General features: G+C 41.1%; 1 protein-coding gene and 1 long non-coding RNA gene across 2 annotated transcripts in view; one reads left to right on the forward strand and one right to left on the reverse strand.

The window, feature by feature from the left end:
* Positions 1–37,723: 37,723 nt before the first annotated feature.
* On the reverse strand, positions 37,724–58,043 carry LOC116674467 (uncharacterized). Its single transcript, XR_004328108.1, has 3 exons — positions 57,816–58,043; positions 53,847–53,849; positions 37,724–37,735 (listed from the first exon to the last, which is right to left on the reverse strand). It is a non-coding gene; the product is annotated as an uncharacterized LOC116674467 (long non-coding RNA).
* A 4,822-nt stretch (positions 58,044–62,865) lies between these two features.
* The window catches only part of kcnj13 (potassium inwardly rectifying channel subfamily J member 13), a 19,866-nt gene continuing 19,392 nt past the window's right edge, over positions 62,866–63,339 (forward strand). The window contains exon 1 of the mRNA XM_032506863.1: positions 62,866–63,145. The gene's annotated coding sequence lies outside the window, so the exon portion shown is untranslated. The remainder of the gene's footprint in view (positions 63,146–63,339) is intronic.

Here is a 63,339-nt window from a genome sequence, read left to right on the forward strand (position 1 = left end):
CCTGATGACTGGATGCTGTGGTAACCAGAGGATGCAGTAGCCTACAGCCCACTAGGGCTACTTACCAACAACAACTTTCTACTTAAACTACATCTGCTGGAGTAAGGATGAGGTAATATTCTATAAGTGAACTTTACCAGCTATGGGGGAACTATGCACCTCCTGCAGAGCTTCTGGCTGAATCCCATTTCTCCATCTTATCTCTACCCCTAACCCCTAGACCTTGGCGCTTAAAACCAAGTGGTAAGGGCTAGGGGTGAAAACATACCCCTATGAAATGGGACACCACTTGGTTACATAATCATACAGCATTCATCACAAACTTCCAAGACGCCAACTGTAAGTGTGTCTCTGTGACTATGTGGATTGCGTGGGTTTTAACAACAGTTTCATATGCATTTATTGATTTTATTTTATGTTCACTTTGGTGGTGGAGGTGCAGATGTTCTTATCTGTGTAGTACTTAGAACTGTTTGCAATACATATTTTTATACACACACACACACATGGTGTTGTGCTGTTTCAGTTATCACCGTTTTGAATGTCATTGATGTTCATGAAAACTTTTTGTTAACAAAAATCTGTCTTTATTGCCCAATAAATTAAACATAACAGGCAAAAACATTACATAAAATATATTATATTACAGGACCATTATCAACTATTAGAACATAACTTTCATGTCACACACATAAAAAAGCACACAAATGTGTAAAACTAAAAAAAGACACACAAGAACACAAACAAACAACTTAACTACAGCTATTCTGATATTCCAGACCAGTCTGAAGCCTGTTGGCCAGTAATCCTTCACTCACATTTCTTTTCATCAGTGTCCCAAGTTTCAATTAAGAACATGGTTGGAAGTATATATGTACAGGACTGTGTAGAGCACAAAACAAGACTGTTGTAATTTTTAAATCAATTATTTAATCTGAAAATACTTACATTTATGGGTCTCTCTGGTCGATCTGGCATCCATTGTTGCCTGTTGCGCAATGCATATAGCTACCAAGTCAGCTCACGTTCTCCCTAGGTTTAAAGGAGTAAAGACCCCTTTGTCTACCCCTAGCACTACGTAATCCATGTGTCTTTGCACTGTGGATTACGGCTATGTTAAGCCTGATAGACGAGTTGACCATACCATGCTTGCCCGTCTGTTGGGCTCTTTGTTTGATAACAGCCGTATTTCCCTTTCTGCATATTATATGCTTCACCTCCTCCTTCACCTTTCCATTAGAAGCTGCTGCTCATTGGGTGAAACATATGCCGCATGCGTCTTCTACATTTCTGCATCAGTAAATCTGTGATCGACACCACGTCTTATCCCAGCTATCTACACCTGCCTTGACATAGCTTCACCTGTTTATCCTGGCTCGGCAAACGTGCAACCGATTAAGCCGCGATGAGCGGATCACACTAAGTCAAGCGGCGCTTTTTCACTTATCCTGGATATCTTCACTCTACTTTTGTGCAACAGGCCACTGGTATGTTGCTCTGGTGTCAAGCTAGCAATATCAGTACTGCTCAAATACCCATCTCTGATCACAAAGCTGTACCATTTTACACCCATCTGCCATCTGTCATGAAGTCCAAGATTCAGCATGTGATGTCATATTGCAACATTAAAAAGGTGGAACCAGAGAAACTCACTTCTCTAATTGCCATGTATCTGTCTCCTGCTTCTACTACTTAATTTGAGGATTTTGTTGACCACTACAATGACTGCATGTCTACAGCACTTGACAGACTCGCTCCTATGAAGACAGAAAGAAACAGTTTAATTTGTGCACTATGCTCCTTGGTTTACACCTGAACTTCAACATATGAAATCCTTGGGCCGGCGCCTGGAGCAGCTGTCAAAAAAAGACTAGTCTTACTGTGCATAAAGACATGTACACTGAACACCTGCATTAGTATAAAAATACCTTCTACGTTGCAAAAACATCATACTATGCAGAGATAATCAGTGAAGGACAAGGAAACACCAGGGCTCTCTTTTCCACTGTTAATGGTCTCCTTAAACCACCTGATAACATCACTCATCAGGAACTGCTCAGTCTTCAATCTTTTTCCAGTACCAAAATTAAGGCAATCCACCAGCAATTAGAATGTTCAGTTACTCAGCTGAAACAGGAATCACCCTAAAACAATGAATTCATTCTCCCTGCTGAAAGTACCATCTCTGGCCTCATCAAAACGTGTAATTCTTCCACCTCTGGACCTTTTTCCAACAAGCCTGGCTAAGAGCTGCCTGCCATCTATTGCTCCAATGATTACATCAATACTTAACACCTCTCTTTTCTCTGGTACTGTACCAACTGCCAACACTGAAAAAGGGAGAGATTTACTTAGGCCAGAGAGTGTGCTCCTGCTGAGTTCTTCTTTAGGCTAAGACTTAACTGCTAGCTGACTGCTAAACTGTGTAAATGTATGGTAAAGTAATACCATACCTAACTCATCTCTCTATTATATAAGTTGCAGGTCAAAATAAGACTTTTAATTATTTAATTACCAGGGGTGTAACAATACACATATTCGTATTGAACCGTTCGGTACAAGGTTTCGGTTAGGTGCTCACAAACCGAATGATTTGTTGGACTAATCATATTTCAATTAGAAAAAAAAAGAGCTTTAATGATGTGAATTTAATGTTTTCAGTGCCACTGTGCTCAACAAGGCAGCCCAAACAACAAAACAGGCAACATGTTCTGCCCTTCCCACTCCTAAAGAAAAACACACTACTCCAGTCAGGCATGATACGCTGAACTAACTCACTGCAATATGGTTGACGAGGATCCTATTTAAAGTATGTGTGAATTTATTAACATGATGGTGAGATGAATAGAAGTTCTGTTATGTATGTATGTTTGTATGTTACAGAATTACAGAAGTTCCCTTCATGGATCAATAAAGTATTTCTGATTCTGATTCTGATACTCATGTATAGCCAAGTCTACGAATAGAGAGCTTCGGGTACCTTACTAGAAGAGCTGTTTCTTGTATTTCATTCGTTTACACTAGCTAGACTATTGTTTTCTATAGCCAACTAAAATATTCCTTTATCTTTACCTCAAGTAAATATAGCTAAAGTGAAGCAAGTAAAACTCATTTACAACAACTAACAATTTCACTCTGTATCACTCACTGTGTGAGGTACATAGATCTTTACAGTCTATGGTGCGGTAGCAAGTCCAGACCAAAGAATTGCGACGAGACAAGATAAATCCTGCAACACACCGGTCAGCAGCATTCTGAAAGCTACAGTTTAAACCAAGGAGAAGAGAAAAGACGTTGTATCATCTTCATAGCCATTGATCGCTCTCTCTCTTCAGTAACTCTCCACCTCGCTTGTCCCCATACCGTTACCGTGCAAGCGGCCGCTCGTCAGCCTGAAACACTGTCATTTTGACCAGTTGACAGTTCGTAAAATAAAAATAAAAGACTGCAGTGCAAAACGACACCAACAGATGGATGGTCAAGGAAGATTGATTACACGTAGTGAGTGATACAGAGTGCACTGTAAAAAAAAAAATTGAATTATCATTTTTCCTCTTATTTTGGGGGGGCTTAGGAACATTTTGGGGTAGCTTCAGCCCCCCTAAAATAGGCCTAACGACGTGCATGCTTCGAGCCATTCCAGTCTGGATTTTGTCCTATGCAAAGTACTGAAACAGCCATGATTACCATTACTAATGACCTCCTCTGTGCAGCTAAAGATGGACTTATTTCCATTCTCCTTGATCTCAGTGCAGCCTTTGATACCTTACCTTCTCTCACCATCTTCTCCTGGAACGTCTAGCCAATATTGGAGTGCGGGGCAGTGTTTACCAGTGGTTCACCTCATCCCTCTGGAAGGACACAGTACGTACAAATGATGAGTTGCAAGTCTGAGAGTAGTGCTGTGACAAGAGGGGTGCCCCAAGGGTCTGTGTTGGGCCCTCTATTCATTTTCTACTTCCTTCCACTTGGCACTATCCTCATGCAACATGGTGTTCAATTTCATTGCTATGCTGACAACGTCCGGCTCTACTTAACTGCAAAACCCACTGCCACTCCTCCACCATTTGTAATCACTGCCTGCCTCCATGATATAAACTTGTGGATGACACAAAACTACCTGAAGCTGAATAACAGTAAGACTGAGCTGCTAGTGGTTGGCTCCAAATCAGCTTTTGCTAAGATGAAACCTTTTTCCCGTTCTGTAGCTGGCAGCACCATCCTTTGCTCCAACCAGGTCAAGAATCTTGGTGTCATACTGCACAATACACTCTCAACAGTATGTCTCAAAGTGCCTTTTTCCATATAAAGAACATTGCACGGCTTCGCCCAGTGCTCACCCAGCAGAGTGCAGAAGTCCTTGTCAACCTCCTGGAAGTTTACACCCCTGCCCGGCCACTGAGATCCTCCTCATCAGGCCTACCTCAGCACCCTGGGAGAGAGGGCTTTTAGCTACACCGCCCCCGAGCTGTGGAATTCATTGCCAGACCACATCAGCACTGTGACTCAATTACTGACTTTAATAATAGACTTAAAAATCTCTTCAAGATAGCTTATGGACTGACTTGAAGAAGTGCTTGTCTTGCCCTGACCCAGAGACTCATAGATATACTGTATATACTGACTAGATGTTGCCTTGGTTACTAATGTTCATTGGAACGAATGCATCAATAGAGCCACCATGTTGGCGCAAGGAAGCCACTCCTCTTTAACGCATCAGCATCAATGTAGGCAAAGGTCTAACAGAAATAAAAATAAATCATCAAAATCTAATGTGATTTTTTTGTTTTTTTGGTTCAGTCCAAAGGTCAGATATGTACAGTATTTTGAGTCCAGAGAAATGGAAGATTTTGATATTGATTTGATCTTGGCCCTGCAGTTCCATGTTGTCCTTGGGCAAGACACTGAACCCCTAGTTGCTCCAGATGCTACGCCATCGGTGTGTTAATGTGTGTGAATGTTTATCTGATGAGTACCACCTTGTACGGCAGCCTTGGCCACAGTCTATGTATGAAAGGAAGGATGAACGGTTCGTGGAATATGTAACAGCGCTTTTAGTAGTCTAAGACTAGTAGTTAAGACTAGAAAAGCGCTATATGAGAACAGTCCATTTACTTACCTCAGCTAAGCCTGCTGCATGGAAAATGGCGTGACTATCCATATTTGAAAATACATCATTAATTCAAACATTTGAATTGTATTGGTTTACTTTGTACATCGGCAAGCCTGCAATACAATGAGATGTCCCCTGAGTTTATACAAGATGTTTCCGCATTCAAACACAAAATAGCAAATTATTATTTTAGTCTATTTTTATCAACTCCATCTGATCGTTTGTTTCCTTCCTTAGAGCGTTTCTATGAATATTAAAGTTAGTTTTGTTTGTGATTTAAAAGTGTAGCTTTATCAGCATGTGCAGTAACAAAGAAAACAAATAGACTAATTAATGTGGTAATACAAATTTATTATAATCAGTTCACAGATTCCAAATGGAAACTTCACCCTTCTGAACTAAGAGTGTCTGCTTTAAAGTGAAGTTTAAACAGACTGACACGTCCAGGCTCATTCCCCCACTATTTATTCATTTATTTCTGCATGTATTCGACCACCATGTTGTCCACAGAGTGAGCGAAAAAAAACACCCTTGCAACTTTCGGCCGGCGAGTTGCCGGGCTCAGTGTCAGGTAGAATTGGGTGATATCAGGTCTTGTGATGTAACAAATTGCTTCACGGCGTTGCACACATACACCCATTCAGGAACCGGCTAACAAGGTAGTGAAGGAGTTTTCAGAGTTTTTCACACTATCGTCATTTCTGAACAGGCACAGAAAGCTAGGAAAGCATAGTCTGATGAACAGAGCAAGAGGAAACGGCAGACTGACCGAGCGAGGAGTCAGACACAAGTAAACATAAGAGCTGCCAAATATCTATTCCGAAGCTGTAAGGGGAGCTCTATAGAGAAACCTGTGACAAACCAGCAAAGAAATGGCCAACACTGCATAGCGCCCCTTTAAACTTCAGCAGGCTGTGACAGTTCCAAACAAATAAATTAAATTTCAAATTCTGCTATTCAGATTCAGTTTTTCAATGCATTTAATCAAGTTTAGCAATTCAAATTAAAACATAATTTAGGCAAATTCAGTTTCTGGTGGCACATATTTCAGCCCATAGGGATAGACATGCTGGGCAGGACAACGGAGACACATGAGGTAATCACAAGAACAAAGAACTCACAAACTGTCACATGGTAAAATGAAATAAACTAAACTAAAAGTCCAAAGGCCACCTGGCCTAGAGCAACACCGTGACAGTGTCTACCACAGATAGGCTGTAAATACTGACTTGAATGAGGAGTTAAAAATCATTCAAACCTTTATTTAACCAGGATAAAAAACTCCTTGAGATTAAAAATCTCTTTTACAAGAGTGTCCTGGCAAGTGGCATCAGCGCGGAGACACTTACAGGTAAATAGATAAACATACTTTCACTCATATTCAAACAACAATATCATCATAAAAAACCCTGGGTCCTAAATCTATTGATCAATCAATCAAAACAGTGACATACAGACTGCCTTTCTGCAAGGTCATTTAAAAAGCCTTAAAAAGAATAAAATGAGACCAACTCCTTCAACTGTAGTTCATTTTGAAGCTGATTTCAGATGGGGCTGGAAAATTAAAAGCCTTTTTCCCAAAGTCAGTGCGGGCTTTAAGGACTCAATAAAAACAGATCCTGTGAGCGCAGGTGATATGTCCCTGCAGACCTCGGGAGGATGTAAGTGTTCAGACAAGGAGGAAGACTCGAAACAGGACTCGATTCTAAAGAAAAAGCTTCAATTTCAGTTTTTTAACCAAATCTTGGACATGCAATGTAAAAGACAGTGATTGGTCAATGGTAATACCCAAGTATTTGTAATGTGACACTTCTTCAATTTCTGTACCAGAAAGGGTACAAATGGTTGGGACATTGTTTTTAGTTGATTTTCCCAGGGTGAAAGTCATGACTTTAGTTTTTTTAGAGTTGAGAACCACTTTTAAAGTAGCCAGATTATGTTGCAAGATGTTAAAAGCGGATTGTAAATTTGTGATTGCTTGACCTAATGTGGACCCAGAACAATAGAGAACAATGTCATCAGCATAGTAATGATAGTTTGCATTTTTTATATTATTGCAGAGGTTGTTTGTATAGATGATAAAAAGAAGAGGCCCAAGGATTGAGCCTTGAAGCACCCCATTTGAAATGTTTAAGGAGGCAGAAGTGATGCCATCTACTTGCACACATTGTGTTCTCCCTGATTGGTAACTGTTGAACCATCCCACTGCTGGTTTGGATAGTCCAATAGAGGTGAGTCTTTGAAGGAGTATTTCATGGTCCACTGTGTCATATCATTAGCTGAATCACACTAAATCCCAGGTTGATTTGTTGCTGGCTAAATTAGCTAGTAATGTCCTAACTTCATCGACTTAATAGACGTTATCAGTTGGTTAAAACTAAGCATAACGTTTACCTAATATATCCAATCTTGAGCCGAAGCTCTGCCATGCAAATGCCCTTTTGTTGATGTCCCGGTAACTGTTTAGAAAACCGTTGTATATGTCAGTAAACTTCAAAACAGCTAGGATCAGTCTCCCACCCATGTTAGTTCCCGCGCTTTGCTTAAAAAAACGTAAAAGACATTTCTACTCTAGCAAATGGCAGATGTGTGCATGAGAAGAGCACGAGTGTCACAGATTGCCCCCTGCCTGTCGTATCGCCCACCAAACTGCCGTGCCTCCCTATCTGCCCACTTGCCTCTCATTGAAAATTTATTTTGAGTCATTACAATTGTGTCCTGTGTAAAAAGCCCTGAATTCACCAGACATGGGGTGTGAACCAGTGTATTTCACCCGGACGTTACGGTAAGCGTACCTGACTCATTTCCGTTTCCTGTGCTTGTGTGTTGGTAGCGTGTTGATAGCTTGTTGCTGCTCACTAAATACCAGTTCAGTTTGTTAGATTTGCTATTACAGCGGCTAACTGTCCGCTAAACACTTATTCTTATAGTAGTTCTTCCTAAGCACTCACATATATTTTAATTTTTCAGCGACTTTTGTTAAATAACAGCTGTTTTTAACGCCTGGTAGCTAACGCCACCGTACTTTATAAATAAAAAAGAAACAAAAAAAATAATAAAAATCACACTGATCATAAAAAAATAAAAAGTTAAAAAAAGAAAGTTATACTGAGTATGAAAACTCTTGTTCATTACATTTTACTTCATAATTACAACCACATGTGTTGTATTCATTGTTGCAAAACGTTCTGTATATATAGTTTGTTTGTTACCATGACAACACCATTGATCTGAAGCTTGATACTGTCATGTAAATAGTTTTCAAATCAGCAACAAATATAACAATTTTTGATCAACTCATATCAATTGAATGCTTAAATAACATACCGGTTAAAGCCCCACACATTTCAAGAGAACCCGACCCACTTCCGGGTTAAATCTGACCACTTCCGGTTTAGGCCCCGCACAGTCCGATTACGGATCCGGATACAGATAATTCATGTGGTAAACAGATACAGATACAGATAATGCTGTACTCGCTCATCCCTAGTAACAAGTGTAGTTTATTTATAGACGTGGATGCAAGGCTTAGTGAGATTGAAGTCCGGATCAGCACCATGATAAATTAGCAGGGCTGCCAACTCTCACGCATTGGCCGTGAGACACACGCATTTGACCGGTTTCACACGCTCACACGCCACACCCCCGATTTCTCACGCTGAAGTGTCGGTCAAATTAATGAAGATGAGTTTTTAACTATAGATCTGGCTGTTGAGCCACTCGTGATCGACTAGTTGAGCTTTCAGAGACTGTGAGGGGGTTCAAGAGCGCTCCCTGTCTGTAGTTTCGAATTGTCGCAAACTGAGAACATTTTTGCACGAGCCATCCCAGGTGCATTTCCCCGGCTTCAGGTATGAGCTCTGAGTATCACAGACCCGTCCGCCGCTTCAGGTAGGAGCTCTGAGTATCACAGACCCGTCCGTCGCTTCGTGTCCACTCTCTCTGTAACATTAGAGGTGAGCAGCACGGCTGGTAGCGTAGCAACTTCAGTTCATGTTAGTGGACCCGCTCTGGGGGGGGGGGGGGGGGGGGCAGTGACAAGTTGCATCCGTCTAGTCCTCCGATAACGAGCAGCGTACGGCCGCCTCTAAACTTTGTCAGAGACCAGAGACCCTAATGGGCCTCTGTCTGTGCGACGGTCTGAGTGAGATCCACCATATCAGCGGAGCAATGACATGCACAGCAGACTATATTACACTATATACTATATATACTATATATACTATATATACTATATATACTATATTACAACTCTCCACATCTCGGACACAGATGGGAGGAGTTATATTTTGAATGTGCATAAAAATGTAAACAAGAGCAGAAATCTGATGAAACACATCTGAGCTATACTAAACTATATATACGATACTATATATACTATACTGCAACTTTGGGCCACTATGGTGCTTCTCTAACCTCGGTGCATCTCTAAATGTAACTGTAAATAATTAATTTGATGTTTTATAAAATGAATAAATAGTCTTTATTTTCCCAAAAAGTAAATCCAGTAAGGGGGGCACAGAGGATGAAGGCCAAACATTACTGAGCCTTTGCACAAAGGTTAAAGGATTAGAATTTATGCAAAACAGAGGTTCTCATTCTTTAGAATTTCAATGGTCTTAGTTGATCCCTCAACATTAATTTAACTTTGGGTCCCTGGTCCCTACACCAGGGACCCCTGGACCTGTTCCCCACAGACCCAAATCTTCTCAGCTGTTGCTGACATATGCTCCTGTCTCTTCATGTTGTTCATTATGTTTGGCACATTGTCTGGGTCAGTTCTTATATCATAAGAAATTAATAATGTACATAATGTTCATGCTGAATGCCCTAATACCTGTTGATACTACAACAATGCAAAGGCTCTTAACCCTACAGTTTTGCACATATCATGTAAGACTTGATTTCTCCATTTTATTTGCACAAAACTCTCCAGAAAGTGCCATTTAATGGTTTATTTTTCAAATTTTTTTCCTGGGGGGGCATACCCCCAGACCCCCCAGCCCCATCCCCCCACATATAACAAATCCCAATTTAAACCCTGAAGTATAATGATGCTGAAAGAGCCAAAGAAATTGCTTTGTACGAGGCAAAATATGGGTTGCCCCCCCAAATCTCACTCCAAGGTTTGGGGAAAAGTTGGCAGCCCTGAATTAGTCGTTAGTTACTGTAGCTAACCCCCCCCCCCCAGTAGTCGGCGCGGGCCGGCCTAAGCCTGAGTTAGCCTCTGGTAGCCGTTCCCCGGCAACTTCTGAGCAGCCAGGACATAGTGACTGGGTTACTGTGCGAGGAAGAGTTAGTTCTAAGTGTTACAGGCCTCAAGCATGAGTAACCTGTTAACAGATAAATATGCCTGTTTTGATGCAGGAAAAAGAGAGACAGGACACATTAGTTGCGTTCGTTCAGCAGGCTGTCCTCTGTCTTTATTAACAGGATTTTATAACTTTCTTTCTCTTTCTAGACTTCACATTAAACTCATTCACTTCATTGCCCAAATTTGCCATTCACATTACAACACAAAATTATTATATTTTTAACCACTGAAATAACATAGTATCGTCTATGAATTTACCGGAGTGCTCTTTAAGTCACACAGTCCCAACCATTACCAACATTGTTGTAATCTTAACATGTTCTCTGACATTTACTAGCTGTAGTGAAGCGTATAAACTTGCTTCTCTCTTCATCCTGCCTACCACATTTACCAAACCTTAATAAACAGTACATTGTTACAACTACACAATAACAACACTTACACACTTATAATTAATATCAAGGAGCTACAGTAAAACTAAATAAAAGTACAACATTACGGTCGCCATCTTGTGACTTCGTTTACATACCAGAGCTAGCAAAACTATGCTAGTGTATAGAAATCCAAGTTTCTAACTCAAATAAAACACACATTTTCTGCCTCAAACCTTCTCAGATCATGTTCTACTGGGTTTTATAGTTCTAAATGGCTTCAAAACATATTTTGGTGTCGTAACACACACTTACTAACCTGTTTTGACGCAGGAAAAAGAGAGACAGGACACATTAGTTGCGTTCGTTCAGCAGGCTGTCCTCTGTCTGAGGGACGGAAGCCGTTGTTCCAACTAGCGCTCACCTAACGATACTCCCCCTTGTGGCGTAAGTGCGTAATTACACTTTTAAAGACATCAACCGAAAATATATTTAAACCTGGTTTCTTTAACAGAGAAATACCTATTATCAAATTATAAACATCACAATTGTGACCATACATTTGTGGGTGTCACATACTCCCCAACAAAAAATAAAATGGCTCCTGACATTTTACCATTTGAACTCATTACTCAACATCACACAAAATATGTACACTCAGAGTCCCTTCTCAAACTCCTAACCTGTATAGATTGGTCTGTTATAGCATACTGGCCAGGTGTAAGGGTGTGGCAAGTATGAGGGGACAGAATATGGTGCTGGGAAAGAGTAGAGTGTGAGGGGGTATGATTGCATGTACCAAGGTGTCATGTTTGGTGATTCATAGACCTCTGCACTACTGACCGATGGATGTCCCTGGAAGGAAGGCTGGCCCAGTGTATTATAAGTGAACTGTGCTGCTGGTCGCCTAGTCCTAGTCGACCTTCTGAGTGTCTGTTCCTCAGTGTCAGTGTCAGGCTCTGCTTGTGCCACTCCAGGAAGAGGCTGGTCAATCTCACTTTTCATGTTCATCTCGCTTTCATGGATGACACTTGGCTCTCCTTTTCTCCCTTGTTCCTCTCCTTCGCTTTCACTGTTGGGTTCACTGTACTGATCTTCACTATACTGTTCCTTTTCTGCTTCCTTTTGTTCTCTTGTAACGTGTCGATGTCCTGATTCTCTTCCCCTTACTGATTGACAGAATTCAGTAGGAGCGGGGTTCTTTAAGGTATCACAGACAGGTTCACTGGTCAGTGCAACATCCTTCCTGTTTCCATTCCTCAAGTTATACCTTAGCTCATAGTAGGTGGAACTTTCATCATCATCAGACCCTGTTTCACTGTTTGACTGTGGTCTGGTCTCTCTGTGAGGTGGTTTTGGTGTTTTCCTATTTGGTACCGTTTTTGTCTTTTCTTGTGCTGCTGGTAGGTCACCAGGTAAGTCGTTGACAAGATGCAACATGTTGCGATGCAGGACGCGTGACTTGTTCCCATCCATTTCTGAGGCCACTTTGTAAACTGGGTTGTCGCTGATTTGTTCTTTCACGACATAAATGGTGTTTTCCCAATATGCCCTTAGCTTCCCAGGACCACCTCTTTCACTCAGGTTTCGTACCAGTACTCTGTCTCCTGGTTGCAGCACTACTCCTTTTGTGTGTCGGTCATAATACTTCTTACCACGAGCACTGGACTTGTTGCTGTTGTCTGATGCGATCCGGTAAGCTTCAGTCATCCTTTCTGCCCATTTCTCAGCATAAGTTCTTGCAGTTTGGGGTTCATCACTACTGGTCATCCTGAACAACAAATCTATAGGTAACCGTGGGTGTTGGCCAAACAGCAGGAAGAAAGGTGAGTACCCAGTTGCTTCATGGCGTGTACTGTTGTATGCATGGACAATTTGTGGGAGATAGTCTTTCCACCTTTCCTTTTTTTCCTCACCTAGGGTCCGCATCATCTGTAGCACAGTACGGTTAAACCGTTCAGCAGGATTGCCCTGGGGATGGTATGGAGTCGTTCGTGAGTTTCCTACTCCGCTCAGCTGTTGCAATGTTCGAAAGAGCTCATTTTCAAACTCGCGCCCTTGATCGTGGTGAAGCTTGAAGGGATAGCCGTACCTTGGAATGTAGTCACTGAAGATCTTCTCTGCTGCAGTCTTCCCTGACTTATTGCGAGTTGGGTAAGCCTGTGCATACCTAGTAAAATGGTCTACCACTACTAGGATATACTGGTAGCCTCCTCTGCTTGGCTCTAAATGCAAATAGTCGATAGAGACAAGCTCCATTGGAGAGCTGGTGGTTATACTAGCCATTGGGGCTCTTATGTGGGTTGCTGGCTTTTTCTTCTTTATGCATGGACACTGCTTGGTAACATAAGCTTCGATCTCCCGTCTCATATAAGGCCAATAAAACCTTGATCTTGCTAAGCTGAGGACTCTTTCAGTACCAACATGGCCCATGTCGTCATGTAAGTTTTTTAACACTAGTGGCTTAAAGCTGGCAGGTAAGACTAGCTGACGTCTCTCTGCTGTCTTCCGATAGAGAACCCCATCTTCAATGTGAAGCCTTGTCCATTCATGCATAATTTTCCTGCCAGTTCCCCTTACCATACGTTTCATGTCATCTGTGAGTGTTTTGTTTGAGTCTTTCATTTTCAGAATCTCACCTATCACCGGATCTATTCTCTGAGCTTTTTGCAGTTCAGCAAGGTCAATCGGTGGTATTGTTTCTCTACTGTTTGGTTCGAGCTGGTTATCGTGTCTTAGAGTCAAGGCCGCAATCCAAGCAACATCTCCAACCTCTCCTGCTCTGCAGCCTCCCCATGTGGCAGTGACAGCTTCTCTGGATAGCTCCTGTGTACATTCTTTGACATATTTGTTAATGTCAAGAGGGCATCGTGAAAGAGTGTCTGCATCGGCATTTGCTCTGCCAGGTCGATACCGTATGTCAAATCTGAAATCTGACAGCTCTCCCACCCACCTGAAGCCAACAGCATTCAACTTAGCCGTACGCATGACATATGTCAAGGGATTATTGTCTGTGAAGATGGTGAAATGAGAGGCGTAATACAGATAATCTCTAAATTTCTCGCAAACTGCCCATTTAAGAGCAAGAAACTCTAGTTTGCCTGAATGTAGCCTGTAATTTCTTTCGGCTGGTGTTAGGGTCCTTGAGCCGTATCCAATTACCCTGAGTTTCCCATTTTGGCTCTGGTAGAGGACAGCTCCAAGTCCCTTATCAGATGCATCTGTGTGGAGCACAAACGGCAACTCAAAGTCTGGGTAGGCAAGAACAGGAGGGTTCACCAGCTGATCAATTAATTTACTCAGTGCCTCCTTATGTTTCTCAGTCCACGCAACTGGAGCTCTGGATGATAACTGTGTACCCTTTCCTTTTTGTGCCCTCAGCTTTTCCTGTGACTGTGGCTCTTGGTTCTTCTTAGGCTGCAGAAGCTCATAGATTGGCATAGCCATCCTGGAAAAATCCTGGATATACGATCGATAGTAACTCAAGAAGCCAACAATCCTCCGCACATCTCCAACAGTAGCAGGGGATTCCTTCTTCAGAGCATACACGGCATCCAGGTCTTTGGGATCAATGTGCACACCTTCCGCTGAGACCAAACGACCAACATATCTCACTTCCTGCTTGAACAGGTCGCATTTGGTGGGTCTGAGCTTGACTCCATGGCTTTGCAGTGCTCTGAGAACTTTCCTCAGCCCTTCAACGTGATCCTCAAATGTCCTGGCAAAGCACAGTATGTCATCCAAATATGGAATACAACACTCATCTCGTAGGGGGGCGAGCATCTCTTCCATACTGCGTTGAAATGCAGCAGGTGCGTTAGTCAATCCAAAGGGTATACGCACCCACTTAAAGAGACCCCAGGGGGTGATAAATGCAGTCAGGTGGCTTGACCCCTCCGCGATAAATCCCTGGTGGTACGCCTTCCCCTGGTCTAGAATGGAGAACCAACTGTACCCACCTAAGGTATCTGTGATGTCTTGGATTCTTGGCAAGGTGTGCCGGTCTGAGATGGTGTGTTGGTTCAAAAGACGGTAATCAATGCAGAGTCTGAGTGTCCCATCTTTCTTTCGTACACAGACTACTGGTGCTGAGTAAGGAGATTTCGACCTCACAACCCATCCCCGGGCCAGGAGATCCTCGATGTACTCTTTTACCTCCTTGTAAAGAGGTTTCGGAATGGAGGTATATGTTTTTTGAATAGGAGTATTGTCCTTCAGGGTGATGGACATTTCCAAGCTGGTTATACAGCCCATGTCATCATCATCTCGAGCAAAAGCCCCTGATTCTTCCCGCAACATTTTCTTGACAACTTTCTGCTGGGTTTTAGTGGCTGTGAGGGCTTCCACCATCTTTGTCAGAGCATCAACCTTAGCGCTCAGCTCCTCTACTGCTTTATTTTTATTCTTTGATTTGTAGTCTGTTTGTTTCTCTGTGTCCTTCTCTGACTCAAGCTGAGCACTGTGAGCGTGAGTTACCTTTTGGCGGGCACAATGTCCTAGCCTCCGCTGTCTCTCACTTTCCTCACTAGATACTTTGTTGACTTTCCTTATCAGTGCTTCATCTGGAACAGTGTAATCAGACAGGAGTGGCTTGAGCTCATTGCGAACATCGCTATACTTGGGGAGAAGGCCCTGATGAATGGTGCGCAGAAAAACATTCTGGATTGTGCGGGGCTCATATTCAATGTCCTTGTTATCTTGTCTGGATGCAAACATCACTTTCTGTTTCAGCCCAATCATCCTATACAAGAACTGTTGGGGGCTCTCTTGATCATATTGTTTGGTGCTCATCAACTCCTGAAATAACTCACTGCCGCTCTTCTCGCTCAGGTGTGAACGCAGGAAGCTCTTAAGCTCACAGAGAGTCAAGTCATCCTTGTTGATCAACATGTCCTTAAACTGTCCAGGTTTGATGATGCGGAGCACACCTTGGATGATCTCACCCTCGGTATGGCTTGCCTTGCATCCCTCATCAATCTGCTTACATAGTCCATGGTAAGTGATGTCTGATGTACTGTCTCCAACCTGACCGCCGTGTACTTTAAACTCTCGGCGCTGAAGGAATGATAGGTCTCTTAGGGAAACCATATTATCAGGCCTGACACTTTTTGGGTCTGTTGTGTTGTGGTTATCAGTTATTTTCCCTGTTCTGGGATGTGGTAACTGTGTGTCACCGGATGTAGGTGTCTGTTCTCCTTGTGCTGTAGTCTTAAACTGAGCTAACTTCCTACCTAGAGCTTCATAGTTAGCCACTAGCTTTTGATACTCTACTGCTTCTGAATCAACAGGGTATGTGTCAGCAACATGCCTCTCTACTCTGTCCTGTTGAGCTGCTAGAGTGGTCGTAGATATTGCTGTTAGTGTAACACTCTCATTACCTGATACTATGGGCTGACTGACTTTGGTAACCCGGCTAGAGATTAGCCCAGTAATTTCATCTTTCAAAGACAACAAATGGGAAAATCCCTGGTCCTCTAACTCAAGTAATGTTTTACAGTCCATGTATGTGCATATATAATCAAAGCAACTCTCTTCATCACCCTCAGTTACGCATGAGAAATCCAGATCAAGAGCGGATGAAATGTTCTCAGCTACCTGGAGAAGTTCTTCTGTAGTCAGGGTGTGAAGGCTTTTCCTTATCCTCCACGTTAGTGTTTTTCTTTCAGCGTCCTCCATATTGTCACTTGGTCAGCAGTGTCTCCCAGTCCAGTCACCTCGAGTGCTCAGTGGTGGACTCCTCCAGCTGTGGCTCCCACTCGCAAGCTGCGGTTCCGTAGCTGCCTCAGTCACACACCATCCACTCCAGCAGGCCTGTCCTGTGATCTCTGCCTTGAGTTTGTTGATTAAAGGATCAACATCAGCCCTCGTCAGATGCTGATCCCAGCGGTGCCTCCAAAATTCTGTTACAGGCCTCAAGCATGAGTAACCTGTTAACAGATAAATATGCCTGTTTTGATGCAGGAAAAAGAGAGACAGGACACATTAGTTGCGTTCGTTCAGCAGGCTGTCCTCTGTCTTTATTAACAGGATTTTATAACTTTCTTTCTCTTTCCAGACTTCACATTAAACTCATTCACTTCATTGCCCAAATTTGCCATTCACATTGCAACACAAAATTATTATATTTTTAACCACTGAAATAACATAGTATCGTCTATGAATTTACCGGAGTGCTCTTTAAGTCACACAGTCCCAACCATTACCAACATTGTTGTAATCTTAACATGTTCTCTGACATTTACTAGCTGTAGTGAAGCGTATAAACTTGCTTCTCTCTTCATCCATACCACATTTACCAAACCTTAATAAACAGTACATTGTTACAACTACACAATAACAACACTTACACACTTATAATTAATATCAAGGAGCTACAGTAAAACTAAATAAAAGTACAACATTACGGTCGCCATCTTGTGACTTCGTTTACATACCAGAGCTAGCAAAACTATGCTAGTGTATAGAAATCCAAGTTTCTAACTCAAATAAAACACACATTTTCTGCCTCAAACCTTCTCAGATCATGTTCTACTGGGTTTTATAGTTCTAAATGGCTTCAAAACATATTTTGGTGTCGTTACACACACTTACTAACCTGTTTTTATGCAGGAAAAAGAGAGACAGGACACATTAGTTGCGTTCGTTCAGCAGGCTGTCCTCTGTCTGAGGGACGGAAGCCGTTGTTCCAACTAGCGCTCACCTAACGATACTCCCCCTTGTGGCGTAAGTGCGTAATTACACTTTTAAAGACATCAACCGAAAATATATTTAAACCTGGTTTCTTTAACAGAGACATACCTATTATCAAATTATAAACATAACAATTGTGACCATACATTTGTGGGTGTCACATAAGCTTTCAAAGGCCACGGACCGCCACCAGCCTGTTAGCGTTTCAAACAGATTTTCCCCACTCAGCAACACACCCGCTGAGAAACCAACTCTGATTATCGGTAGCTCTATTTTGAGAAACGTGAAGTTAGCGAAGCCAGCAGCCATAGTTAAGTGCATCCCAGGGGCTAGAGCGGGCGGCATTGGCGGCACATTAGTTTAGACAGAGCAGTAACCGAACCCGACCCGGTTGACGTTGACATCTGTAGAGGCATTACGGTAAGCGTACCTGACTCATTTCCGTTTCCTGTGCCTGTGTGTTGGTTGCGTGTTGGTAGCTCTGCTGCTCACGACATACCAGTTCAGTTTGTTAGATTTGCTATTACAGCGGCTAACTGTCCGCTAAACACTTATTCTTATAGCAGTTCTGCCTAAGCACTCACATATCTTCTCATTTTTTTTAGCGACTTTTGTTAAATAACAGCTGTTTTAACGCTTGGTAGCTAACGCTACCGTACTTTAGCTTAGCTGCTAACGACTTTAACCTAGCAGTTAGTTATGTCGGCCCCCTCTCCGACTTTCTCCTGCTCGATGTGTGAGATGTTTAGTTACTCCTCTGCATTCTTTAGCGGTGATGGCGTGTGTAACAAGTGTAGTTTATTTTTGGACGTGGAGGCGAGGCTTAGTGAGTTAGAAGTCCGGATCCGCACCATGACAGATCAGTCGTCAGTTACTGTAGCTAACCCCCCCCCGGTAGTCGGCACGGGCCGGGCTGAGCCTGAGTTAGCCTCTGGTAGCCGTTCCTCGCGAACTCCGGAGCAGCCAGGACCCACAGTGCGTGGGTTGCTGTGCGAGGACGAGGAAGAGACAGTCGTAAGCTTTCCAAGACGTCGGACCGCCACCAGCCTGTTAGCATTTCTAACAGATTTTCCCCACTGAGCAACCCCCCCGCTGAGAAACCAACTCTGGTTATCGGCAGCTCCATTCTGAGAAACGTGAAGTTAGCGAAGCCGGCGGCCGTAGTTAAGTGCATCCCGGGGGCTAGAGCGGGCGACGTTGAGTCTTATCTGAAACTGCTGGCTAAGGATAAACGTAAATACAGCAAGATTGTTATTCACGTTGGCGTTAATGACTCCCGGTTACGGCAATCGGAGGTTACTAAGATTAATGTTGAATCGGTGTGTACATACGCGAAGTCAATGTCGGACACCGTAGTTTTCTCTGGACCCCTGCCAAATCTAACCAGCGATGACATGTATAGCCGCATGTCGTCATTTCGCCGCTGGCTATCGAGGTGGTGTCCAGATAATGATGTGGGCTTTGTGGATCACTGGCAGTCTTTCTGGGGAAGACCTGGTCTGATTCGGAGAGACGGCATTCATCCCACTTGGGATGGAGCAGCTCTCATTTCTAGAAACATTGACAAGTTTATTAGTGGACCTAATCCTTGACAATCCATAGTTGGGACCAGGAGGCAGAGTCCCAGTCTAACACACTTCTCTGCTCCTTTATTCCAGGTGTTACCTAGTAAAAATCCCATAGTGACGGTGTCTGCCCCCCGACCATTAAAATTATTTAAATCAAAGGTAAACAGAAGAGGAGCTGTGCATGAAAACCTCATAAAAATTAAAACCACAAGTGCAATAGTTCAAAAGAATAGGAGAATTAAATGTGGACTCTTAAACATCAGATCTCTCTCTTCTAAAGGTGTACTAGTAAATGAATTGATATCAGATTCTAATATTGATTTATTTTGTCTTACTGAAACCTGGCTGGGTGATGGAGAATATGTTAGTCTAAATGAATCCACCCCCCCAGTCATATTAATACTCACATTCCTCGAGGCACAGGCCGAGGAGGTGGAGTTGCAGCTATCTTTGATTCTAGTCTACTAATTAGCTCTAAACCTAAACTAAATTATAACTCATTTGAAAGTCTTGTTCTTAGTCTTTCACACCCAAGTTGGAAATCAATGCAACCAGTTCTATTTGTTACAGTGTACCGAGCACCTGGTCCATACTCTGAATTTTTATCCGAATTTGCAGAGTTTCTATCGAACCTAGTGCTAAAAACGGACAAAGTTATTATTGTAGGGGATTTTAATATTCATGTGGACGATGAGAATGATAGCCTTAGCACTGCGTTTATCTCTCTATTAGATTCTATTGGCTTCTCTCAAAGTGTACATAAACCGACTCACCGTTTTAACCACACCCTCGATCTTGTTCTGGTATATGGTGTTGAAATTAAACATTTAATAGTGTTCCCACAGAATCCCTTCCTATCTGACCACTGTTTGATAACTTTTGAGTTTATACTGTTGAACTACACGCCGTTAGGCAAAACGTCCTATACAAGATGTCTATCTGATAGTGCTGTAGCTAAATTTAAGGATGCAATTCCGTTAGCATTTAATTCATTACCAAGTCCCAAAGTAACGGAGGACTCCTATGCTATTAGTCCCTCCCAAATCGATCATTTTGTTGATAGTGCAGCAGGCTCGCTACGAATGACTCTAGACTCTGTTGCCCCTCTAAAAAAGAAGATAATAAAACAAAGAAGGTTAGCTCCATGGTATAACACTGAAACTCGCAAATTAAAGCAAATATCGCGGAAACTTGAGAAGATCTGGCGCTCCACCAAACTGGAAAATTCTCGTTTAACCTGGCAAGATAGTCTTAAAACGTATAGGAAGGCCCTCCGTAATGCCAGAGCAGCGTACTACTCGTCATTGATAGAGGAAAATAGGAACAACCCCAGGTTTCTTTTCAGTACTGTAGCCAGGCTAACAGAAGGTCACACCTCTACTGAGCCAAGTATTCCCATAGCTCTTAGTAGTAACGACTTTATGAGGTTCTTCAATGATAAAATTATAACTATTAGAAGCAAAATTCACCAAGACCTGCCTTTAACTGGCTTATCTCTAAACTCAAGAACCTTAGAAACAGCTGTAAAACCAGATACATGTTTTGACTGCTTTGCTTCACTTGATCTTTATCAATTTAATTCAATTATTTCTTCATCTAAGCCATCAACCTGCCTCTTAGATCCCATCCCGACTAGGCTACTTAAAGAAGTTTTACCATTAGTCAACACTTCACTACTGAATATAACCAATTTGTCTTTATTAACAGGCTATGTACCACAGAACTTTAAAGTAGCTGTAATTAAACCTCTTCTGAAAAAGCCAAACTTTGATCCAGATGTTTTAGCCAACTATAGACCTATATCCAACCTTCCATTTCTCTCTAAGATTCTTGAGAAAGCAGTCGCCAAACAGCTGTGCGACTTTCTGCATAGCAACAGCTTATTTGAGGATTTTCAGTCAGGATTTAGAGTTCATCATAGCACAGAGACAGCACTTGTGAAAATTACTAATGACCTCCTAATTGCTTCAGACAAAGGACTTATCTCTGTACTTGTGTTATTAGATCTTAGCGCTGCATTTGATACCATTGACCATTATATCTTATTACAGAGATTGGAACATTTAATTGGCATTAAAGGGACTGCTCTAAGCTGGTTTAAGTCTTATTTATCAGATCGATCTCAGTTTGTTAATGTCAACGATGAATCCTCTGTGCACGCCAAGGTTAGTCATGGAGTCCCACAAGGATCTGTGCTCGGTCCAATCCTGTTCACTTTATATATGCTTCCTTTAGGCAGTATTATTAGGAAACACTCCATAAACTTTCATTGTTATGCAGATGATACTCAATTATATCTATCAATCAAGCCGGATGAAACTAATCAGTTAGTTAAACTTCAAACGTGCCTTCAAGATATTAAAACCTGGATGACCTGTAATTTTCTAATGTTAAACTCAGATAAAACTGAAGTTATTGCTCTCGGACCCAAGCACCTCCGTGACGCACTATCCAAAGATATAGTTACTCTGGATGGCATCACCCTGGCCTCCAGCACCACAGTGAAGAATCTTGGAGTCATCTTTGATCAGGACATGTCCTTTAATTCCCACTTAAAGCAAATTTCAAGGATCGCCTTTTTTCACCTACGTAATATTGCAAAAATCAGGAATATCCTGTCTAAAAATGATGCAGAAAAACTAGTCCATGCATTTGTTACTTCTAGGTTGGATTACTGCAATTCTTTACTATCAGGCTGCTCGAAAAAATCCATAAAGACTCTACAGCTGATCCAGAATGCTGCGGCACGTGTTCTGACGGGAATCAGGAAAAGAGATCACGTTTCTCCTGTTTTAGCTTCTCTGCATTGGCTTCCTGTAAAATTTAGAATAGAATTTAAAATCCTTCTTCTCACCTACAAAGCTCTTCATGGTCAGGCTCCATCTTATCTTAAAGAGCTTATAGTACCTTACAACCCTAGGAGAGAACTACGCTCCCAGAATGCAGGGTTACTGGTGGTTCCTAGAGTCTCTAAAAGTAGAACGGGAGCCAGAGCGTTCAGCTATCAGGCTCCTCTCCTGTGGAACCAGGTTCCAGTTTGGGTCCGGGAGGCAGACACCGTCTCCACATTTAAGAGTAGGCTTAAGACTTTCCTTTTTGATAAAGCTTATAGTTAGGGCATAGAATCGAATATTGTTAGGGAGTAGTAGTTAGTCACATAGTTTTCAGATTTATCTATCATATAATATAACTAAAGGGAGACTTGGCATACAGCCCGATCCGGTTGGAGGGAGTTCTGGCCCGGCCGGGCTGGAGCTCTCTTTACCTTGTCTCTCTTGGTTTTGTTGTAATAATAGTTTTAGACAGCTTGGGACTTATTTTGATGCACTAGTTAGGGCATAGAATCGAATATTGTTAGGGAGTAGTAGTTGGTCACATAGTTTTCAGATTTATCTATCATATAATCAAGAATATAATAGAACTAAAGGGAGACTTGGCATACAGCCCGATCCGGTTGGGGAGAGTTCTGGCCCGGCTGGGCTGGAGCTCTCTTTACCTCGTCTCTCTTGGTTTTGTTGTAATAGCTTTAGACAGCTGGGGACTTATTTTGATACACTAGTTAGGGCATAGAATCGAATATTGTTAGGGAGTAGTAGTTAGTCACATAGTTTTCAGATTTATCTATCATATAATCAAGAATATAATAGAACTAAAGGGAGACTTGGCATACAGCCCGATCCGGTTGGGGAGAGTTCTGGCCCGGCCGGGCTGGAGCTCTCTTTACCTCGTCTCTTTTGGTTTTGTTGTAATAGTTTTAGACAGCTGGGGACTTATTTTGATACACTGATCTCCTCTCTCCTCTATCTTTCCATCTTTCCATTTATGTGCATCCATGTCCCAGAAATACTTGTTACTAACCTAGCTCTGGGGAGTCATTTCCCGGAGTCCTTATGTTCTTTTTTCCCCAGCATGTTCCCTTGGATCAGAGAGGCTCCGAAATCAGGGTAGCAGCTATCGCCATGGTCCCGCTACACGTTCTGTGATGCCATGTTCAACTGCTACACTGCGGTGCCCTGCTACGTCCTGCTACGTCCTGCTACGTCCTGCTGTGCCCTTTAATGCCGCACAGCGTCCTGCTATGCCATGAACTACTACAAAGAACTGCTACAAACTACTAATTTTTTCTATTTTTGTTATTGCCACTCTTCATTCTAACCCCAACCGGCCCGTCAGACACCGCCTACCAAGAGCCTGGGTCTGACCGAGGTTTCTGCCTAAAAGGAAGTTTTTCCTCGCCACTGTCGCACTGTTGCTTGCTCTGGAGGAAACTACTAGAACTGTTGGGTCCTTGTAAATTCTGGAGTGTGGTCTATCTGTAAAGTGTCTTGAGATAACTCTTGTTATGAATTGATACTATAAATAAAATTGAAATTGAAATTGAAATTGAGTCTTATCTGAAATTGTTGGCTAAGGATGACGTAAATACAGCAAGATTGTTATTCACGTTGGCGTTAATGACTCCCGATTACGCCAAACGGAAGTTACTAAGATTAATGTGGAATCAGTGTGTACATACGCAAAGTCAATGTCGGACACCGTAGTTTTCTCTGGACCCCTGCCAAATCTCACCAGTGATGACATGTACAGCCGCATGTCGTCATTTTGCAGCTGGCTATTGTCAGGTGTCCAGATAATGATGTGGGCTTTGTGGATCACTGGCAGTCTTTCTGAGACGGCATTCATCCCACTTGGGATGGAGCAGCTCTCATTTCTAGAAATCTTGACATGTTTATTAGTGGACCTGATCCTTGACAATCCAGAGTTGGGAGCAGGAGGCAGAGTCCCAGTCTAACACACTTCTCTGCTCCTTTATTCCAGGAGTTACCTAGTAAATAGAATAGAATAGAATAGAATGCCTTTATTGTCATTATACACAAGTACACGGTACTTGTGCAACGAGACTAAAGCAATCCCTTTGCAGTGTTGACACAAAAAAATATAAGAATATAACAGTATAAAATATAACAGTATAAAATATCAAAAATATAAAGTCAAAGATATAAAGTGTAGTGACTGTCAAGTATACATATATAAATCAGCTTGAATAAGCATAGGTAAGTGTTAACACTCAATAAATAATATTGCACAGTGATGGAATGAAATGATTAAGTACTAATATTAAGTAAATAAATATTGCACAGTAATGGAAAGGTTAATGTATTAAATATTGCACTGTATGAAATGAAATTGCACAGATTCCAGTGTCCTATGAGGTATTATATAACAGTAACAGTATAACAATAATATTGCACAGTCGGACGGAATGAAGAAGACAGTCCGGGGGCCGGGGGGGGGGCTGTGGAGTGGAGTCAGTGCATATGTGAGTTCAGGGTGGTTATGGCCTTCGGGAAGAAACTGTTCTTGAGTCTGTTGGTCCGTGCTCTGATGCACCTGTAGCGCCTTCCTGAGGGCAACAGGTCAAACAGATCAGAGCCGGGGTGGGACCTGTCCTTTATGATGTTCTCTGCTCTGCTGAGGCAGCGGGAGGTGTAGATGTCCGTCAGGGAGGGGAGAGGGCAAAAACCCCATAGTGACGGTGTCTGCCCCCCGACCATTGAAATTATTTAAATCAAAGGTAAACAGAAGAGGAGCTGTGCATGAAAACCTCATAACAATTAAAACCACAAGTGCAATAGTGCAAAAGAATAGGAGAATTAAATGTGGACTCTTAAACATCAGATCCCTCTCTTCTAAAGGTGTACTAGTAAATGAATTAATATCAGATTATAATATTGATCTATTCTGTCTTACTGAAACCTGGCTGGGTGATGGAGAATATGTTAGTTTAAATGAAACCACCCCCACCAGTCATTTTAATACTCACATTCCTCGAGGCACAGGTTGAGGAGGTGGAGTTGCAGCTATCTTTGATTCTAGTCTACTAATCAGCTCTAAACCTAAACTGAATTATAACTCATTTGAAAGTCTTGTTCTTAGTCTTTCACACCCAAGTTGGAAATCACTGCAACCAGTTCTATTTGTTACAGTGTACCGAGCACCTGGCCCATACTCTGAATTCTTATCCGAATTTGCAGAGTTTTTGTCAAACTTAGTGCTAAAAACGGACAAAGTTCTTATTGTAGGGGATTTTAATATTCATGTGGACGATGAGAATTATAGCCTTAGTACTGCGTTTATCTCTCTTCTAGATTCTATTGGCTTCTCTCAAAGTGTTCATAAACCGACTCACCGTTTTAACCACACCCTCGATCTTGTTCTGGCATATGGTGTTGAAATTGAACATTTAATAGTGTTCCCACATAATGCCTTTTTATCTGACCACTGTTTGATTACTTTTGAGTTTATACTGCTGAACTATACGCCATTAGGCAAAACCTTCTATACAAGATGTCTATGTGATAGTGTTGTAACTAAATTTAAGGATGTGATTCCATTAGGATTTAATTCATTACCAAGTCCAAAAGTAACGGAGGACTCCTATGCTAATTTCAGTCCCTCCCAAATCGATCACTTTGTTGATAGTGCAGCAGGCTCGCTGCGAACGACACTCGACTCTGTTCCCCCTCTAAAGAAGAAGATAGTAAAACAAAGACGGTTAGCTCCTTGGTATAACACTGAAACTCGCAAAGTAAAGCAAATATCACGGAAACTTGAGAAGATTTGGTGTTCCACCAAATTGGAAAATTCTCGTTTAATCTTGCAAGATAGTCTTAAAACGTATAGGAAGGCCCTCCGTGATGCCAGAGCAGCGTACTACTCGTCATTAATAGAGGAAAATAGGAACAACCCCAGGTTTCTTTTCAGCACTGTAGCCAGGCTAACGGAAGGTCACAGCTCTACTGAGCCAAGTATTCCCATAGCTCTTAGTAGTAACGACTTTATGAGATTCTTCAATGATAAAATTATAACTATTAGAAGCAAAATTCACCAAGACCTGCCTTTAACTGGCACTGACTTATCTCTAAACTCAGGAACTTCAGAAACAGCTGTAAAACAAGATATATGTTTAGACTGCTTTGCTTCACTTGATCTTTATCAATTTAATTCAATTATTTCTTCAGCTAAACCATCAACCTGCCTCTTAGATCCCATTCCAACTAGGCTACTTAAAGAAGTTTTACCATTGGTCAGTACTTCTCTACTAGATATAACCAATCTATCTTTATTAACAGGCTATGTACCACAGCACGTTAAGGTAGCTGTAATTAAACCTCTTCTAAAAAAGCCCAACCTTGATCCAGATGTTTTAGCCAACTATAGACCTATATCCAACCTTTCATTTCTCTCTAAGATTCTTGAGAAAGCAGTTGCCAAACAGCTATGTGACTTTCTGCATAACAACAGCTTATTTGAGGACTTTCAGTCTGGATTTAGAGTTAATCATAGTACAGAGACAGCACTTGTGAAAATTACTAATGACCTCCTAATTGCATCAGACAAAGGACTTATCTCTGTACTTGTGTTATTAGATCTTAGTGCTGCATTTGATACCATTGACCATCATATCTTATTACAGAGGTTGGAACATTTAATTGGCATTAAAGGGACTGCTCTAAGCTGGTTTAAGTCTTATTTATCAGATCGATCTCAGTTTTTTCATGTTAACGATGAATCCTCTGTGCACGCCAAAGTTAGTCATGGAGTCCCACAAGGATCCGTGCTCGGTCCAATCTTGTTCACTTTATATATGCTTCCTTAGGCAATATTATCAGGAAGCACTCCATAAACTTTCATTGTTATGCAGATGATACTCAATTATATCTATCAATCAAACCTGATGAAACTAATCAGTTAGCTAAACTTAAAATGTGCCTTCAGGATATTAAAACCTGGATGACCTGTAATTTTCTAATGTTAAACTCAGATAAAACTGAAGTTATTGCTCTGGGACCCAAGCACCTCCGTGAAGCATTATCAAAAGAGATAGTTACTCTGGATGGCATTACCCTGGCCTCCAGCACCACTGTGAGGAATCTTGGAGTTATCTTTGATCAGGACATGTCCTTTAATTCCCATATAAAGCAAATTTCAAGGATCGCCTTTTTTCACCTACGTAATATTGCAAAAATCAGGAATATCCTGTCTAAAAATGATGCGGAAAAACTAGTCCATGCATTTGTTATTACTAGGCTGGATTACTGCAATTCTTTGTTATCAGGCTGCTCGAAAAAATCCATAAAGACTCTTCAGCTGATCCAGAATGCTGCAGCACGTGTTCTGACAGGAACCAGGAAAAGAGACCACATCTCTCCTGTTTTAGCTTCTCTGCATTGGCTTCCTGTAAAATCTAGAATAGAATTTAAAATCCTTCTTCTCACCTACAAAGCTCTTCATGGTCAGGCACCATCTTATCTTGAAGAGTTCATAGTACCTTACAAGAGGACTACTTACAAGAGCACTACGCTCCCAGAGTGCAGGGTTACTTGTGGTTCCTAGAGTCTCTAGAAGTAGAACGGGAGCCAGAGCGTTCAGTTATCAGGCTGCTCTCCTGTGGAACCAGGTTCCAGTTTGGGTTCGGGAGGCAGACACCGTCTCCACATTTAAGAGTAGGCTTAAGACTTTCCTCTTTGATAAAGCTTATTGTTAGGGCATAAAATTGAATATTGTTAGTGAGTGAGGCCCACCTGCTTCTCGTCATAGTTTTCAGATTTATCTATCATATAATCAAGCATATAATAAAACTAAAGGGAGACTTGGCATACAGCCCGATCCGGTTGGGGAGAGTTCTAGCCTGACCAGGCTCCTCTCTTTACCCTGTCTCTCTTGGTTATGCTTTGATAAAGCTTATAGTTAGGGCATAGAATTGAATGTTGTTAGGGAGTGAGGAGTCGCAGCGTCCGCCTAACCCGGCCCACCAGCTTCTCGTCATAGTTGTCAGATTTATCTATCATATAATCAAGCATATAATAAAACTAAAGGGAGACTTGGCATACAGCCCGATCCGGTTGGGGAGAGTTCTAGCCTGACCAGGCTCCTCTCTTTACCCTGTCTCTCTTGGTTATGCTTTGATAAAGCTTATAGTTAGGGCATAGAATTGAATATTGTTAGGGAGTGAGGAGTCGCAGCGTCTGCCTAACCCGGCCCACCTGCTTCTCGTCATAGTTGTCAGATTTATCTATCATATAATCAAGCATATAATAAAACTAAAGGGAGACTTGGCATACAGCCCGATCCGGTTGGGGAGAGTTCTAGCCCGACCAGGCTCCTCTCTTCACCCTGTCTCTCTTGGTTTTGCTGTAATAGTTTTAGACAGCTGGAGACTTCCTTTGATAGACTGAGCTCCTCTCTCCTCTATCTTCCTATCTTTTTATTTATGTGTTACTAACCTAGCTCTGGGGAGTCATTCCCCGGAGTTCTTATGTTTTTTTTTCCCCAGCATGTTTCTTCGGATCAGGGATGCTCCAAAATCATGGTAGCAGTTGTCGCCATGGTCCAGCTACACGTTCTGCGGTGCCATTTTCATCTGCTACACTCTGCAGTGCCCAGCTACGACCTGCTGTGCCTTGTAATGCCGCACAGTGCCCTGCTATGCCATGAACTACTACAAAGAACTGCTACAAACTACTATTTTTTCTATTTTTGATATTTCCACTAACCCCAACCGGCCCGTCACACACCACCTACCAAGAGCCTGGGTCTGTCCGAGGTTTCTGCCTAAAAGGAAGTTTTTCCTCGTCACTGTCGCGCACTGTTGCTTGCTCTGGAGGAAACTACTAGAACTGTTGGGTCCTTGTAAATTCTGGAGTGTGGTCTAGACCTACTCTATCTGTAAAGGGTCTTGAGATAACTCTTGTTATGAATTGATGCTATAAATAAATTGAAAAATTGAATTGAAATTGAATTGAAGGGCATCAAACATGAAAAAAAAACATTTTTATTCATTTTTAGATAAAACAATCGATCAAAGTTCAGAAATTCTGCAATAAAATGATTGTACCCCATTGGTCTATCAAGTAAAATACATGGTAGGGGGCATGTAATGAGGAAACATAAGCCTTACAATGAAATAAAACCACAAAGGAAATGAGAGACCACTTAAAACATTTCCTGTAAAAACCTGCCAAAGCGCTTCCTGTCTTAAAGAGTCGAGGAAGGTTGAGATGTTTGGAATTCAGGCTGTGTAGTTTCCACTAAGGCAGGAAAGTCAGTTGGAGTCAAACATGTCTCAGTTACCACAAAAAAGTCCAAGTTATAGCAACAATAATATCAAAAATCAAGAAGGATTTGTTGCAAAGTGACCATGAGGTTAGAAGGGCAATATTTTATGTGTATCAATAAGTGTTGAGGACAGATGAGCAGTTTCCCTCTAACATAATGTAGATATTATGTAGATTGCAGTCATTAGTATTCCCCTGATGCCTGGGTCAGTAGGGCCTGTGGTAAAAGATCCCTGTGATTGAAGCTGTAACTGCAGGTGGTTGACAAGGGGAGCACTGTGCAGGTGGTTATGACCAAGCAAGACTGTCAGTGTGAACAGTATGGAAAGGAATAGAATTAGTATTATGATCATTCCACAAGGGGGAGTTAAAAGTTAGCAGAGGATATAGGACTTTGGTTGGTGGACAGAGAGAATGGGCACCCATCACCTTGATGACCAGTCCAACATACAATAAAAATACAGCAAATTCACAAAACCATGACAGGTAAACAATATAAATAAACTCTCTTCTTAAATATCTCATTATCAAAACAGTGTGCAGATATGGTTTCCCGTGCTCTGTTGCTAAGCCTAAAACATCATGAAGTTGATCATAATACCAACTTTATTCATTAACCTTGCTGTCTTCTTGTTTTATCCTCCATGGCAGTCTCAAAACCTGATAAAACAATTTAAAGAGGAGGGTCACCAACATGCAAAGCAAAAAAAGGGATTTTATCATTTTGGTAATTTCACATTTCCTATTGTTACTGTAAAAATGAAAAATAAAAAAATGAAATAAAGATGGGGCAGCCTTTGGCTTACCCAGTGGTGTCTGCACCTCATGTAGGCTGATTTCTTTGCAGCGGCCCGGGGTCAAGTCTGACGTGTCATTCCCTCTCTCTCTCTCCTCCCTTTAATGTCCATTCACTGTCACTAACGAAAAAAGGAAATAATAAACTAAAAGAAAAACGACAAATATTTTTAATTGAATATATTTCATGGAACTGTAAAGGTCTGCATAAACAGACCAAATAAAAGCAGCTTATGAACAGGCTACAAAACAGTAGTTGGGAAGCAAAGGGGAGAAGTTCCCTCCAGGCAGTGCCGCAAAAAGTGGGTATGCGCTATATGCGCCGCATAGGGGCGCAGCACTACGGGGGCGCCAAAGCGATGGTTGGTATTTTCTACATGTAGCTACTGTTCTGCGTTTCAAAATCATTTCTGCATTTCCTCAATGTTACATAACATTTTAGAGGACTAACAGGCTAGAGTAGGTGCCCTATCTCATAAGATTCCATAATAGAATTTTGACACAGAAGAGGGAGGGGGGGGGGGCCCTGTGAGGTTTGTTTTAGATGGGCGTTAAAAGACATATCCTGATCAAAAATAACTCCTAGATTTCTGACAGTAGTGCTGGAGGCCAGGGCAATACCATCTAAAGTAGCTATATCCCTAGATAAGGAAGTTTGTTTAGGGCCCAGCAAAATAACTTCAGTTTTGTCTGAGTTTAACATCAGAAAATTGTAGGTCATCCAACATTTATGCATGCATGAAGTTTAGCTAACTGACTGGTTTTGTCTGGCTTCATTGATAGATACAATTGGGTGTCATCCGCAGAACAATGAAAGTTAATTGAGTGTTTCCAAGTGATATTGCCTAGAGGAAGCATATATAAGGAGAATAGAATGTGTCCAAGCACGAAGCCTTGTGGCATGCAATGGCTAAGTTTAGCATACTTGGAGGATTTATCGTTAACATCAACAAATTGAGATTGATTGAATAAATATGACCAACTTAGTGTGATTCCTTTAATGCCAACTAAATGTTGCAGTTTCTGTAACAGGATGGTATGGACAATGGTGTCGAATGCAGCACTAAGATCAAGTAAAACGAGTACAGAGACAAGTAGTGATGGTCAAATGAAGCTTTTCAAACCATTGTATTTCATTTCTGAGCTCACTAGATAAAAACACACTCAATTGCCATTCCTTTATCCTTTTTCTTTGAACAGAGAGTGCCATCTAGTGAGCTCAGAAAATAAAGACAGTGGTTCGTGAATCTTCCTTTGACTATCGCTAGAGACAAGTCCTTTGTCTGAAGCAGTTAGTAATTTTCAGTGCTGTCTCGGTGCTATGATGCTTTCTAAATCCTAACTGAAAGTCCTCACGTAAACTATTGCTATGTAGAAAATCACTGATCTAGGATCTTGGAGATAAAGGGAAGGTTAGATAGATCTATAGTTTGCTAAGACCTCAGGGTCAAGGGAAGGTTTTTTCAGGAGAGGTTTTATCACAACTACTTTAAATGACCGTGGTACATAACCTGGTAATAGAGACATATTGATCATGTCTAGTAATGGGGTGTTAACCACGGGTAAAGCTTCTTAAAGTAGCCTCATTGGAATGGGGTCTAAGAGAGAGGTAGATGGCTTAGCTGAAGAGACCTTAGACATGAATTGTTGAAGGTCTATAGGATAGACGCAGTCTAAGTATATGTCAAGTTCTTTCTAGTGCTACTGCGTTTAAAGGAAAATTGAGGGCAAAAGGTGATGAATTTTATCTCTAATTGTTATAATTTTATCATTTAAGAAGCTCATAAAGTCGTCACTACTCAGGGCTGTAGGAATAGATGGCTCAATAGAGCTGTCAGCCTGGCTACAGTGCTGAAAGGAAATCTTGGATTGTTACTATTTTCTTCTATTAAGGATGAGTAATAGTCTGATCTGGCATTTCTGAGGGCCTTCCTATGCATTTTCAGACAGTCTTGCCAATCTAAATGAGATTCTTCCAGTTTGGTGTAACGCCATTTACTTTCAAGTTTTTGCAAGATTTGTTTTAATTTGCGAGTTTGTGAGATATACCAGTGTGCTAGTTTTCTTTGCTTCATCATCTTCTTTTTGAGAGGAGCAACAGAGTCTAAAGTTGTCTGTAGGCAGGTCGTAGCACCATTTACAAATTTCTCAATTTGGGAGGGACTAAAGTTAACATAAAGGTCCTCTGTCATATTAAGGAACAGAGTTAAATTAAATGCTGTTGGAATATCTTCCTTGCATTTAGCTATAGCACTGTCAGATAGGCATCTAGTGTAGAAGCTTTTATTTACTTTAGTATAGTCGGGTAGTAAGAATTCCAAAGTTATTAGAGAAGGGTCTGATAATAAAGGATTCTGCAGAAATACTATTAAATCTTCAATTGCGATGCCATATGTCGGGACAAGGTCGAGAGTGTGGTTAAAACAGTGAGTGGCCTTATGCACAATCTGACTGAAACCAATTGAATCTAGTAGTGAGTTGAAAGCAATACTAAGGCTATTGCTGTCAACATCCACATGGATATTAAATTAACCTACAATAAATACTCTGAGAATTCAGATAAAAATTCAGAATATGGACCTGGACCTCGGCAAACTACAACAAATATAATAGGCTTTAATGTTTTCCATGATGGATGTTGAAGATTAAGAACAAGGCTTTCAAACTAGATATAAACTAGTTGAGGTTTATGAATAATTAACAAGCTTAAATCAAAGATGGCTGCAACAGGGTCCATAAGCCATGTTTCAATCCAACTGTTCAGGAAAAAAAAACAGGCACTCATTTCCCACTAACTAAACAATAAACTGTAAACTCCATTAGCTTGTTTGACATTATAACTAACTTAGAAATAAAAAATCAATTGCTTGGGGAAAAAAAACCTGGGATTTAAATTCTGCTTGTTCATCTGTGTTGATTGATGAAAGATGACATTCGGAATCACAATCACTTTAATTGGCCAAATACAATAACAATGACACATAGAAGGAATCTGACTCTGGTTTTCAATTACTATCAATATATTTACGTATGGTGCCAAGATGCAGGGAGGAACCTCTGAAAGATGACAACGGCTCTGCCGGAGGAGCAATAAGCCACCGCTGCCATTCATATCTTTAAGTGGACATATTATGACTTTCTGATATTCTTCAAATATTGAGGTAAACGTATTCTAAAGAAATCCATGGGAGCTAAAACTTTTTTCAGATTTCCATCTGTTGTGAACAAGTTTCAAGTTTCAACAGTTTTTTCTACTCTCCGCTAAGTATTACACAACTCTTAGTCAGCCTTCTGAGATTGGTCATTTGCTCCAGGTAGGCAGGACTGGAGTATTTTTTTAAGCAACTGTTAACAGTGTTAACATTTTTGCATATAACTACATGCTAAGGGCAGTATAATGTCATCTTAGCTGCCAGTGTTGGTGCCATTGGCTGCGATTACTCCTGAAATATTTTCTGTTTGAGTAAATGTGCTGTATTTATATAGCACTTTTCTAGTCTTAACGACTACTCAAAGCGCTTTTTACATCATACAGGAAATATTCACCACTCACTCACTATGGCAGAGGCTACCGTACAAGGTGCCACCTGCTCATCAGATAAACACTCACACACATTCCGATGCGCAGCACCAGGGGCAACTCAGGGTTCAGTGTCTTGGCCAAGGACACTTTGATGTGGGACTGCAGGGCCAGGGATCAAACCACCAACCTTCTGATTGGCAGGCAACCACTGAGCCACAGCCGCACAGTCTTACTTGGTTGGAAAGCCTTTATCTGTTTTTGACTGTAGAAAGTTATGCTACATATTATTTCAATCAGGAGAGACATGTTTGCAGATATGCAAAAGGTGTATTGTACAGCATAATAAAATGTAAGTCTTTGGAGATTAGACTCCATTGTACACTAATAATTTGTTTATAGGGGTAGAGAACCATCATAACCCTGAGTTGCCCCCGATGCTGTGCCATCGGAGTGTAAACGTGTGTAACTGAGTGTTTATCTGCCAAGCAGATGGCACCTTGTACAGCAGCCACAGTGTATGAATGCATGTGAATGGTGAGTGGTTCCTGTATAATGTGAAAAGTGCTTTGAGTAGTCGTTAAGACTAGAAAAGGGCTATATTAAAACAGTCTGTTAACAATTTACCCTTTTAAAGTAAATTGACATCACCTTTCATCTCCACTGTTCTCCTAATGTGTTTTTGCTGCTCTGCCATGCTCTCTGAAAAACGTGGGGCAGATAAGGGAACATGCTAGTTAATATATATATGATTTAGGCTATTCAACTATTTAGCTGTATTAGAATTTTGATATTAAATGATGAGCAAGGGCAATTGTAAGGTTGACCAAGGCTGAGGCGCAAAAACTGAAAAGGAGAACCAGTTATGCAGTCCACATGTAGTTTTTTCAGGATGGTAATTTCCATCTTATGCAGCAATATTTACAGTGCAAGCCTGGCCTTAAAAAATAAATGAGTAAACTAGTAAAACTAATCTTACGTGACATACGCTAACTTTAGCTAGTTAACTTTAAGAGAAATAGGAATTGTTGCCAACGTTTTTGTTCACATAGTAAGATGTATATAGCTTTGTAAGGGTATGTGTACATATATAACACGTGTTTTGTCATTTTTGGCACATTTCTACCTCAGCCTACTACACACAGACACAAGTCATTTTTCATGTTATGCTGAGAACTGAGGAAAGGGTCGTGACATAGGTCAGAGTGTATCAGAGGTCATGAATGATGAACCAATCAATCAGGTCTGCTCCTATAGGTACCTTGGTGTTCTTATGGACAACATATGGGCTGGAAGGCCCTTGTTGAAAGTGTGTGTTATCATTTAGAGCAGATATCCATGGTGAATCAGATGGTTCATGTTATACAAGGCTGCAGTACAGAGCATATTCATATGTCAGAAAGCATGCCAATATCTAAAACTATCTAATTTAAACTTGACGTTTGTGGAAAGGAATAGAAAACAGTCTCTCCAGGCAAGCACAAAAATAAAATATGGTCTGATCTATCTTTACTCTCCATGCCAAGAATGAGTTCTTATCCTCTGGCAGAATACATTATATAGGGTATCCCACTGTAAACTTAAAATTTCTAAACAATAGGCCTAATATAATTTATTTAAATAATGTTGCTTCAGGCTGCAGGGGTTGTGCAATGGCTTCATGATATGATGCAAATGGTTGTGAGAAGGTTGCTCTTGCAGCTGTATGATAAAATAACATGTCAAGTGTTATGTGTAAAGAATTTGAGCTCTATGGAAATTGACTCACTTCTGCAGCCAGCCTCAAATTGCCACTCGATGAACTGCAGTTTTGGGCACTAACATGTGCATCACTGCTCAGAACGGAAGCGTGCCCCTTGGCTGCGCTATTTGAAGCCAATATGGAGTTCTTCAGTTTTTTTGTGTCAGGTTGTTGGCTGAGCACTACTGCCGGCATCTGGACGTTGTCCCTGTATACGGACTCATCTCCTCCTGATATAAGCCCCACCGGATGATAGGGTGAGAGAGAGACCCACTCTGGATGTCTTTCCAAAACATAGCATATCATCTTTTGGTGAATCATTACTATCGTGACCCCCAGAGCCCCTGATCACAACGCCAAAACCCCAGCACTGCTTATCCTCACCGCCACCTTCATCAGTGGTGGAGGGGTTCAGATAGGAAACCGCCAACAAAGCCTTATTTGAGCAACCTTCATTGTGGGTTCTTAAAAAAAGGCCTCATTTAACTTCAGGGAGCCTGGATAGCTAACCTGGTAGAGCGTGTGCCCCATGAACAAAGGCTCAGTCCATGTCGCAGCAGCTACAGGTTCAACTCTGAACCCTTTGCTTATTTATTTATCAGTTGTAAGTTATTATAAATAACTAATTTTATATGGAATGGGAGAAAAGCACATTTTAGGCATACAACACTGCAAATACTAAAAGACAAAGGATGTTTTAATCTGCAAATAATTCAGTTGTGCTACTGGGCTTTTGCTTTGCAGGTATTCTTGAATAAGATTAGATCTAGTCAACCTAAACCTTGGACCAGTATTGAAGAGCAATTGGTCACACCCAATCAGTTGAAACATTGATTTTTTTATCAAACATTGCAGTAAAGATATTCCTCCTTTGCCTAAGCTTTGTGTACTGCAACTGGAAGAAGGTCCATAGTTATACTAAGGAATCTGACACAATCCTGTGGATACCAATTTGGGATGAGCCATTGAATTAGGGGGAAATGCCATTAGATGGTACCACTTATAAAGATAAGGTTAATAAAGTTGCTGATCTTTACAATGATAAAAGGTTTTGCATATACTAACTCATAAACCTCCTTCAAACAAAAACCTTGGTGGAGTAATCTGCAACTGAGAAGTGCAGTTACTGCTTTTAGGAAAGAACCAACCAAAGCCTTGTATTGAGATACATTTTTACGTGCAAGAGATATTTACTCAAATACAAACAAAAAAAATCTATAAAGAAGTTATAGAGTAAAAATGTAGGTCTTAGTGTCCTCATTTAGGATCATAGGGGCCTCATGGTCCATTTACGCGTTGTTTTGATGGATGGGATTGCCCTGCTTCTCAGCATTGCATGCTAGTGAGCTTGACACCAGTTTGAATCACCACTGACAAGCAAATAAACAGTCTACAACCGCGATGGTTGCGTCTGATTGGATGATTGCGTCACTTGGGCTGGCTGGCCCGAATTTCAGACATTCTTGTTTGGAATACAATCTTGAATTTTTTATTATTTCACAGAAACATGCAGTTTCTGAATCGTTGGTGCTAAAACAGTCTCATAAGTATTTGCAACTTGTAAAACACAATGCACAAATGAGCGCAGAGTGATTTGTATCTGTAAATCTGTGTTGTATCTGTGCCTCTAATTTGTGACTTGTGAAACACAGTGCAAATGAATGCAGAGTGATTTGCATCCGCAAATACGTATTTGTGTCCGTGCGTCTAATTTGTAACTCATATACCATCATTTGTAAATTAACTTAGTATTTTTCAATGTAAATATATTTGTGAAAAATCCTTCTATTGGTGGGGATACTTTTTTCCATGCTGTGGTGGTAACAAACAACTTGTGTCTCAAGTGACAATCTCAGCGTTCTCCAGTAAATGGCGGTAATGCAACACTTACGGATGCCAACCGCTGTTAAACTACATGAAGATTAAGAAGAATTCTTGTCAAATGCTTCAAAGACAGTTGGCAGAATCTACTTGACGTTCCTCTGGGTAAGTTGATATTATTAAGACTTTATTTTGACTATATATAGACTTTATCAAATGACTTACATTTATGTTTTCAACATCGTTGTTGCAGTGCATTTGCAATTTGCTTTGTGTTATGGCGGCAGTGACAGTTTGCTATATTGTGGAGTGTGCTTACGTTCACCTTCTTGTACAGCTTGAACAAACACAATACAATACAAATCACTCTGTATTCATTTCTGCATTGTGTTTTACAAGTTTCAAATACTTATGAGACAGTTTAAGCAACATATGAATCTGTCTTCATTTCACACCGACAAAGGTAAGTTTAAAGGTCACATATTGTCAATATGAAAATTTCCTAGCTTTTTTTCATAATAACTAAGGTCTAAGGGCTATGTAAGTACCATATAAGTGCAAAACGGTCAATCCACAGTCAAATGCGCACAGCCTTTATTAAGAAGCTTTGCCTTTTCATGAGCAGTTGGGACTAATGTGATGTCAGAGCTACATAGTCACCTCCTTCAGTCACCTTCCCCAGCACTGCCAACCCCGCCTAACTCTCTTTTTCCCAACCTGCCAGGCAACACGTCATTCCATTCCTAAATTTTTTTTTGAGAAAAACGCTGTCTGATGTCAGTAAACTACATGATTGCACAGGCTTCCTAGGGATATTAATATAAGTCTATTTATATTAACTACCACAACAATTTAGTTCAACCGTGACCGTCTGCACATTTTACAAGTGTCTGCTTCACCAACCAGGCCCAGTTTGCTGCCGGTGTCATGTGCCTTGGTGTACTCAATAAGTTCCTTGGATTTATAAAACGAAGCAATATTTCAATTGACATGGCTCAAATGCCTACATCTACATTTCCAAAGTTACACAAAGCCATGTTCACGACAGGCTAGGAAACCAGTAGGTGGAAAAAACAGAAGGCAGATAACACAGGCCGTGTTGTTGTCTGTTGTTTTTTGTTGAGTTAAAGACGGTGACATTGAATTAAGTCTCTGTGTCTTTTGTTTTGCCAACAGAAACTAAAGTTTAGTGTATCTGTATACATCCATGTTATCCAACATAAGTTATCCATTCCAAACAACAGCAAAGTAAAACTATAAATCTGTTACTAAGTGTTTCACACAGGACTAGATTAATGTTAGGCAACGCTAGCAAATGGATTAAGTAAACCCTTATATAAAATGGATTTTACTGCCAAGACTCCTACATGTTGGCTAGTAACTTACTTTAGCAAAGACGACGCAGGCAAGTGTGTGTGCTATGTTAAGAATTTCGTGTAAGTTTTAAATGTGGCTCCCTTGTCACATCCCCTGTTACATGTGTGGTGTCCGAGCCTGAGGCATCGTCCACTGCTATGGACACAACCAAAAGCTGGCTCAAGAAAGCAGACAACAAAGGGCAAGAATAGAAGGCAAACCGCTGTCCTCACTGATACTCCTGTGATAAAACAACTGGAGGTTGATGATAGCAGGTCTGAGCTGTGGCTCAGTGGTAGAGCGATTGCCTGCCAATTGGAAGGTTGGTGGTTTGATCCCCTGCCCTGCAGTCCTATGTCGAAGTGTCCTTGGGCAAGACACTGAACCCCGAGTTGCCCCCGGTGCTGTCCATCGGAGTGTGAATGTGTGTGAGTGTTTATCTGATGAGCAGGTGGCACCTTGTACGGCAGCCCTGGCCACAGTGTATGAATGTGTGTGAATGGTGAATGTTTCCTGTATGATGTAGTCGTTAAGACTAGAAAAGCGCTATATAAAATACAGCACAGATTAGTAATGCTATAAAGGGAAGATAAAGATTCCAGAAACACTTTCCTCCCAGTTTGACAGACCTCCCAAAAAGGAAGTCATTGCTTCCTATATGTCCTGTTTCAGTAGAGAGGCGGTCTGAACCCTACATAGCTGCCTGCAGCATCAGGGAACTCTTTCTGTATACGCAGGACAACACACAAGGGAATGACAACCCTTACTCTCCTTCCTAGACAGGCCCAGCACTTAGTGTGATCTGCTCATCGCGGCTTAATCTGTTGCATGTTTGCCGAGCCAGGATTAACAGGTGAAGCTATGTCAAGCCAGATGTAGATAGCCGGGAGAAGTGCACGTTCACGGCTTTCTTAAATAGACCCCGGTATCGATCACAGATTTACTGATGCAGAGATGGAGAAGACGCATGCGACATATGTTGAGTGAGCAGCAGCTTCTAATGGAAAGTAACAAGGAGATGAAGCATATAACATGCTAAAAGGCAAATATGACAGTGTTATCAAACGGAGAGAAAAAGTCCAACAGACTATAGTGGACCAACTGAATGCGTAAAGATTACAAATTTCTACTTTCTTACTAGTCACTCCACATTTTTACAGAGTTGTAGCATACACTGTGTTTTAATTGCTTTTAATATGCTTGTTTTATTTGTTAGTTTTATTGCTGTATCTGTTTTTATGTGATAAATGTGCTGGTTTTACTGTAACGTGTCTTTGAGTAGCCTATGTAAAGCACAATATAAATAAAATGTATTATTATTTGGCTTACTTTGCCTTAAAAGTGAGCAGAGGGAATTAATGTTCCTCGGGAATTGTACCCTAAGGACTCAAGGCTTAATTTCAAACCCTTATTCACAACGCAAGAACATGTTTTACAACCATAATCACAAATCTCTATAAGCTATGTCTAATTCTTTCTACTATTGATGTTCATAGAGAACAAGCAAAACGGGACTAAATAGAAAAAGAAGTAAGTGACTTCAATACACACTGTAAGCATATATGTAAAACAATGTATTATTCACGTTTTTTATTCTTCTGACAAGTGACCGCACCAAAATAAAAAGATTAAGAAGCATTGTGGTGTTCCATGTGTGATGAATGTACACTACACTATATGCGAACTGTATAGCTAGGCCAAGTTATTGGTCCAGTGATGTGAGACTAATATAGAAGGTTATGAAACCGATGTAAGCTATAATACTTAATAAAAACATTAGGCCTATATATTAAGGAGTAACACAAACTATCTTTTATTAGAGACGGACAAACAACAAGAAAATTAAATCATGAATGTATTGGTCTCTGACCAGTCTGCCATTAATGTTATCTGGGACTATCGCTGCATACAATAAACAACAATAACCTGAATCTGCACAGACCATGGACGCCGCGCTGCTCATCTTTACTTTTATAGAGAGAGTGGAAACTGAAGCAACGCACAGGTCTGCCGGCCGTGGGCACCGCCCACATACCAGGTAGCTGGATGGTGTGGAACTTGCAATGTATAATTATAATCAGACTGGCCCTTGTGGCATCGAAACACTGCCGGCCCACTGGAAAAAGCCCTGACTTTCCCTATTGCCACTCCGCATCTGGGTGCCAGTGCAACTTCTAACCATCTAAACAACTGCAATAGTAAGGTTTAAATCCAACTCATGACAACAATAGTGACAAATAATGCATGTTAATAAAGCAGAACACATTCAGAAGACAACGGAATAACTGTTAAACACGTTTATTTCGGATCAGACTGCAGCTGATTTAAAACATGAGACTCCAGGATTAATTTTAGCCTGGCTGTTAGCTAGCTTAGCTTAAAGTGGATAAAGATGAGACTCTATTGATACGGTGGTAAAATTCATTCCGGTGTTATTTTGGTGAAAGTAACTCAAAAGAAATGCAAAAGTAGTGTAACAAATTACAATTCAGAAACAGTAATATTACAATATAACTTAATACTCTCAAATGACAGTAACTAGTAATCTATAATGTATTACATTTTGAAAGTAACTTGCCCAACACTGTATATAACACATGTAATAATTGGGTAATATATGTTGAGGATTTCAGTCTTATAGGCTAGAACCAGCAATATGCCTTCCAAATTAGATAAAACTTTTTAGAATTTAAAATTGGTAATTACCATATTATAACACTTAAATTCATCCACCTTTTATGTTCCAAACAGTTCCCTTTTGATTCAAAGTAATACTTTACAAATTGTGTTTTTTAATCTTGTGACTTCTTACCTGGAAACAGCTCTGGTATGTCTGTGTAATAACCATGAATCAGTCTTGCAAAAAGCAAAACTCCCTGATTCTGTTTCATTTCATTGTAATATCAGAATAACAGAGGTGTAGAGATTACCTGGAAATGTTTCACGTAGCTTCTGTGTAACAACCATAGAAATGAATGGGAGGCGAGGAAATGACGTTGACAATGGACAAATATTGTGAGGGTAGCAGCTCCTTCTGAGCCTCTCAGTGCTGGTTTGGTGCATCAGTTAACTTCTTCCTTGCGTCAACAGAGACAAAAGGCTGTTAGCCGGGTGGTTTGGATCTTAAATGATTCTCCTAGCCTTTTTCTTGCAGTGCCTGGTGTAAATAGTCTTAAGGCAGGGTAGGGCACAACCTATTGTATAGTCATCTGATGGAACCTTCTTCTTCTCTTCAGGGCCTTCAGTGTTTTCCACCAGGACCCTTTGATGCAGGAGTAGAAATGCCTTGGCATTTGAGGGGACCCAGCCTTTCTCACCACCTAGTCAGTATGCAGTGCCCAGGTCAGACCCTTGTGATGTGGACACCAAGGTACTTGAAGCTGTCCACCCTCTCCACTGATGGCCAATTATATTAGTAGACTGGCGGCATAATGACCTTTGACCTCCAAAATCAAATCAGTTCAGTCTAAGTTGATGTTTGTATCAAATGTGAAGAACTTCCCTCCAGGGAATCCTGAGAATTCTCTTTAGAAATCATTAACCACCAGAGCCCATGTCATGTAACATGATTAAATGTAATTAGGGCCCGAGCACCGACAGTGGTGAAGTCCCTATTGAAACTAAAAGAATTCTTCTTTTTTTTTTGCAAATGAATCGCCTTTATGAGGGGCTTACCATACTCAAAAACTCACGAAAACTGGCAGTTGCAACAAGCCTGGTGAAAAGTTACGTATTTTAAGGGTTTCGGGAATAGGCGCACAAAAATGGCTTGCTAGCGCCCCTAACAAACTACAAAATAATTGAGCTCCTGCCATACTTTTAATGTAGACTTATGAAACATGGTACACATGTGTAGCATGTCAAGGCAAGGCAAGGCAAGGCAGCTTTATTTGTATAGCACATTTCAGCAACAGGGCAATTCAAAGTGCTTTACACAAAATCATTAAAACAGATAAAACACAAGTACAAACAGTTAAAAGTCATAAGCATTAAAAATCAATAAGACACATGAATAGACAGTTAAAAACAAAATAGAAACATTAGGACACATAAAACACAAGAATAAAAGTTACAGTGCAGCATAAGAAAGAAATGAGCATTAATTTAAAGAAAGGCAGCATCAAAAAGAAAGGTCTTCAGCCTTGATTTAAAAGAACTGAGAGTAGCAGCGGATCTGCAGGTTTACAAGACGTACAACAAAGCTCATTGGAGTCATACCCTTACAGGAAGTCCGCCATTTTGAATGGAAAGTTTGAAGTTTGTGTGATTTTGGCCATTTCCACATGTCGTAGTCCTCCTAGAGATTTTATCTGATCAACTTCAAATTTGGTCTGTGCCATCATAAGACCTGAAATGAAAAGATTAAAAGAAAAACCTTTCGTCATAGGGCATGGCCGTGGCGGGGCGGCCATTTTGTGCTTTTCGCCATCAAAACAGGAAGTGGGTGTAACTTGAGTGTATGTCCAATAAGCTAAAACTTTTTCAGAGTTCAACCCTGAGGACATACACAGGCCAATATTGGATCAAGTTATTGCGCTTCTAGTGCCCACAGGAAGTAGGCCTAAAGTCAAGGTGCTATACTTGAATGAACTGCTCCTAGAGATCAGATCAACTTCAAATTTGGTGTGTCCCATTGCATCACCTTAAAGATGAATAATTATTAAAAGCAAAAAATTTCATCCAACGGTGTGGGTGTGGCGTGTTGTCCATTTTGAGCATTTATTGATGAACAAAGAAGTTGTTGTAACTTGGGTGTACATTGTCATATCTGGGTGACACTTTACATATGTGTGTATGCATCTCAATATGTGTGTGTATATATATATATATATATATATACTGTGTAACAATCAACTGTTAATTAACAACTCCACTAATAATTAGTAAACATTACTAATTATAATGTCATTGTTTGTTAACAGTTAAATGACAGTTATCTAAAGATTAATTAACTATTAATTTACCATCTATTAATGATGGTTATTATAAAGTGTTGCCCAAAAAGTCTGCCTTATATGACAAACATCAACTGATACTGAGGCGCCCCATATGCTTTACCCCACTCAGTCCACGCTCCCTTTCATAACTTGTGAACCGTTTAAGGTAGACTCTTGTGAGAAGTATCAATGAACTCAGCAAAAAGTTCCTTTTTAATTGGTGATGGTTTGCCTCACCCTTTATGAAAAACCACTCCTCCTTTAATAACTAATGACCCGTTTCTTGTACACCAGTGGGATAGAGAAAGACAGAGTGGCGACACTCCCATTGCACTCTGTTGTACGCTTTTGGCCGCCTACTTCCAGGGTATGCAGTTTGCATAGTTCCAAACATCCATTCTACGGTGTTGGACATCATTCATTTCTATAGCTGACTGTTGAGTAACTTCTGAGGTAAGTTGATTAAATAGCTAACTCTTTTGAATTGTCAACTATCTATATTTTATCAGAGGCCCTTCATGATGCATGTACTTAACTTTATTTGTATGTGTACAGTTCAATCATCGGGGGATTTGGGGCTGCACAGAGCGGAACGGACATTATCCGAATGCTGCGCAATGGAGGACAGCTCTGGTGGAAGAGACCGGGGTCCTACAATGTACTGTAGACCTCCAAGAAAATGACAAGCAATACAGGAGTCATTTAACTCAAACTTCTATTGTTCCCCCACCTTATTCCTCTCTTCTTAGCATGTATATACACAATATTCATCCCTGTTCCTTCACTTTGTTGTTTTTCCAGTTAGAGACACACACACACACACACACACACTTGTTGTCTCACTCTGTTTAGTAAAAAAAAATACAATTTCATTCATTCATCCAAGCGTCATGGGTTGTTATTTTCTAATATATTTCATACTTTTATGGCTTAGTGATAATTTTATATCATGGTTGTGTGGTCAACTCATGGCTCGTCAGAAGAAGTGGGCTGGGCACTAAATGCTGAATGGACTGTTGCTACTTTGTGATTGAAAAATCAGAGTAGCAGAGCAGCAAATGAATGTTCTGTGACACTTGATTGATAAACAACAATAAGGCTACTTAAAATAAACTGGTCCATTTATTAACTGTATCTAATATTTATAGTTTGACTTAAGATGGAAAATAAGCAGCTTGTGTTTTTTAATTGATCACATTTGAAGATAAAACCCTGTTTTGACTTTAGCGATCTGTTCTAGTATACATCTGTATATAAAAGACCTGACAATCACTCTGGAAGTAAAAGGTTTTTATTCTTATGTTTTAAACTTAAGACTTACTTATTATTATTGATTACATAAGGACATGTTTTGTATTACAGACCAGTATTATACTACAGATATATTGTCTGTAGGTGGTTCTCATTTTTCATTGTCCTTTATAGGATTTTTATAGTGAACCACTTCTGTAAAACTGACATTTACGAATACGCAATAACAGTGAAACAAGTACTTAGGTATGTGTTCTCATATTTACTACTCAACATCGCTATTGCTGCTGTCGGTCCCGTAGAAGAATGTGATGCAGCGTGTGTTTGTATCTTTACAGGGATACATGAACTGTGTAACCACTAAGCGAGGTCAATGAGTGTAACAACTCCTCTTTCTCTGGCTCTGTTGTACGCTATTGTGTGAGGTATTATTGAAGATAGCAGAGAGTTGGCCAAACCATTGTCATTGGTCATGGTTTGGCCTGTCCCCTGTGCTTTAGCCATGCCCCCTTTCACAGCTAATGAACTGTATTACGTAGAGTCTTGTGTGAGGTATCCTAGATCTCAGCTGAGAGTTCCCTTTTCACAATTTGCAGTGTCTGAGTGCTGCACAAATGCACGGCTGCAAGGAGCGCGTCCGGAGGTAAGCCCGACGCTCAAGGAGGTGCGAGCACCCGTCCAACGTTGCTTGTAGCTTTAATTATTCATTATAATTGCTAATTAGATGGGTTTGCATGACGGCTGTAGAGCACCATGAAACAATGAATGGAACATAGAAAATCATTAGCACGCCAATATTAACTCATATGTACCTTTAATCACTTACAATTATATAAAGGTAGGCCCACAATATTCATTCTTTCATATAAAGCCCAGTTCAGACCAAAGATTTAAGATGAGTCAATTTTAAGAACTTTGGTTTTATAACAAAAGGAAAGTCACCTGTTTCAACAGCAAGTAGAAAAGTCCGCTGTTCAAGTCAGCTACAAACTTTAGAAATAAAATGATCCACAATCCATTTTATTCTTGTTACTGTCAACTGGTGGAAAAGGCAGAGTTTTAGATGGAGGCTCAACATGTGCCAGATAGCACGGTTTGTGGTGGATCGAGCCATAGAGTTACTGTAGAGAGGAAGTGGATAAAGTAAAGCAGTGAATCAGAGAAATAAAACATGTTTTCTCTGTTTCATCTCTAGGAGAAATGCAGCAGCTGTAGCGAGTATCTTACATCACTACCCTCATTCATATTTTAAGACACTATCAATTATCTCCAGCTACAAAAAAGCCTGAAAAGTCAGTTAGAACAAAAGTACAAAGAGTTATTGCAATAAAGGTGATAAGAAGCAAGAAGCTACAAGTTTCAACTTCCACTTCACAATTTTGGCTTTCCACCATTAAATGAACATGACATGCAATATTTAGTTAAAATGTGTTCTAAGCTCATAGAACTTTTCTTAGCGCTTCCTAATCTAATGGCATGATCCGGGAAGGACTCAGCAGCCAGCCAGTGCTGCACCAGCTGTGCAGTAATGTGGCATTACACATGGCTGTTTGCCGTGTTTACCTCTATTAAGTTGCCTTAAAACGACACCAGGGGCCTGTTGCACGAAACAATACATTCATGATTTTTATTGTTGCTTGTCCTTCTCTAATAAATAATAATTTGTGTTACTCCTTACTATGTAGGCCTAATGTTTTTTTAGGTATTATAGCTTACAATGGTTTCACAACCTTTTCAATAAGTCTCACATCCCTGGACCAATAACGTGGCCTATATACAGTACGTATATGGTGTAGTTTACATTCATCACACTGGGAACACCACAATGCTTCTTAATCTTTTTATTTTGGTGCTGTCACTTGTCAGAAGAATAAAAAAACATGAATATTGTTTTACAAAAATACTCACAGCGTGTATTGAAGTCACTTCTTTTTCTAGTTTTTGTCCCTTTCTGATTGTTCTGTATGAACATTAAATGTTCAAAGAATTAGACATATCTTATACAGATTTGTGCATATGGTTGTAAAACATGTTCTCGCGTTTTAAATAAGGGTTTGAAATTAGGCCTAGAGTCCTTAGGGCACATTTCCCGAGGAACATGAATTCCCTCTGCTCGCTTTTAAGGCAAAGTAGGCCAAATAATAATATATTTTATTGATGTTGTGCTTTGCATGGTAGACTAATCAAAAGACACTTTACGGTAAAACCAATACATTTATCACATAAAAACAGATACAGCAATAAAACCAACACATGAAACTAGCATATTTAAAGCAATTAAAACACAGTATAGTCTTCAACTTTGTAAAAATGTGGAGTGACTAGTAGATATTAGATATCTTTACATCCTTACACATTCAGTAGGTCCGCTGTAGTCTGTTGGGCTTTTTCTCTCCATTTGATAACAGCCGTATTTCCCTTTTTGCATGTAACCCTCTAACCAAAGGCTCGTAATATGAATAGCACTTTATGTATCTATCACAATGTTACACTTGTGTACTACCTGCTTGGTAAAATGGTGAACGAGACATCTCAATGTATAATAAATCTGTCTAGGGTAAGATATGACTCTCGCTACGACTTTAGCAATTAATGAGAGGCCAAGAGAACAACCCTGGTCTAATAACCTCAAATAAGATCAACTTAATACTCCATATTAACCCATTCAATTTTACAGAAAATTGAGAAACAACACCAACACAGTGACTCTTTTCGATTTTTGTATTAACTGAATGCAGGTTTAGTTCACATTAGTACAGAGACATCCCCAATATAAAAATAAAATAGCAAACAGAAAGACCCGGACCGTTTAGTCTTTACTAATTTCAACCTGAGTGCACTCTTCAGTTTAGTTCGTTCTTTTAGCAGGCTTGCATTAAGTTTCGTTGGCGCGCTTAAAGTTGGAGCTCATGAAGAGAAGAAAGGAAAAACGAGGCCAACAATTGGCCTACCTCCAATGTGGTGTGTAGAATGAGAACGGTTCCTACCGCGTCCTCTTCTCAGACCCGTTTCAGTCCGCACGGAAGCGATGAGCAGCAGGCCGCCCTTTGACTCACAGCAAACCCTTCGTAGCAACACCTCCGCGTCGACCTCCGAAACCTCTTCCAGCCAGCCTCCGCTCCAGTCCGTGTATGCAGGCGAAGAATGCGGCCGTCAGCTCTCCAACGCTGGCGGATTCTCTTTTTTTATAGCTAAGCTAGCTAACGGCTTAAGTCCATCAAAACCACACTTGACAGGCAGTAACAATGCCGACTAACGCGCGTAGCTTAATCATGAAAACAGTTCACAGTCCCATGTATTTAAAATACACATTGACAAGCTAGGCTATAGGGTTGGACTCCCACACTCCGCTTGACGTTTTTTCCCTTTTACCCCTCGTGTCGTTCGTTCTTCCTCTTCTTCTTCTTCTGATTCCCCCAGGCCAACCGGAAATCAAACCCTCACAGGTCATCTCTAAAGTAAACAATTATTACGGTTATGTTTGAAACATTATTAACATATTATTAACTGCACAGAAAGATAATACATATTTGTCTCAATAAATGTTATGCACTTTGACATAAACCAAATAAAAGTTGTGCATCTTATTAATAACTCACATATTTAAAATGAGAAACAAATACAAAATAACTGATGTTATCAGGTTATTACACTCTCCCCTAACCAATATAAGACATGCCCTCATGACTTGGTGCTTTTAAAACATAAGCAAACATGGCACAACATATTAGGCGAGTTATTGGATATACGGTGGGTAGCACCTATGACTAGGTTATAACAGGAGAACCTATCCACTTATAAAGGCAAGAAACATATCTCACTGATTGAGCTGCTAAGAAGCTTGGATGCCCTGGTGTGTCATATGTTAAGCGACAGGGAGCTCTTCTGACTCTCTGAGTTCGTCTAGTTTCAGTGTCTGTGTCTCCTTGAAGCAAATGATTTTCCACGTCCAGTGTTTCATAGCTTTGGGTCGTTTCTTGTGTCCCACTTGTCTCTTCTAGCTCAGCTTCTCCTTTTGTCTCTACAGACTATGATCCATTTTCAATATTGTCCATTTCCACAATATCTTGCCTCACTTCTGACTGTATCTCTGACTCTAGTTGTCCAGTCATGTTATTCCATACAAGATCCAAATCCAGGCTGAATGGTTCTGACATTTCTTCATCCACTCTATTCCTGGGGGTTCTGACAGATCGGTCATACCACATCCCAAGTTCTTCATCTTCTGAGTCTGACTCTTTTTCTTCACAATTGTCATGGTTTCAGTTCTCCTTCCCCAGATTTGTTGTCTGGTGTTTGCTGTGACGATTTGTCATCTTCTGGCATATCTTTGCGAACCTTCTTTCTTCTCCTTTGGAGGACTCTCCTACTAGGTGTAGTGTCAGCAACAGGAACTGGGTCTAGACGCACTGTCTGTCCTAGTGGCAAAAGGTGATTTTGATGGAGAACTTTGATAGGTCCGCTACCATCTTCTGGTCTCAACCGGAACACTGGTAAGTTTGGCATCTGACTTTTCACTACATAAGGAGTTGAAGCCCAGCGAACCGCCACTTTGTCCTTCCCTTGTAATCCCAGATTCCGTATCAAGACTCAAGACTTGGAGTGCAGTTGTAGGCTGGTTGTAGGTGTTGACTCCATTTTTTCTTACAGTTTGGCTCTAGGGTCCCCAGCATGTTTAACAAAGTTCTATTAAATCTCTCAGGCTGGGGATCCCCTTGAGGATGATAGGGTGTAGTTCTTGATTTCTCAACCCCAAGTGTACTCAGTAACTGATGAATTAGACGACTCTCAAAATCCCTTCCTTGATCAGTGTGCATCCTCTTTGGCAATCCGTAGTGGACAAAGTACTTCTCCATTAACACTTTAGCCACTGTAGAGGATTTCTGGTCTTTTGTTGGAAAGGCCTGAGCGTAGCGTGTGTAGTGATCAGTAATGACCAAGACATGTTCTGTATTGCTTGAATCCGGTTCAATAGACAAAAAGTCCATACACACGAGGTGTAATGGTCCATCACTTTGCATATGAGCGAGTGGAGCAACTTTCTTGGGTAAAGTCGCTTTATGCACCACACACAGGATTTGCAGTAATCCTCAACATCAGACTTCATGCGTGGCCAGTAAAATCTATCTTTGATTAGGCCATATGTTTTGTTAAGGCCCAAATGACCAGAGTCATCATCTTCCTGTACTTTTCTGGCAAGACCAGTTGAAAACGGCAGCGTTTGCCAGGTGGACTGGTGATGCAATACATGACTCCTTGTTTCATCTTCAACCGATCCCACTCTCTCAGAAGCAGAGGGCAAAATGGATGCCTTGTCTTATTAACGTGTGTGGCATCTCCATTTCAAAGAGCTAAACATACTTTGCCAAGGCCAGGATCTTCTTGTTGCGCATTTGATAGCTCTGTAGGACTTAACAAAGGCATTCCCTTGACACTCAGGGTAGACAGGTTGCAGTAGGCTTGTGGAATAGCATGTACAGAGAGTCCTAGGTGTACAGAGAGTCTACCAGGACATTGTTTTTTCTGTTTAGTCACCACAGACATCTGACACATGGCTCTCACACCGGCTGCAGGTATATCTTTCCACTCCTGTCCTTGGGCTGGTGTGTGGTGTGGGCGACGAGAGAGAGCGTCTGCATCAATGTTTTGAGCACCAGATCTGTACTTGAGACTGAAGTTGTAAGTGGACAATGCAGCAAGCCAGCGGTGACCCGTGGCATCTAGCTTGGCAGACGTCAACACGTAAGTTAACGGGTTGTTATCCGTTCTCACTTCAAACGTTGTCCCGTACAGGTAATCATGCAGTTTGTCTACCACCGCCCACTTCAAGGCCAAGAACTCTAGTTTATGGGCAGGGTAATGTCGCTCGGACGGGGAAAGGCTTCGACTTACGAAGGCGACTGGTCTTAACCCTTCTCCTTGGTCCTGATACAATACGCCACCTAGACCTTCTTGGCTGGCCTCCACATGTAACACAAATGGTAGTTGTGGGTTTGCGAAGGCCAATACAGGAGCTTGGGTAAGCCTCTGCTTCAGTTCCTGAAAAGCTGCTTCACATTTGTCATCCCACCTACAACCAAATGGCTCCGACGGGTTTAGGTAGGTGCTCCCCTCTTTCCTCTTGGACTTTTTGGCAGCGGGTGGGCAGCCGGACAACAGCTGGTTCAACGGATAGACCACTTTGGAGTAATCCTTCACAAAGCGTCTGTAGTATCCACAGAACCCAAGGAATGGCCGCAAAGCAGTCACAGTAGTTGGTCTTAGCCATGTGGTTACAGCTTCCGTCTTCTTTGGATCTGTGGATACTCCATCTTGAGAGATGATATGTCCCACATAAGTCACAGATGGTAGACAAAACTGGCATTTATCCAGTGACAGTTTGAGACCCTCAGTCTTTAGGCGGTCAAGCACCTTTAACAACCTTGCCTCGTGCTCTTCAAGTGTTGCTCCAAACACGATAAGATCATCCAGATAAACTAAGACTTCCAGCAGATTCATATCCCCAACAGTTTGTTCCATTATCCGCTGGAAAGTTGCTGGAGCTCCTGTCACTCCCTGTGGCATCCTTTCAAACTGATAGAAACCAACTGGGCAGATGAAGGCTGTTTTCTCTTTGTCTTCTTCATCCATGGGCACTTGGTAGTATCCACTTCGGAGGTCTAGCACACTAAACCACTTGCTTACACTCAGATGCTGTCTCAATGCCTCCACATCAGCAGGTGGCAGCCGACGCGATCTCTCCCGAAATGGTTTGTGCTCAGTGCATTTGATAGTGTGGTGGGTACTTTTACAGCAGCCAACATCAAACTCATGGGTCGAGAAAACATCACTGCGTTCCATTAGTTTTCCCACTAATCTGATCACACCAGATGCCTGCAATTCTGGTCTTACCAAAAGCCCTTCCGGAAACCTTGGTTCCTCTGCAGGTTCATCAGGTGAATCCACAAGTATGGCATGAGTACTCTGCATTTCTTTGAACTTTGGCAGACCTGTCACTCTAGCTACCCCTCCAGGGCGCAAAGCAATAGGTTTATTTTGTGTGAACCACACGGTTACTCTCTTGTTGTCGTCATCATAATCAGGTGGGAGCTCTGTAAGCTCTTCAAAAACCTTTCTGAAAGCGGGATGAATGTGCATCGAGCTTAAGACATTTTCTCTTCTTCTTTCTTTACAGCTCTTAAGTAGTCGTCTCACGGTCGGTGTGTTTGTACCAACAAGTATGGAAGCTTCCCCTTTCACAACTGGATCGGGACAAACCAACACAAGGGCATCAATGGTCTCAGTCAGTCCTACGTCAGCTTCCAAAAACTCCAGCTTAAGTGACAAATAGCCATCGTAGGGGTAATCAGAAGAACTAAGACCCCATAACTGCAAAACACTGATGGGTGTCAATGGCAGGTGTGACAAGTATCTGTCGTAGAAGGATCTGTACAGCAAGGTGACTTGAGAACCCCTATCGAGTATGGCTTTAGCATAAATGCCTTCAATCTGTACTGGTACAGCAGAGCATGGCCCCACTAAGCCTTCTGGTATAGTGTCTTTCACTTTCTCGTCTGGATTGATGCACTTGGTGGAACGTGTTTTCACCACTGGGTTGCCAGGCCTATGCATATTATATTCTTCACCTCCTCGTTACTTTCCCTTAGAAGCTGCTGCTCATTGGGTGAAACATATCTTCTCCATTTCTGCATCAGTAAATCTGTGATTGATTAAGAAAGCCTTGAACGTGCACTTCTCCCAGCTATCTACACCTGGCTTGACATAGCTTCACCTTCTCATCCTGGTTCGGCAAACATGCAACCGATTAAGCCGCGATGAGTGGATCACGCTAAGTCAAGTTGCGCTTTTTCACTTATCCTGGATATCTTTATTCTACTTTCGCGCAACAGGCCCCAGGTTGCTGCAGTATAACAGATTATTCATTATACAGATATCAGATTTATCGTTTACACTGTATTAAAAGATAGAGAGACAAACGCTGAGGGGGACTTATTGTCGTTCTTTTGTTGAATTAGACAAATTGTCATGATTTAATCATTTGCACCATAATTATATTTACCATTTATTTAAATATTTTACTAGTACAATATTATTACCAAAAACACAGGCCAACTGGTGCAGTAAAACATACAGTTTAGTTAGGGCATAAGACAAGTACAGAACAATAAGCTGTATTGCTCTGGGAGGTTGAGTTTGGCTAGTGTTGTGACATAACCGGTAATGTGAGGTTTGTTTGTAACGAGGAAAGCAAATAAGTAACACAAAGAAAAGAAAGGAGCGAGAGAGACTCACGGTAAAGAGGATAATAAGTCATCATAGTAAAACGGAGCGTGTGGGTGTTTTAAACTTGTTGGGTTGTAAATTGACCAGGTAAGGCCCCTGGCCAACGTACAAGGGAGAGGGGGGTAACCACAGCAAGGTCCACCCCAGAGGTGTAATATCCAATGCATTTAAATATATATATACATTTACCATTTACTTGCCAAAATAAAAATGCTTTAGAATGTTTCGCACTTGTTTGAGGCCTTTTAGGTTTTGTGGGGGGGCTGTGCTGTGTGTGTCCTTGCTGCAATAGGTATTAACCAGACTGTATAATATACAGTCATGACATTAACACATAACATAGAGATGGTAATGCATTAATGGCCCATCAGTGATAACACTTGTCATGTTGCATATTGTATGGAGGATGGGTAGGATATGTGTTCCATAGTGTTGATAGTAGCAGGAGTAGAGGGGTCATTACACTGATTAGCAAGCACCTGCAATTTAAGTTGATTAACCTGCAATTAATTAAGAATTATTGTATTTTCATTTTGGCTGAAATACAAGGGCAAGAACTAATTCTGGCTAATATATAAGTACGTAATGTAGATGATTAGGCTTTTTTTTATAGAATTAGAAAGGAAACATCAAGCTGTAGGCAACCACAATGTTGTTCTAAGAGAGATTTTAACTTGATATTGGATCCAGTTCTGGACTACAGTGGGGTTGTAGCTCCCAGAGCCTCTCTCACATGACAGATGATTTGTATGATTTTAGGCCTGGTTGATATTTGAGAATGTTTAACCCAGCTGGAAGAGATTACACTTTTTTCTGTCAATGCACAAGATGTATTCTTAGATATTCATTTTATTATAGATAGATAGATGGACTTTAATAATTCTAAATTGGGAAATTACTCTGTTACAAGCAGCAAGTTACCAAGGACATGCACACATACTGACACACAAACAAAAAATACAAGTAACATACTAGAAATGATAAATAAGATAAAATAAAATAAGATAGCAAAAATAAAAAACAATGCACTAAAACCATTGAAAAATGTACTTAGAATAATAGTGTAATGTACTTGAATGAAAAACAATAAACATGTATATACAAGTGTAGAATAAAATGTACAACCTACATACACTGTATATATCACAAAATAAAGCATGTATTATATTAGATAATAAATATGAAGTGACCAGTGGGCAAGTAGCACAATAGTGCATTGCAATGTGTGAGGCAATGAGATGTTTTCACACAGCGGTGAATTGTTGTACAGTTTTATGGAATGAGGAAGGAATTATTTCTTTTAGCGGTCCGTGCAACATTGAAGCTGTCAAAACCTCTAGGAGAAGGTGCTCCGCTGGTGGGCCAGTGTTGGGTGGAGAGGGTGGTTGTGGTTTTCCATGATGGATAACAGTTTGTTCAGTGACCTCTTCCCCACCACAGCTTCAAATGCATCCTGTTTGCAGCCAATAACAGAGCCAGCCCTCCTGATCAGTTTGCTCAGTCTGTTTGGGGCGGCTGTGGCTCAGTGCTAGAGCGGTTGCCTAACAATTGGAAGGTTGGTGGTTTAAACCCCGCCCCTGCAATCATTATCTAAGTGTCCTTGGGCAGGACACTGAACCCCGAGTTGCCCCCGGTGCTGCGCATCGGAGTGTGAATCTGTGTGAATGTTTATCTGATGAGCAGGTGGCACCTTGTACGGCAGCCCCGGCCACAGTGTATGTATGTGTGTGAATGGTGAATGTTTCCTGTAGATATAAAAGCGCTTTGAGCAGTTGTTAAGACTGGAAAAGCGCTATATAAATACAGCACATTTACATTTGTGTTGCTGACACCGATGCTGCTTCCATAGCAAAGGACTGAGGAGAACAGAGCGCTGGCCACAACAGACTGGTAGAACATCTCCAACATTCTGCTGCACACGTTGAAGGATCTCAGCTTCCTCAAGAAATAGAGTCTGCTCCTCCCCTTCTTGTAAAATGCTGTGCTGTTGGTCTTCCAGTTTAGCCTGTTATTGATGCTCCCAGGTATCTGTACTCCTCAACCATATCCACCCTGAATGCAAAGGGGCTGCAGAGCCGTTCTCTTTTTCCTAAGGTCAATCACGATTTCTCTGGTCTTATCCATGTTCAGCAGCAGGTGATTCTTACCAGACCACTCCACAAAGTTGTCCACCAGCAATGTGTATGCTACATCCTGTTCATCCTGTATTATACACCCAACAACTGCAGAGTCATTAGAAAACTTCTGTAAGTGACAAAACTCTGAGTTGTACTTGAAGTCTGTGGGTTATAAGGTGAACAGAAAAGGAGACAGCACAGTCCCTTGTGGAGCCCCTGTACCACTCACCACCACATCAGACGGTCCAGACGGACAAACTGTGGTCTGCCTTTCAGGTAAGTAGCTGCAGCTTCTCACCTAGAAGCAGTGGCTCGATGCACACAGTGCCGCATCGTCCATTCCCAGACGAGGGTGGTAGGTAAACTGTAGAGGGTCCAGAGAACATCTCATCAGCCTCACCAGAGCAGCCTCTCCAGCACCTTCATCAGGTGGTAAGTGTGAGCTACTGGGCTGTAGTCAGTGACAGACTGGTAATCTGGCAGATGCCACAGGGATGCGGGCCCTCATAGGCCGTTTGGGCTGGCCGGCCAATCAGAGAGCTGCATGATTGACACAGCCATGCAGCCCCTTAATTGTTCTTAGGCCAATTGATATTTTGTATATTTTATATTTTATATGATACAACTAAATTGGCCAAACTTGTCCAAATCCTTCATAACTAACTATAGTAATCTGATCAGTATTTAGTAACCCTCTACAGTCACAAACTTACACATCAGTCTACATTGCTTTGTGGCAAAATTACTTATTCAGATCAGATGTTCAAAAACGTGCATGATTTGAAATAAAACAAATCTGCCCTACATTTATTTGATTATTTGTTTACATAAGAATTTCAAGACAGAATCGAAAAGACTGCGTCTGGGTCAGTGTGGTTGTTGGAAGTTGGAAGCTATGGTTGGAAGTTGGAAGCTATACTGTTGGAAAAAAAAAAGCTTCAGCTGATGTTAGCGACACATCTGAGCCAGCATACCAGGGAGAAAGACATGAAGGGAATATGAGGAAGAGGAAGAACAAAACGGGCAAGCGGAGGATGAACAGATAGCCATGGATAACAAATCTATAGAACTAACCAACACAGAACAACAATACTGCTGTGGGTCTGAATGCGGATTACCAGAAGCTACAGAGATGGAGACCAATGCTGCAGGAGGGAGTGTGGCAACAGGTCAAGTAGTGTGGCTATCAGATCAACCATGTTTTTATTATGGAGTGGCTGGCTCTGACGATTTATCTTTTTTTTATGCATTGGGGTTGTGCATTGATGTGTCTATGTTTTGGTGCAGTTGTTTATAGCATGGTTCAGCATCACTGGGGCTATCAAAAGTGTGTTCAGACAGCTGCCTGGCGCAGGTCTTCAGGACCCTGGGGCTGATGCCATTAGAGTCCAAATCACTCTGCTATAGGTTTCATTAGAAATATTCTAATCTCTGATCATGTGTGGGTTTGCCTACCTGCTGCTTCAAAGTGAGAAGATGCTCTTTTTTCATTTCTTTGTTTATTTAACAGCAAGATGTTAAGAGTGTTTCAAAAAATTTGGGCAAATACAATAAATAAGGTTATTACTTCTGTAATTCCTCCTGGTCAAGTAAGGGTTTGTTCGCAGTCGTAGCTCATCAGACAATATCAGGTATGTCTCCGCAACCTGGATTTTCCAGCTGGTAAGCTGGTAAACTGATAAACTGGTAAGAATTGTATGAATTGCATGATAATTATAAAATGTATCTGTGCTCACATAAAAAAAGTACCGCCGTGTATCTTTAGCAGAGATGATAGCTTGGCTGTGGTCAGGGTGCATGCAGAATGCAGAGCAGATGGCCCGGTGGAAAATGGGGGAACAGTTGCTGTGCTGTATGTGCATAACTTTTATAAATTATTATCAATGCCTACCGGTTCTACGGTTCTATTGTGTGTTTTTTTTTTAATCTCTCCTCCACCCATTCATGGTTATGCAATCTCATGTTCTCACATGTGCATAAAGCCCCTTCAACCCTCTAATTTGCCCCCTTGGAGAAAAACTACACAAGAGAGAGGGTTGAGTGAGAGAGTGGAACAGTGGGAAAGTTAAGGGTGACACATTTCCCAGCAGCAGGTGAATGACCCATCTCTAACTCTTCAGACTAATGAGAGAGAATGAAGGCAAAGCTACAGTAAAGCAGCTGCAGTGCCTCACATTCACATCACACAGTCATCTGCCACCTCCAGAGGAACCAGTCAGACAAACCTCTGCAGAGGGCCGGCACACACACCAATGATCCACTCTATCAGACTGACTGGCAACTGCTTAATTTGAAGTCATCATCCTTATTGTTATGCTCATCATCATGAAATAATTTTAAATACTAAATCCTATAGCTACTGTGTTTATGGTATGAATTGTTATTATAATTTACAGTATGAACTGGTGGTTTTGTTATTCAGTGGAAACATGTAGTTTGTCCTGAGGCTGGCAATAGAGCAAAGGTTAAACCAAATACAACGCAACATCAATAGGAACAATACCCGAAATTAGGGATAAATTAACAAACCAAGATTAGCAGCAAAAATTTAAGATTTCCCTGATTTAACATGTAGCTACATGTGACAATGTAAAAACTGCATTAGCCTAGCCTGCCTGGAACAGATGACCAATCACAGAAACGTGGCTCCGTGTGACACGGAACTGAGAGTAGGAAAAAAAACTGAAAGCGGAGCGTTCAGAACAGTGGCAAATCTGAGGTTTTGGCTTAGGGAATGTTTGTTATTTATGTAAGGGGCTACCGGAGGAGTTATAGGGTCTTCAGTCAAAAAAGACTTGACCCTCCCTTTGCCATTAACACATTTTTCTATGACCCTCCAGAATGATTGGGAAAAAATACATAAGCCTCCCCAACAATTTATTGACGCCTTCTGTACTGGTTTGTGCTTGGCAAAAAAGGACAGGTAATCATTGCTTTTTTACAACCACGACATACGTGACTTAACCTCTGCGTTCGCATCTTACACATCACACTCCACTGTTATGGTGGCCATTTCAGTAGATTTACTCACTAACATTGTTGTGGAAACACAATAAGTATGGAAACTTAATAAACACTTCCTGCATTACTGCATTACTTCAAATACTAAGTTACTCCTCTAGTAAACTAGTATTTACATGAAATAAGACAACAAAAAATTGAGACCACTCAACAAAGCAGAATAACAAACTCAACATGTGAACTGGTTGCTATGGAATCGTCACTAGGCTTCCTGAGTCATTTTATACTGTATACCATACCGTATATAAGTAAAGCTGCCGAAACTGAACACCATCCAAACCTCAATTTCTCAGACGAGACAAAATCATGCCAATGAATACAATTATTTTTTCAGCAGATGTCTCAACAGTCACAACACGATGGAACGAGCAAAGCAGTTTTGTGTTTATATGTGTAGGCAAGATTTATTCTGTTTGGGAAATTGTACGGTCTCTAAAACAGGGAGGGACCCATCTGCTAGTGATGGGGGCCAAGACTGAGAGCTACATGGAACTACATGGAAAAATATGCACAAGCCCCTTTGAAATGTTGCTGTTTTCATGATTACAATAGTTGGATGACCCTACCCGTAGACAAAAAAAAAGTTGCATGACCCTCTCCTCAACAAAGAATGAAAAGACATGACCCTACTTTGTTTTCCTCCGATGGTCTATTCCACGAATACCAAACGGACCCTTACAGAGATTTCTTTTAAAACGTTTACCTCATCATTTGAAGCTTTAGCCACGTTTAAAATTAACATCTGATATTGTATCATTATAGATTCGACAGAAAATATGGGAAAGCATAATAGGTCTCCTTTAAGCACACCCACACAGGTGTGCTCTGACAGTAAAGTGATTAAATTACTAAAGGATCCCTAAAGCTAAATTCACACTAATGACTAATTTGTCAGATCACTGTACTGTTCATACTACACAACTTGCGGTCTTGTAATTGGGAATCTTGAAGTTATGTTCAAACTACATGCTTCACTGGGGACAGGGGGGTCACATACTACAACATCTTTTATCGATGTATGTCTGGTTCCAAACTACATGCAAACACAGGTGGGAAGTGACACCCAACATAACAGAATAACGTGCACAAGACAGGAGTGGTCCAAGTGGTTGGTGAGCTGATTTGCAGCAAAAAAAGAAAAAAGAAATAAAAGAAGAGTTTGGGGAAACAACAAATCGGATCGTTTTGCAAATTTAAAACAAACAGTAAAGTTCCTATAGAGCTCAACAGTGTGGTTCCGGAACAAAAAATCCCATTCATTTTCTTCATAAAGATTTGATTAGTGGCCACATTGTCTTAGCCATCCAAGGTAGACTGACAACAAGCTGTGAGATTGTGAAACAAAGGTTTTGCTGATTGGAGATGTGGACATGGTTGAGAATCACAGATACCTGGGTTCAACAACAGGCTGGAAGATGAGGAAGCTGAGATCCTTCAGTGTGTGCAGCAGAATGTTGGAGATGTTCTACCAGTCTCTTGTGGCCAGCTCTCTGTTCACCAGAGCCATCTGCTGGGGCAGCAGCATCGGACACACACCTGGACAAACTGATCAGAAAGGCTGGCTCCGTTGTTGGCTGCAAACAGAAGACCTTTGAAGCTGTGGTGGAGAGGAGGTCATTCCATCTTGTATAACCCTGACCATCCTCTCCACCCCAGACTGGTCCAAGAGCAGAACGCTTTCTCCAAAAGGCTCCGACAGCTTCGATGTCACAGGGACCGCTGCAGGAAATCTTTCCTGCCACATGCAATAAAACTGTTTAACAGTTTACCTCTGAGTTAGAATAAAATAAAGATAAAACTCACTATACATCACAATACTGCACTATAGGGCAACTTGCACTGACAAGGCTAAAGTTTAGTGTGAACTACACATGTTGTCTTACAACCGAGGCAAAAAATATGTAAAGAAGTGAATGATAAGTTTGTAATATAACACAGTGAAGGTGACCACAGAGAGCAGCAGGGGACTGACCCCCCTTTCCAGATGTTGGCTGTGAAGCACACTTGTTTTTTGCCAACTGAAAGAGGAGGGAGAAGAAGAGTAGCTATTTTTCTGTCTTTCATGCATTTCAGTGTGGACAGAGATGTTCAAAACACAACTTGAAAAGACTAGTGTGGACATCGTTTTCAAACCAGTTTAAGCAAGATTTTGACCAGTCGTGATAGCGGTGCTGGTATTGTTGTCACCTTGTGAGCGAGTGTGTGGTGTGTCTGTGTGTGTGTGTGTGTGTGTGTGTGTGCGAGTGCGTGTACGTGTACGTGTGCGTGTGCGTGTATGTGCCTTACAGTGAAGAGTACAGTAATAGGTGCCATACCAGGGTTTTATCCCATTTATATTGAAATTGTGAGAAAAACAAATGTACTGCATGTGTACGTTACCGTATGTGCGTTAAATTATACCGTGATGTACATATGCCATATACTATGGGGTGCCGTTTGTAAAGCGGCTTGTGCTGAAAATAACAGCAACATTTTGTCCCATTTAGCTTTAAATAATGTTTAAAAAACTGGTATGAAATTTTGAGGGTCACTTTCTTGCACATTTACAACAATATTTGTCAACTTGGAAATATTTTAAATAGTTAAATCGAAATATTAAATGTTACACCTAAATGTTAAATGTTAAATCTAAATGTTAAATCTAAATGTTTCGGGTGAAACTAAATATTTAGCTAATATGCAAATGAAATGCCGGTAACCGGAAGTACCAAAATAAAAGCTCGAGGAGGTCAGTGTATGTAGTGTCAAATAACGAATAAAAATCATCTCATCCGGGGAAATGGACTCTTGAACTTGGATAAACGTGATAATAACTACCTAAAATAATAAACACAGTTGGAGAAACTGTATTTGAAGAGTACTTTGAGTTTTCAGTGTCACTTTTATGAATGGCGTGGGAATTATGACCTGTAGCCACTACAGCCAGTCACCGGGGGGGCTCACTTTGACTGATCTGCCATGTTTGCTTGCATTAAGGCCAGCTAGAGCCTATCCCCGCCCGCCCCCGCCAAGGTACGGTAAGCTACTGTCGGCCATGGTCACTCTGCGAAATGTCTAACGAATCAGCGTTAGCCGAGAACATCGGCAGAGCCGTCCCGGTGGCTGAACAAACTTATTCAACAGCGTCAGCAGCCTCAGGGCCACCGCAGGCCCCCTCGGTAAGCATGTTTTCCAAATCTCGGAGCTAGCATTGTATTGTTGTCAAGGTAGTAGCAAGTATCTACTGGCTAGCTACCGTTAGCTAGTTTAGTTAAGTTAGCCTTGAAAACAATCCAATGCTAGCTCCGAGATTTGGAAAACATGCTTACCGAGGTGGCCTGCGGTGGCCCTGAGGCTGTCGCTGTCGCTGTTGAATAAGTTTGTACAGCCACCGGGACGGCTATGGCGACGTTCTCGGCTAACGCTGATTCGTTGGACATTTCGCAGTGTGACCATGGCCAACAGTACCGTATCGTGCCTTGCCTTAATGCAAGCAAACGTGACCGACCAGACCCCCCTCGTGGCTGGCTATAGTGGCTATAATTCCAACACCATTCATAAAAGTGACACTAAAAACTCAAAGCACTCTTCAAATACAGTATTCCCCAACTGTGTTTATTATTTTAGGTAGTTATTTTAACGTTTATCCAAGTTCAAGAGTCCATGTCCCCGGATGAGATGATTTTTATTCGTTATTTGACACTATAAACACACACTGACCTCCTCGAGCTTTTATTTTGGTACTTCCGGTTACCGGCATTTAATTTGCATATTAGCTAAATATTTAGTTTCACACGAAACATTTAGATTTAACATTTAGATTTAGATTTAGATTTAACATTTAGATTTAGATTTAACATTTAGATTTAGATTTAATATTTAGATTTAACATTTAGATTTAGATTTAGATTTGACATTTAGATTTAGATTTAGATTTAGATTTAACATTTAACATTTAGGTGTAACATTTAATATTTGGATTTAACTATTTAAAATATTTCCAAGTTGACAAATATTGTTGTAAATGTGCAAAAAGTGACCCTCAAAATTTCATACCAGTTTTTTAAACATTATTTAAAGCTAAATGTGACAAAATGTTGCTGTTATTTTCAGCACGAGCTGCTTTACAAACGGCACCCCATAATATACTGTATACCGCCCAGCCCCACTGCCCACACTGCCATGACACGGGGCTGTATTTAAATTAAAGTGTTGGGACACACTGACTGATCTACCAACATTGCTATCTTGCTGCTCGAAGTTTAAAAACAGTGTTGACTTTTAACCTCCAGTCATGTTGCTTTACTGTTCTTTAATCACAAGTGAAGAAGCCCTTTGTGACCCTTTGGTTAATATGTTAACTATTCTGAGGTCACACAGTGATGGAGCACCGTATTAGTTTATAATGACTATGCCTGATGTGAAAATTAAAACCGGCACAGCTTATTTTTCCACTATACCGTGGAACCCACACTTTATTTAAAATTCCAGTGGCAATGCCAAATGTTTCCAAAGCAATAACAGACATGACAGACTGAACTCAAGGAAAATGTGTATAAAGTATTGAACAAAACATCTCCAAAGTTACCATGACTTTTTTTTTTTTGTTACTATTTGATATCACAGGTAAAATCAGAAAACACACAAATAAAGAAGAAATATAGATCAACAAAATGTGGATACATGTGTGTATGTACACACCTTACACACATAGAGGCACCACATTATCAGCAAACCCAATTTGTTGCAGCAGCAGCTGCAGGACACCAACCAGCAACAAGCAGCTCTTTGAATGAACTGTGACAAGGTGTTGTTCTTTTCCCCCCTCCCTCTGTCTTCTGTCTTCCGGGAACACTAATAGGCTCCATGCAGGGTAATGTGACCAATTGAATCATCCTCGCCCCGGAGCTGGAAGCTGCAAATCGGAGGAGCAGAGAGCGCCGTGCTCAGTCTGGCTCCTACACCAAGAAAACCTTTCTGGGGTGACAGTTTCTGCTCGGGATTCCTCTGGGATTTTACACGCCGTCCTCCAAGGAACTAGTAGCACCCTTTTCATCTGCCTCGGCCCCTTTGCCCACTTGGCAGACCTCAGACCAGCTCTTAGGTGAAAAGGTCAGAGGGCCCCTGTTTAGCCCTGACTGCAGCTCTAGGTGAGTACAAACCACAGTGTGTAATGCTGGGCAGAGCTGAGGCACTGATACCGGAACCATGAGTGATTGATCCACTGGGATGTGTGACTCTTAAGGAGCCTAAGCAATGTAACTTTGTGGATCCATGGATTTGTCTGTTGACATCAATTATGTGCACCTTACTTTGTTAATTAGAATAAGTGTAGTAAAGAATA

The sequence above is a fragment of the Etheostoma spectabile genome, chromosome 3 (genome assembly GCF_008692095.1).
Source record: "Etheostoma spectabile isolate EspeVRDwgs_2016 chromosome 3, UIUC_Espe_1.0, whole genome shotgun sequence".
Lineage (NCBI taxonomy): Eukaryota > Metazoa > Chordata > Actinopteri > Perciformes > Percidae > Etheostoma > Etheostoma spectabile.